Source organism: Sus scrofa, chromosome 2 (assembly GCF_054392235.1).
Source record: "Sus scrofa isolate SSC_HxYL_T2T_F1_AM1 chromosome 2, Sscrofa_HxYL_maternal_Yorkshire_Landrace_v2.0, whole genome shotgun sequence".
NCBI lineage: Eukaryota > Metazoa > Chordata > Mammalia > Artiodactyla > Suidae > Sus > Sus scrofa.
The window spans coordinates 64,181,927-64,254,015 of NC_139384.1; the positions used below are offsets into that span (position 1 = coordinate 64,181,927).

Consider the following 72,089-nt stretch of genomic DNA (forward strand, 5'->3'; position numbering starts at 1 on the left):
AATTCATCCACTGTCTATAATGGTATGAAGCTTTCTCAATAAACTAAATATAGAGCTACCATATGACCAACAATTCAGTTCCTGGGTGTATCTCAGGAAAAACAAGCAAACAAACAAAAACGCTAACTTGAAAAGATACATGCCCTCCGATGTTCATAGAAATAATGTTCACAACTGGCAAAATATTAAAGTTACTTAAATATCCATCAAGAGAAAAATGGTTAAAGAATATGTGATATTCACTACTCAGCTACAAATATAACAATTCCTAGCCATAAAAAATGAAATTTTACAATTTGCAGCAATATGGAAAAACATGTGAGGCATAATGCAAGACAAAATGATTCAGGCAGAAAAAGAAAAATATTATATTATTTATATATAGAATCTAAAAAATTATAACAAGCTAGTGAATATAACAAAAAGAGAAGCAGACATAGATATAGAGAGCAAAGTAGTGGTTATCAATGAGGAGAGGGAAGGTGAGGGTAATAAAAGATTAGGGGAGTAAGAGGTACAAACTGTTAGGAATAGACTATATACCGTGCAATAAGGAGAATGTAGGCAATATTTTGTAATAATTACATTTTGAGTATAACATTTAAAAGTTGTGACTCACTATGTTGTACACCTGTATTTTCTATAGTATTTTACAGAAATTACACTTAAATAGAAGTCTGATAACATTATACCAACAATTCAAATTTTTAAAATTTCATATAATTTCTGCAACACATACAATATATCTATATGAACTCATCATAAAAGTGTTTAGTATTAATTCCTATTTGATAATTCTTTACATGAAACTAAACACATCCAATTACCCCAAATAGTTTAATATCTCTATTTTTAAAAGATGAGAAAAAAACATTTGAGATACTTTAGCATCCTTGTATAAAATCATAAATTTAATTTGAACTAAAAGAAAAAACTTGTATTGGTTTGGGGAAGTTTGTCAAAAAGTATTTAGCATCTATTGAGATATCATGTGTTGAGGATGTTGATTGATTTGCATATGTTTAACCATCTTTGTGAACCTGGGATGAATTCCACTTGGTTGTGGTATATGATCTTTTTTATATGTTGTTGGATTCAGTAGGATAACATTTTGTTGAGAATTTTTGCAGCTGTATTCATCAAAGATATTGGCCTATAACTTTATTTTTTGGTAGTATATTTGGTTTTGGTATTAGGGTGATAGTGGCTTCATAGAATGTCTTTGGGAGTGTTCCTTCTTCTTCAAACTTTGGGAAAAGTTTAAGTAGGATGGGTATAATTTCCTCTTTGTATGTTTGGTAGAATTCACCTGTGAAGCCATCTGGTCCTGGACTTTTGTTTGTAGGGAGCGTTTTTATTATATATTAAATTTCACTTCTAGTGATATGTCTGTTCAATTGATCTATTTCTTCTTGGTTCAGTTTTGGCAGGCTCTGTGTCTCTAGAAAGTTGTCCATTTCTTCCGGGTTGTCAAATTCTTGGCATATAATTTTTCATTGTCTTATGGTTTTTTTCCTTTTCTCTGCAGTATTCATTGATATTTCTCCTTTTTCATTTCCTATTTTGTTTATTTGGGTTTTTTCTCTCCTCTTCTTGGTGAGTCTGGCCAGAGGTTTGCCAATTCTGTTTACCTTTTCAAAGAATCAGCTCTTGGTTTCATTGATTTTTTTTCCATTGTTTTTTGAATCTCTATTTTATTGATTTCCTCTCTGATCTTTTTTGATTTCCTTCCTTCTGGTGACTTTAGGTTTTGTTTGTCCTTCTTTTTTTAATTCATTTAGGTGGTGGGTTAAGTTGTCAATTTGAGATTTTTCTTCTTTTTTGAGGAAGGCCTGTATTGCTATGAATTTCACTCTAAGCCCTGCTTTTGTGGCATCCCATAGATTTTGAATGGTTGTATCTTTATTATCACTTGTTTCCAGGTATTTTTTAATTTCCCTTTTGATTTCCTCATTGACTCATTGCTTTTTAGTAGCATGTTGTTTATTCTCCTATAGTTAGTTTTTTCTCATTTCTTTTCCTGGGGTTGATTTCTATTTTCATGCCATGTGGTCAGAGAAGATACTTCAAATAATTTCTATACTCTTAAATTTGTTGAGGTTTGTTTTGTGCCATAGTATGTGATCAATCCTTGAGAAGTTTCCATGTGCACTTGAGAAGACTGTGTATTCTGTTTTTTTTTTTTTTTTGTATGTAATGTCCTGAAAATGTCAATTAAGTCTACCTTTTCTATTGTGTCATTTAGGATCTCTGTTGTCTTACTGATTTTCTGTCTAGAGGATCTGTCCATTGATGTGAGTGGGTGTTAAAATCTCCTACTGCATTCCCATCCTAACATATCTTTCCGCAGAACAGAAATTCATGGACTTGAAGAACAGACTTCTAGTTGTGGGGGAGGGAGTGGGATAGACTGATTATCTGGGGTTAATAGAGGCAAACTATTGCCTTTGGAATGAATAAGTAAGGAGATCCTTCTGTAGAGCACTGGCAACTATATCTAGTCCCTTATGATGAAGCATGATGGAAGATAATGTGAGAAAAAGAAGGTGTATATATATATATGTGTGTGACTGGGTCATGTTGATATACAGTAGAAAATTGACAGAACACTGTAAATCAGTTATAATAGAAAAACAAAAATCATTAAAAATAAAAAATAAATGTAATGTTAAAAAAAGATTTTATGAAACTTGGTCAAATAAAACTACAGGTCACTGTGAAAAATACTTAACTATCCATTTGACCATAATGACAAATTTTGCAGGCAAATACAAGCTATTAAATATTAAAAAAAAAATTTCAGGGGAGTTCCCATTGTGATGCAGCAGAAACATATCTGACTAGGAACTATGATGTTGTAGGTTCAATCCCTGGCCTTGCTCAGTGTGTTAAGAATTTGGTGTCACAGTGAGCAGTGGTATAGGTTGCAGATGCAGCTCAGATTTGGCATTGCTGTGGCTGTGGCATAGGTAGGCAGCTATTGCTCTGATTAGACCCTTAGCCTAGGAAACTCTATATGCTGTGGGTGTGGCCCTAAAAAAAAAGACCAAAAACAAACAAACAAAAAAACCAAAAAAAAACTTCGTTCTTTTAAGAGAAGGCTCGTTTTTTTAAGTAGTCCAATACCTGATGAAAACAACACAGGGAAATAATCAAATATAACACAAAATCCTAGTTTTAAGGCAAGTTACTTTTAAAAAAGGAGAAATAAAATTACAATTTCTTGTTAAAATCAGGTGAGTAAACTAATAAAATATGGTGAGTCAAATATAATAATACATTAATGTCTTACGATTCTATTTTTCACTACCTGAAATGGATAAGGAGTCTGGAGTAGGCACACATCCTCATTTCCACATTTCCTTAGGTTACCAATGATAAACCTGACCAAATCAGTAGAAATTGCCATCATTTTCCTTGTTTTGCATAATGAAATTCCCTTTGTTTCTTTTGTTCTACCTTTCTCAGGACATGTAGCAAATATGCTTACATAGGCTTTTACACTCAGATAGGATCCTTGCTAGGTTAAATAAACTTTTTTTGCCTCCTTGAAATTCTAAATAATTTTTTCTCAGTGTATGCATGTAAGCAGAGAAGTTAAAGTAGGTGGCAGTATTATCACGTGGTTGTGGTCCATCAAGGGTACCTGTACATTTTGGCCTAGTTAGCATGCAAATAGAGCAATTGGCCTGCCACCCCCTTTCCACTCACACTTTAGAATTCAGAACACCACTGGATCCCAATGGGGTGTCTACTTTGGGACCAGTGAACAGATTGGGGGTCATTATGAGTGATAGAAAATAATATTATTTTCATATAAAGTTTCAGAAAAAAATTAACAGAATGTTTTAATCTTAATTTATCTTATAATATAAAAACAGTGATAAGATCAGTGAAATGCATTTGAAATGTAAAACCACTTCTGGTTTTTAAAATGTTGACAAATTACCAAAAATTTCAAAGCACTCAATAACAAGCTATTAATTAAATTTATATTTAAAATGAAATTCAGATTTACAGAAATTCAAATCTGCCTAATGTTTTGACAACTTATAAACACCTTTAATTACTCTAGTAACTTAAGCAGAAAAGTTCTTTCAAAGTTAAAAAAATAAATAAAATCATCTAATATTAATTTCAACCTAGCTTTTATTGCCAGTGGCTGCATTTAGAGAGAATGAAGGTTTTAAAGTATAAATTTTAATAAAAATAAATTTGGAGAAAAATGAGGTCCCGAAATCTTATATTCAATAAAACTATCACACAATAAAATATAACAATTAGGTGTATATAAACCTATAAAACAAAATATTGTTTGTAATATTTATTGCATTTTATAACCAATAAATTAATTTTGGAAAAAATTCAATTATTTGAGCACCAATAATGGCACATATTTCTGATTTCTGAAGACGAGGCATTATATTTTCATTCATGCTCTGCTCTGCAAATTATGTGGAATATGATCCTTCTTCTCCATGCCACAACTAAAAGGTAACGGATATTTCAGCACTGATCACTGATGAACAGTGATAACACTTCTATCATCACTTGAGCTGATGACTTAACGGATAATGTGTTCAGACCTGTTCAGAAAAGTGACTAAACCATAACATGAATAGCTAAAGTTGCTTCGTAAAATTAACTTTCCTCAGAGACTTTCATTATCGTAAAACATGTAGTGAGTAGGGAATACAATCTCATCTTAGAAACATTATGTATTATAAGATTTTAGTGGTGACTTAAGAGGTAAAACGATATCTGCTGTGTGTTCAGGATGATTGTAAGAATGTTGGGGGTATTTCTAATTTCCAGTAATTGATTAAACATTGACTCATGTGTTATATTATTAACCTCATAATTTCCTTCATCTGTGTTGACATTTCCAGGTCCTTGATGTTGATGCACTGGTGTAGCTGATATTAAAACAATTCCCTGGAGTTCCCATCGTGGCGCAGTGGTTAACGAATCCGACTGGGAACCATGAGGTTGCGGGTTCGGTCCCTGCCCTTGCTCAGTGGGTTAACGATCTGGCGTTGCCGTGAGCTGTGGTGTAGGTTGCAGACGCGGCTCGGATCCAGCGTTGCTGTGGCTCTGGCATAGGCTGGTGGCTGCAGCTCCAATTTGACCCCTAGCCTGGGAACCTCCATATGCCGCAGGAGCGGCCCAAGAAATAGCAAAACAAGACCAAAAAAAAAAAAAAAACAATTCCCTAAACACACCACAGTAAAAGAAAACTAAGTTTGTCATTTTCCATGCAGAGTGGTATAAGGACTATGAAGTCTCAGTTAAATCTCTGAAATAGCATTTCCTTATCTTAAAGAAAATACTAAATTATACTGGTAATTATAAGTTTACTATGATAAAAACAAGTCTCAGAGTTCCCATTGTGGCACAGTGGTTACCGAATCTGACTAGGAACCATGAGGTTGCAGGTTCGATCCTTGGCCTTGCTCAGTGGGTTAAGGATCCGGCATTGCTGTGAGCTGTGTTGTGGATCGCAGACATGGCTTGGATCTGCATTGCTGTGGCTCTGGTGTAGGCTGGTGGCTACAGCTCTGATTGGACCCCTAGCCTGGGAACCTCCATATGCCGTGGCAGCAGCCCAAGAAATGGCAAAAAAAAAAAAAGACAAAACAAACAAACAAACAAAAAAACAAGTCTCCTGACATAAATTGATCTAGACATTAAGAACACATCTTTTAGAATATTTGAAAATAGGTATAAAAGATTAAAACTATTATGCCGAATGATAACTTCACTTAAGACAGTTTCAGTTGTAATTATTAAGTGACAAAGAACAATTTTTGTTGACAATATATGAGCAACAGTTAAAGCCATTTGAAATTGATGTAGAAAATACTGTAAAAAAGAATGAATTTTAAAATGTTATAAATATATATATGCAAAATATATATAAGGTAATTTTGTTGAAACATGAGTGAGTTTTTTTCTATTAATTTTATTACTGGTGCTTAATGATAAAACAATATTTTTATGACTGATGAAAGAGTTTATATACAACTGCTATTACTCATGCAAAAAAAATTGTCTACATTTTCACAGAACAGATTTTCTCAATTACTCTTCTCAAGGCCCCCATCACTTCCTTGTTTCTCAGACTATAGATAAGAGGATTGAGCATTGGGGTCAGAATAGTGTAGAACACAGCCAGAGCCTTGTCTTCTGTTGGAGTACGAAGAAATCTTGGGCGCAGATAAGTATAAACAAAGGGAGCATAGTAGAAAGTCACCACGGTGAGGTGGGTGCTGCAGGTTGAATAGGCTTTCTTCTTCCCTTCTGCTGAGTTCATGCAATAGACAGCAAGAAGAACACGACCATAGGAACATGCAATAGCAATGAAAGGCAACAAAAGAAAAAGGGAGGTGCTCACAAACACTGTGTATTCATAGAACCAAGTGTCCATGCAGGCCAGAGTCAACATAGCTGGGACATCACAGAAGAAATGATTGATTGCTCTGGATCGACAATAAGGAATATGGAGAGCATATGTGGTGTGGGCACAGGAATTGACAGAGCCAATTATCCAAGATCCTATTACCATCAACACACACACTCTTCTACTGATTCTGATAGAATAGTGAAGAGGAAAGCAAATGGCCACATAACGATCATAAGCCATAGAGGCCAAGAGCAATCCTTCTGCACCTGCTAGAGTCAAGAAGAAGAAGCTTTGAACTCCACATCCAATGAAGGAGATAGATTTGTTTCCAAACAGAAAATTGTAGGCCATTTTGGGGACAATGGTGGAGATGTAATTCAAGTCCATGAGGGAGAGCTGACTGAGTAGAAAATACATTGGTGTATGGAGATGATTGTCCAGAAATATGAGAATGATCATGGAGAGGTTGCCAAATAAAGCCATTAGGAAAATGAGAACAATGAGAACAAAAAGAAACGGGCCAATTCCTGAAGGGGGTATCAACCCCAATAAGATGAAATCAGTTGATGTTTGATTATAATTTTCCATAAGCAATTCATAAAATTTTTTCCTAAAGGCAGACACAAGTGTATGTAATTTAAGATTAAAATAATAAGCTATTTTGAAATTATTATTTTAGTCATTCTGATTTTTACTTTAAAATTACTTAAGTGCTTCAAAAAAGAATAGAATTTTCTAAATTAGGAAAAAAACTGTTGTGATCGATTTCTTGTTTATTACTTAAAATATTAAATTCAGGTAAAACTAATGTCACAGTTAATAATTGAGCTTACATATAACATTATACTCAATGGTGAAAACTTGAAAACATTTCCCCTAAAAGATGGAAAAGGGAAGGAATTCCAGTATATCACTTTAATTTACAGTCCTAGAAGTAAAATTATCTTAATTCACAAAGGACATCACCAAAAATCTCTTAGAAATAATAAAAATATTTAGCAAAGTTGCAGGATATGAATTCAGCTTTATTTGTCTCTACAGATAATACATTATGCTAAGAAGAATTTAAGAAAAAAATATATTTACCATATAATCAAATAGAAAAAATATCTTTTAAAAAGAGGTATTTAGGAGTTCCTATTCTAACACAGCAGGTTAAGGACCCTGTGCAGTTTCTCCTGCAACACACTTTCGATCCCCAGTCTGGGAATTCCATTTTCCTTGGGTGCAGCCAGAAAAAAGAAAAAAAAGAAAAAAAGAAAAAAGAGTTAACATACTTGAAAAACACTGCAACTACAAATAAAAACAAAACAATAAATTCACAAAAATTATAAAAAAAGTGGACACAAGTATAATAGAAATCATTGAAACAAAAATAGACAGGAGACGTTCCCTTTGTGGTGCAGCAGAAATGAATCTGACCAGGAACCACGAGGTTGAGAGTTCAATCCCTGGACTCGCTCAGTGAGTTAGGAATCTGGTGTTGTTGTGAGCTGTGGTGTAGATCACAAATGTGGCTTCGATCTGCATGGCTGTGGTTCTGGCATAGCTGGGCAGCTGTAGCTGGGCAACTGTAGCTCTGATTGGACACCTAGCCTGGGAACCTCCATATGCCATAGGTGGGCCCTAAAAAGACAAAAGACAAAAAAAAAAAAAAAAAAATAGGAAAAAGGAGAAACATAGAATCAACTGGAAAAAAAAGGTTTAAAATTGCTTTAAATACAGATTTGTCAATAATTACCTTAAATGTCAATGGACAGAAAGCTCCAATCAAAATACATAGGGTGACAGACTGGATAAAAAGACAAGAGCTTACAATATATTGGCCACAAGAGATTCACCTTAAGACAAAGGATACATATACATTAAAACAGAGAGGATGGAAAGATATTTCATGCAAATGGAAAAGACAGGAAAGCAAGAGTTGCAATACTCATATCAGACAAAATAGACTTTAAAATCAAGGCCATAAAGAAAGACAAAGATGGACACTATTTAATGATAAAAGGATCTACTCAAGAAGAGGGTAATACACTTATCAATATGTATGCCCCTAATATAGGAGCATCCAGAAACATACGACAAACACTAATAGATATAAAAGGAGTAATTGATGGGAATAAAATCATAGTAGGAGACTTTAACACCCCGCTTACATCAATGGACAGATCCTCTAGATAAAAATCAATAAGGCAACAAAGATCCTAAATTATAAAATAGAAAAGTTAGACTTAGTTGACATTTTCAAGACACTACCTCCAAAAATATCAGGATATACCTTCCTATCAAGTGCACATGGAACATTCTCAAGGATTGATCACATACTATGGCACAAAACTAACCTCAACAAATATAAGAGTATAGAAAGTATTTCAAGTAACTTCTCTGACCATAATAATCATGAAACTAGACATCAACCCCAGGAAAAGAAATGAGAAAAAATGTACTACACAGAGAGTAAAGCACATGCTATTAAAATCCAATGGATCAACATGAAAATCAAAAGGAAATTAAAAAAAAAACCTTGATATAAATGATAATAAAAACACAATCATTCAAAATCTATGAGATGCCACAAAAGCAGGGCTTAGAGTGAAATTCGTAGCAATACAGGCCTTCCTCAAAAAAGAAGAAAAATCTCAAATTGACAACTTAACCCACCACCTAAATGAATTAGAAAAAGAAAAACAAACAAAACCTAAAGTCACCAGAAGGAAGGAAATAAAAAAAGATCAGAGAGGAAATCAATAAAATAGAGATTCAAAAAACAATGGAAAAAAATCAGTGAAACCAAGAGCTGATTCTTTGAAAAGGTAAACAGAATTGGCAAACCTCTGGCCAGACTCACCAAGAAGAGGAGAGAAAAAACCCAAATAAACAAAATAGGAAATGAAAAAGGAGAAATATCAATGGATACTGCAGAGAAAAGGAAAAAAACCATAAGACAATGAAAAATTATATGCCAAGAATTTGACAACCCGGAAGAAATGGACAACTTTCTAGAGACACAGAGCCTGCCAAAACTGAATCAAGAAGAAATAGATCAACTGAACAGACATATCACTAGAAGTGAAATTTAATATATAATAAAAACGCTCCCTACAAACAAAAGTCCAGGACCAGATGGCTTCACAGGTGAATTCTACCAAACATACAAAGAGGAAATTATACCCATCCTACTTAAACTTTTCCCAAAGTTTGAAGAAGAAGGAACACTCCCAAAGACATTCTATGAAGCCACCATCACCCTAATACCAAAACCAGACATGTATACTACCAAAAGTAAAAGTTATGATGAATATAGCTGTAAAAATTCTCGGCAAAATTTTAGCCAGATGAATCTAGCAACATATTAAAAAGATCATACACCATGACTAAGTGGGATTCATCCCAGGTTCACAAAGATGGTTCAAAATATGCAAATCAATCAATGTCATACACCACATTAACAAAAGTCAATAACCATATATAATCTCAACAGATGCTGAAAAAGCATTTGACAGGATCCAACATCCATTCATGATAAAAAGTCTTACCAAAGTGGGTATTGAGGGAATATACCTTAACTTGATAGAAATCATTTATGACAAACCCAAAACCCAATATAATACTAAATGGAGAGAAGGTGAAAGCCTTCCTGCTAAAATCTGGAATAAGACAAGGATGCCCACTCTCAGCACTTTTATTCAACATAGTATTGGAAGTCCTAGCCACAGCAATCAGACAAACATAAGAAATAAAATGTATCTGAATTAGAGGGGAAGAGGTAAAATTGTTACTTCGTGGAGATCACATGATACTATATATAGAAATCCCTTAAGGACGCCCCACAAAAATTATTGGAATGTTGCCAGATATGAAATCAGCTTTATTTCTATAAATAGATATTACACAATACTAAGAAGAATTTAAGAAAACATTTTTTTTTTTTACCTATATGGTATGAAAAAAAAAAAAAAACCTTCTGGGAATAAACTAAAAAGGAGGCATTTAGGAATTCCCTCTGCAGCACAGTAGATTAAGGACCCTGTTTAGTCTCTGATGCAGCACAGGTTTGATCCCCAGTCTGAGAACTTCCATTTGCCATGAGTACAGCCAAAAAGGAAAAAAGAAAAAAGAAAAAAAAAAAAAAAAACAGGAAGATAATAACTTTTTTTGGAAAAAAAAAAAGTCACTGAAAGAAATTAAAAAGACAAAAATAGAAAAGCATCCTGTGCCCCTTGCTTGGAAAAATGAATATTGTTTAGAGGTCAGTAGTATAAGCAAACAACAGATGCAATGGAAAATCTATCATAATCCCAACAAGTTTGGGGAATAAATACAAAAATACATCATAAAACTATTATGGGTCTTAAAGTACTGAAAATAGCCAAAAAACCTTACAAAAGAATTGGAGAGTTGACTCTTTCTGATTCAAAAGATATTCAGAGCTATGATACTAAAAATGGTGCAGTATTGGCATAAAGACTAACATAAACCATCAAAAAATAGATATGCCAGAAAAAAATATCTTCACATATGTAGTCAAATGATTTTTTCACAAAAGTCTCAAAGCCATTCAGTCGGGATATCTTTTCAACACATATAGCATAAACCAGACATCCTAATCTGCTTAACAAAATGGGAACACTGTCTTACACCACATTCAAGAATTAAATGAATCAAAGGATTGAATATACAGCTGAAAGTATAAACTCCTGGATCAAACCATAGGGAAAAAAATCTCATGATATTGGCAGAAGGTGTGCTTTCATACATATAACATCCAAAGCATGTTATATCCAAAACTCATAGATAAATTTGACTTTCATCCAATTGAAAACTTCTGTTCATTGAAGAACTTTATTAGGAGAGTGAACAAGTGACCCTTAGAATAGACAAAAAAAAAATCAAAATATTTATCCGAAGAGGGATTGAAATATTGGAAAAACTTACAGAACCACAAACTCATCTACAGCAAGAAAAAACCTATTTTTTTTCTTTTTAGGGCCCCATGAGCAAGCCTATGAAAGCTCCCAGTCTAGGGGTCAAATTGGAGCTGCAGCTGCCAGCCTTCACCACATCCAAAGCTACTCAGGATTCAAGCAGTTTCTGCAACCTACACTGTAGCTCACAGCAATGACAAATCCTTAACCCACTGTGTGATGCTGGGGTTTGAACCTGCATCCTCATGGACACTAGCTAGGTTCATGACCACTGAGCCACAATGGGAACTCCCAGAAAAACTAATTTAAAAACAGAGGAAGCATTTGAATAAACATTGCTTCAAGTACTGTTAATACATATAGGTAATAAACACAGGAAAAGATGCTCCATGTCACTAATAGGATAATTCAAATCAAAACTGCAGTGAGAATGATATCTTTCCCTTAGGTTAATGCCTACTTTTAAAAAAAATTGAGTAAGAAAAAGAAAAAGATAGGTGTTGAAAAGAATAAAGAATTTAGAAAACATGCAATTCTGTTGGTTATGCAAAATGCCACTGTTAAAAATGCTATAGTGATTAAAATGAATAAATGAAAATTATCATGTGATCTAGGAATTGCACTTCTATGTCCAAAATATATTAAAACAAAATCTAGAATATGTATTTGTATGCCTATGTTCCTAGGAGCTTTATTCACAATAGCTAAAATGCGGAAGCAACACAAATGTCCATTGAGAGATTAATAGATAAAATATGATGTGTGTGTGTTAATATTATTACGTCTTCATAATAAAGGGCTTTCTGCTACATGCTACAACACAGGTGAAGCTTGGAGATATTATGCTAAGTAAAATAAGCTAGTCATGACAAAGCCATACACATTATTCAATATACATGGGATATCTAGGGTAGCCAAGTATATAGAAATGAAAGTGGATTGATGCTTGCTAGGGACTGGGCCGAGGGAAGAATGTAGAATTAACATTCAGTGTGTACAGACTTTCAGTTGGGTAAGATAAAAACATTCTGGGGTGACGTGGGTAAATTGTTACACAATAATGTCAATTGGCCTGTACACTTAAAAATAGGTTAAATGATAAATTTTATAGTATGTGTATTTACCACATTAAAGTCAAAAATATAATTCAAACATAACCAAAATTCATATTTGTGATGCCAAATATATTGTACAAAACCTATAGCAGGGTCCTGAACATGTGTAGGGTCCTTCCAATAATATGTGGTCTTAAGCAAACTTGCAAAGAAAAAAATGGGAGAGCAGTTATATTTTATAGCCATCATTTGGATACAACAGGATGTAGTGTATTATGCCATAGCACAATCAATATTGGTAGTTTATTCACATGTAAAAATGTAATATTTGAAATTACCAGTGAAAATATGATTATTCCCATCACATGTATTTTATATAGGGCTATCTTTGAAAAAGTTCCCATGAGGTAGTTAATATCGTCACACTCTAAATGTGAAAAAAGGAGTTGTCTTGTGTCATAGTGGGCTAAGAATCCAACAATCTAACTGCAGCAGCAGGGGTTGATTCTGTGGCATGGGCTCAGTCCCAAGCCCAGGAACTTCCACATGCCACAGGCAGGGGGAAAAAAAAAAAAGAGAGAGATTAACCACACCACCAAATGGAAACAATGAATGACTCATGATATGATATTTTATTCCATGTAGCATTTTCTGGTTACTCATGTAGTACTGTTGTAGTTACTGTCATATGATATTATTTGAAAGATCCCTACATCTGATAGGTGGTCAATCTCAACTATTGAATATCAGCCTTAAGCACTGCAAGATCTAAAATGAAAATGGTAGTTTTTTTCTTAGGTAAAAATAAATCGAATAGCTTAGGTTTTTCTCTTTTGTTTTATTTTTATCCACTGAATGAACAATAAATAACCTACTGAATGCTGCAGAATATTTTCGGTCACTTGATTATATACATTTATTTCAATACATAACAAACTATGGATTGGCTTTAATGGCATATGCAGAAATAGAAGAAATTGGCATAAAAATCTGATTTTTTTTGTTTTTTGGTTGCTGTTCAGGAGAAAAAAAAAAGCCATTAATCTGGACCCTATCTTACATGGAAAAGAAAATGAAGGTGTAAGCTTTTGTTGACAATCTCCATAATTTGGTATATTCCAGGATTACATTGCATTTGATTTTGACAGCTATGAGCTTCATATCACAACAAATGTTTTAAGGATAATTATATTGAGATTCAGAGTTTTGAAGTTAATTTACCTTAAAATATATAGTGGGGAAATTGGATTCTCAGATCGCTCTCCTATCTATCTATCTATCTATCTATCTATCTATCTATCTATCTATCTATCTATCCATCCATCCATCCATCTATCATTTATCATCTGCCTATATGTATAAATGCATTTTTCAACTACACTATCTTATCCAAAAAAATATTAAACATTTTGAAGTAATGCATCTGAAATAATATGGGTCTCTTTTCATTCAACACAAACAAGAAACAAAAAGTAAGAAAGAAAAAGAAAAAAATAAAGTCATTAAAATAGAAATTCTATATCAGTATGTGAAAGATTTCTTAAAATATAAAGTTAATTCAATATTTATAGTTTAGACAATCAGAGATTGAAATAATGCAATCTGCAGCAATATGGATGGACAGAGTAAGATGAATATCACATGATATCACTTATACTTGGAATCTAAATTTAAAATGATACAAAACAGTAATAGATTCATAGATGTCAAAATAAAATTTAAGACTACCAAAGGGGAAGTATGGCGGAAAGGAACAAATTAAATGCTTGGGATTAACAGATACACACTACTATATATAAAATAAATAACCAACAAAAACTTACCATAGAGCACAGGGAACTCTATTCAATATTCTGCGGTAACCTAAATGGCAAAAAAATCTGAAGAAGAATAGATATATATGTATGCATAACTGATTCACTTGGCTATACACTTGAAACTAACACGACATTGTAAATCAACTATACACTCCAATAAAATTCAGTATACACGATTGCATATAAAAATTTCTCAAAACAGTTAATTCAATGTTTACAACTTAGTCATTTTGAGATATTCTTCTTTTTTCTATATACTAGCTTTAACGTATTTCTTTTGATCTCACAAGTACACACATTATCTTTAAAAATGGTCTCTCAAAGCCTCTAAATGAAATCTAGTTTAGGTTTAGCTCCCAATATAAAATTGACCCAACCTAACACAATTCACTTGTGAAGGGACAACCATACGATCTGCTGTCCAATACAGTTTGTAGATATACACATTCTATATTATGAATAAAACCATTCATACGCTACCCAACATTCAAAATGAATCATAAATTATCATCTTTTGAAGTTATTTTGCATCAATTTCATTGTAGACATTTGACCTGTGTTTATATTTAGAGTTGAATATAATATACTGAAAATGAATAATTATTCACATATTTCAAGAACATATAATTTTCCAAAGTATGGTTTAATTATTAAAAAGATAAACCAGAATCACAGAGATACAAAGTAATTTATTCAAGATGGTAAAGTGAATAGTGGTAGAGGCAGAAAACATGGAAAAGTGTTCTCCAGATTCTAGATAATGCCAAACTATCCACTGAAGTACTGGTTTTTATACCCTATGCTCCCTTCAGTTTTGATCAAAACTATTCTCAAATAAAGATAATTCCTGATTATAAATTAAAGCTAGTGTGATAGTTTACAGAATTATAGGAAGACAGTGGATCCACCTAAAAACCCTCCTTGATTGGCCTTGCTGGAATTTTTTAAGAAATCTTAAATTAGATTTGTAAGGGCCTCTAAGCAACAAGACATTTTCCATGGGGCTTTCAGAAATTTGGATCACTTCTTGTCTTAACAGAATCTTCAAATATTCTAAAATGATGGACCTTCTTCAGTTGGACATTCCCTTCTCATGTGTAAGGTTGGGAAACCATTAAACCAATTACTGGATCAATTTAACAGGGAGACTTTGACTGGTTTTGCTTCATGAAGTTACAGTTACTAACATTTGACTGATCATAGAGCAACCTAAATGTTATAATAGTAATTATTTTGCATTGCTATCTGTTATGTAGAATTGACAGGATTGTAAAAGAGCTTTCAGAATCACATTCAAAGTAGCTAGATGAATGTCCTGTGGAGTCCAGACAAGCATAGTTCTCACAATATCCTGACAAGACATCCTATGTGAGATTCCACATTTGCTCAAGTATTTTAGGTTTTACTAAAGAAGAGACAAAGATGGCATAATGGCTTATATTATTTTACTGACTTAGGAATTTTACAGATAGTATTTCATAATCAAGCTATGTGTGTGTTCAATTTTGGAAGCTGTAGAGTTTGAGAACCATACATTTTATCATAAAAAGATACCTAAAATACATAATAAATATTTGTGTGTGTGGATATTTGTGTTTGTCTCATTCATATAATTTCATGAAATTTCACAATGGCAATCCATCTGCAATAAATAGGTAATTAGGTAGACAGATTTTCAAGGATAAAAACAGATGGTAAAAGCAATTCCTTCATATTTTGCTTTTCAGTGAGAATGTGTTTATTCTACTTGTATATAAAAGTAAAAAGAATTTAATTTTAAAACTAGATATAATTCTAGCTCACCTGCTTATAAGAAAAGTAAGCTAGATTAAATCATTTAACTATCTGAACCTTTATCTTTTATATGGGGCAGATATTTAAAAATGGAATATAAAAAACTATCCACTAGATAAAATATAGAAAGAGTACATGACTAGGTATAAAAATATCATTGAAGAGTAGCTGTAAATTTTAGCATCTTTGCCAGTATCACAGTCATCACCATCATTTATACTCACTGAATGTGTCATCCAAAGCAATTACATGTAGATAGTTTCTACTTTTCCCTGCATGCTTAAACCCATTTGATTTCCACCAACCTCTACAAAGTTGTTTATTCAGATGTTATTATCCTTTACTGAATATTTACTGACATACACAGGAAGTAAAAAATAAATAAAACACAACAGTTAAAAACATAAGACACTTCAATTTTACAATGTTTCTGTTTAAAAACAAAAATTAGTTATAACTAAACATATGACTATTTACTTGAATTTTTTCTTATTTTTAGAAGTTACATTCAATAATATGTGTATGTATATATACACATCCTTTAAATTACATGTAATATTTATGTAATATATATACATCCATAGATAGGAAATATTAGCTATTTTTAAACTTCACTATAAATTCCATTTTATTTTTTCATATAAAATATAGACAACCACTTTCTAAATGTGATTAGAAATATTGGATTAATAGAGAGTAAAAAACAAATAGGAACCAGATTTAAGATTACCAATGATGCCTAGTAATAACTCTTCATTCAGGAAAATAATTCTAATAAACAGGAAATAAAAAACACTCTTTTCCACAATAATTATTGAGGATTGGTATTATTAAATGTTAAGTTTATTCTTCAAGTATCACTTAAGCACATTCAAAGCATCTTCCAAGACCCTCATCTGATTTCCCATTCAGAAAGCACATTTATGAATCAGTTCCCAAATCACTTTCTGTTGTTTATATTTCTTACTCTGGATTTTGTACTGAACAGTATAGTAAAAATTCAGCCAGTCTCTGGACTTCAGACTTAATATACAGTATTCTGTTACTTCACTTTTACATAGAATAAACATAATTCCTTTCCTAAACTGATTGCCTCAAATCCTAAATGATTTTAATCAAAACAGTAACCAAAAGGAGTTCCCATCATGTTTCAGCAGGTTAATAACTCAAACAATATCCATGAGGATGAAGATCCAATCCCTGGCCTCACTCTTTGGATTAAGGACTCAGCATTGCCACAAGCTACAGTGTAGGTCACGCATGAGGCTTGGATCTGGCATTGCTATGGCTGTGGTGTAGGCCGGTGACTATAGTTCCAATTTGACTCCTAGCCTGGGAACCTCCATATGCTGAGGATACAGCCCTAGAAAGACAAAACCAAAACCAAACCAACCAAAGAAAAAATAGCAGTAACCAACAATACTAAAGCACCAATATAAGAAAATCAGCAGCTATTTCATTACACAATGTGTTTGCATGAAAATATTTCCACTTCTAAATGTAATTTATATTGTCTAAGATGTTGTAAAGCATTCTACACCTGCTTTTATCTTTCCCATTTCTAGAGGACTCATCACGGGCTTTAGATAAAATCAACTCTCCCTTCCTTCATGAATATAGTTTATCCTTCAACTCCATTTTTTCTATTAATGCTTCCATTTGATAAAGGCCAAATATATTCTTCTCATTTTTGAAGTACCATTTTAACTCATGTAAACACTTATTATATGTTTTATCATTAAGGTGAAAATTATATTCAATTATATTTCAGAATATGGCATAGTTGATGTAGGCCCATCTACCATAAGTCCAGAACAGTAGTTCATAGACCAACATCAGTAGTTGTCTTTATTAGCAGTTTTATTTTTCTACTATCATTTCAAAATCCATTATTCACTATCACATCAAATCTCCGAATTCAATAATAACATATTTTAGGTTTAAAACAATTTTGTGTCTTAAAAAATATGTTGATCAGCTGTTTATTTTTTAAATTATTTTTAAGGCTACATAATTTAGTACACATTAGTTATAATCTTATTTAAACTCACCTAAGTCAAATGAAATTCTTTTTGGTGTTTCCTGATTGAGATGACTGGATATATTTATTGCTTATTTTAAACAGAAGTACTTAATGCTTAAAAATTTCTCTTAAGCACCTGCTGAAGAGTCCCTTTTCTTGTCTGGTGAATAAAAATAAAAATATAATTAGAATTAACACCTTTCATTATATCATCACTTTCACCTATTCACTGGCCTTAGTAACTGAAAGCACTCCAAAGGTCATCATATAAACAAAGCCATTTTCTGAGTAAACTTCTTTGAAAATTTTCTAAACAAATGTTATGTTAAACTTGTATCTCTATACTTAATAGTTTCAGCACCTCCATGGAAACTCAGGAGCAACAATATTTCTAGGACTTCTTCAACTGGAGTTTTATGCCAATTCACACTTTCTTTGTTTTCTAATAGTCACATGCAAATGTCCACTGGGATTTAGCCAGTGTAGGTTTAGCCCTGGATGGCCTTAAGCCAATATTAGGAAAGGAATTCTGATAAATTCTATAGACATTTCACAAGTGAGATAAAGGTCAATTCACTAGGGAAAGAGACAAATTATGTTTGAGTTTCTTCCAATATTATTGTGTCTCTAAACTTTTGGGATCATATATGTTATATATCGTTGTTCAGTAAGTTCAGAGTAATGATATGTCTCCATATAATTATTTCCTCGTTTTGATTACACAGGTCCAAAATTTAATAAGTTAAATGAAACATTGTTAATTTAATAAAAATGTAAAATAAAAATTCTTAAAGTGCCACTGTGGGATTTACCTTTAATTTATTCTAGGTATTACATATTATCAATTATTTCAATTCCAATGGAAAATTCCAATGAATTATAAAACATCTTTTACTCATTAAAGTAAAAATTTAAAAGAATGTTATTACTTTTAAAACTTATCTTTCTGAAAATATTCCAAAAGTTCCAGAGGAAGGAATATTTCCAGATACTTTCTATGATGCCAGCATCACCCTGATACCAAAACCAGAAAAGATATCACAAAAAAGATTAAATACAAGCCAATATCACTGACAAAACTTGAAGCAAAAGTCCTCAACAAAATATTAGCAAACCAAATCCAACAATAAATGAAAGGGATCATTCACCATGGCCAAGAGGGATTTATGCAAGTGATGCAAGGATTCAATATCCATGAATCAAGCAGTATGATACACCACATTAACAAACAGAGGAAAAATTTTTAAAAATGCAGTCATCTCAGTAGATGAAGAAAAAAGCTTTTGATAAAATTCACTATACATGTATGATAAAAACTCTCCAGATTGTGGGCATAAAGGACGCCTACCTCAACATAATAAAGGCCATATATGACGAACCCACTGCTGACATCTTAAGCAATAGTGAAAAGTTGAAAACATTTCTTCTGAGATCAGGAACAAGACAAGAATGGTCACTCTCACCACTTTTATTGAACATTGTTTCAAAAGTGCTAGCAGTCAGAGAAGAAAAATAAATAAGAAGAATGCAAATTGGAAAGTAAGAAGTGAAACTCACTGTTTGCAGATGACATAATACTCTAAGACACCTACTAGAAAATCCTAAAGTTTAAACCTATTAGAACTCATCAATGAATTTGGTAAACGTTTGGATACAAAATTAACATACAGAATTCAGTTTCATTTCTATACACTAGGAACAAAATATCAGAAAGAGAAATTAAGGAAACAATCTCATTCACCATGACATCAAAAAGAATACATGTGCAAAAAACCACCTAAGGGGGCAAAAGATCTATACTCTAAACACTTTAAGACAGTGATGAAAGAAATTGAATGTGAGCCAAAGCATTGGAGGATAAACCATGTTCTTGAATTATATGAATTAATATTTTTTAAGTGATCATACTGCCAAGGCATTTTGGAGAGGCTACAAATCAATGCAACCTCTATCAAAATACCAATGGCATTTTTTACCAAACTAGAACAAATAATTTTAAAATTTGTATGGAACAATTAAAGACTCCAAATAGACAAAATAATCCTGAGAAGGAAGATCAGAACTGGAAGTATCATCTCTCTGGTTCCAGACTATTCTACAAAAGTAGAGTAAACAAAACAAGATAGAACTGGTATAAAAATAGACATTTGGATAAATTAAACAGATTAGAGAGCCCAGAAATAAACCCACATTCATATGGTCATTCAATCTAAGACAAAGGAGGCAAGAATATATTATTGGAGAAAAGACAGTCTTTTCAATAATGGTTCTGGGAAAACTGGACAGATACTGGTAAAATAACATAATTGGAACATTCTCTAACACCATATACCAAAACAAACTCAAAATGAATTAATGACCTACATTTAAGACTAGATACTCTAAAACTCCTTGAGGAAAATATAGGCAGGACACTCTTTGACATAAATTGTCACAATATCCTTTGATCTATGTTCTTGATTAATGGAAATACAAGTAAAAATAAACAAATGAGACTAATTAAACTTAAAAACTCTTAGTTAGCAAGGAAAACCATCGACAAACTGAAAGGACAATGCGTTGAATGGGAGAGAAATATTCAAATGATATGACTGATGAGAAATTAATATCCAAAATATATAAATGCCAAGCATCTGGGACATGTATATCAAAACTGTGATGTCATTTCATACCTATTAGAATGGTTAACATCAAAAAGAACACAAATAACAAATGTTTGGCAAGATGGGGAAAAAAGAGAACCCCATCTTACAGTTTAGTAACTGTTGGGGGGAATGTATGTTTGTGCAACCACTAGGGATAATGTTTTGGAGGTTTTGCAATACACTGAAAATAGAATTACCATATGGCCCAGCATTTCGACTCTGGGGTATATATCAGGAGAAATAACAAAACAAAACAAAAAACTAATTTAAAAAGTACATATATGCTACCAGCATTATGTACAACTGCCAATATATTGAAACAACCTAAGTGTCTATAAACAGATACACGGGTAAAGAAGACATATATCATATATTATTTAATATTCAGCCATTAAAAATATGAACTTTTGCAATTTGTAGCAACATGGATAAACTTGGAAGGCCTAATGCTAAGTGAAATAATTCAGGGAGTTCCCATTGTGATGCACTAGAAATGAAACTGACTAATATCCATGAGGATGCAGGTTTGATCCCTGGCCTTGCTCAGTGGGTTAAGGATTCGGCATTGCCATGAGCTGTGGTGTAGGTTACAGATGCAGCTTGGATCCCGCACTGCTGTGGCTGTGGCATAAGCCAGCTCTAGTTCTGATTCGATCCCTAGCCCAGGAACTTCCATATGCTGTGGGTGCAGCCCTGAAAATAAATAAATAAAATAAAGGAAGAAAGAAAGAAAGAATTCAGGAAGGGCAAGAAAAATGTTCTATGATATTACTGATATGTTGAATCTAAAATAATTAAAAAGCTAGTGAATACAAAAGAAAAAAGCAGACTTACAGATATAGAGACCAGGGTAGCAGTTGCCAGGGGGAGAGGGAAGCAGGGGGTAATAAATATTAGAGAAGTAAGAAGTACAAATTATCACATGTAGAATAAGCTACAAAAACAGATTTACAAGATGGGGAATATAGCCAATATTTTAAATAACTATAAATGGTATATAACCTTTGAAATTTGTGACTCACTATTTTGTACACCTGAAACTAATAAAATATTGTACAGCAACTATAATTAAACACTGATAATATTATAAAAGAGCATATCATATTTCTAAAAATATCATACAATTTCTGAAACACATACCATATATATATATACACAAACACAACATAATGTTCATTATTAATTTTTGACAATTACTAGCATGAAATTAAACACTTCTTGGAGTTCCCATCGTGGCTCAGTGGTTAACGAATCCGACTAGGAACCATGAGGTTGCGGGTTTGGTCCCTGCCCTTGCTCAGTGGGTTAAGGATCTCGCATTGCCGTGAGCTGTGGTGTGGGTTGCAGATGCAGCATGGATCCTGCGTTGCTGTGGCTCTGGCAAAGACTGGTGGCTACAGCTCCAATTGGACCCCTAGCCTGGGAACCTCCATATGCCGTGGTGCGGCACTAAACAGCAAATAAAATAAGATAATTTGTTACATAAAAGTACAGGTCACTGTGAAAAAACACTTAGCTATCAATGTACCCATAATGACAAATATTTTGCAGGCACATAATAGTTGTTAAATATTTGTTTAAAAAAAAAAAAACTTAGTCTTTTTAATAGACAAGACTCATTTTTCTTAATAATCATAGACCTGATGAAAACAACACAAGATAGTAATTATTTTTTCTTTTTTTTTTTTTGTCTTTTTTGTTATTTCTTGGGCCACTCCCGTGGCATATGGAGGTTCCCAGGCTAGGGGTCGAATCGGAGCTGTAGCCTCCGGCCTAAGCCAGAGCCACAGCAACTCGGGATCCTAGCCGCGTCTGCAACCTACACCACAGCTCATGGCAACGCCAGATCGTTAACCCGCTGAGCAAGGTCAGGGACCCAACCCGCAACCTCATGGTTCCTAGTTGGATTTGTTAACCACTGCACCACGACGGAAACTCCACAAGATAGTAATTTAATGTATCACAAAATCATTGTTTTTTTAGACACATTACTTAAAAAGAAAAAAAAAATGTAATTTCTTGTAAAAAGACGACTAATAAACTAATACAATATTGTTTATCAGAGACAATAATAGATTTAGATTAATGTCTCCTGATTTTCTCTATTTTCACTGTATGAACTGGATAGAGTCTGGAACGCACATGCCTTCTCAATTACACATTTCCTTAGGTAACCAATGATAACACCTGACCAAAACAGCAGACATTACCATCATTTTCCTGGTTTTACATCATACAATTCCCTTTGTATTCTTTCATTTTACCCTTTTCACGGCATTTTACCTTTTTGGGGCACATATGCTTACATAGGCTTTTACCCTCAGATGGGATTCTTGCTAGGTTCAATACATTCTTGTTGCCTCCTTGAAATTTTTAGTAATTTTATCTCTGAATACACATGTGAGCAGAGAAGTTATACTGGGTGGCAGTATTACCATGTGGTTTTGGTCCAAGAGCAGGACTTGTACATGATGGCTCAATTAGCATGCAAATAGAGCAATTGGTCTGGCCACCCCATGTGCACAAACACTTTAGAGTTCAGGACACCAGTAGACCCCCAGTGGAGTGTCCACATTGGAACTGTGCCCAGATTGGAGGTGGTGTTTACCACAGCAGCTATAGTTTCAGCAATGGTGGAAGTGGCCACTGCCTAGGAAAGAGGAGCTTTGCCGGGCAGGAGCAATAACTCCTGGTGGAGGTGGTGGTGACTTATGCTTCCATCCCAAACCCACTCCTAGGTCATCTACAAATATATTAAATGTCTCACTTGAGTGTCAGAATAGAAAATACTAGAAAGCTCAGGCAAGAGAGCATTTTCAGTAAATAATTACAATTTTTTACTTATTACAGAAGCTATTGTATTATTTTATACTAAAACAAAACTAATATTTGTTGCAGTAGAGCATATCAGAGAACCATTATCATTCACCATAGAGTACTCAAAAAATGGCTTTAAAAACTTTTGAAATATCTAGAAGCTTAGAATAAAATAAAATTAGTTTTAAAGATCAGCAATGGAAAATCATATTCTTTTCATGTAAAGTGTCAAAAAATTTAAAAACAAAAAATTTTAACATGAATTTACCTTATAATTCAAAAAACAGTGATAAAATGAGTGGACAGGCATTTGAAATGTAAAGCCACTTCTGGCCCTTTTTCAAAGTTCACACATTACCAGAAATTTGAGAGGAATCACTAAAATGCCATTAATTAAATTTAAATTCATAATTATATGAAATGATGTTGATATAATTAATCAGAAAATATGCCTAATGTTTTTACAACTTATAAACACCCCTAATCACCTTAGTAACTTAAGCAGAAAAGTTCTTTTAAAGTTAAAAAAATAAATAAAATCATCTAATATTAATTTCAACCTAGCTTTTATTGCCAGTGGCTGCATTTATAGAGAATGAAGGTTTTAAAAGTATAAATTTTGATAAAAATAAATTTGGAGATAAGTGAGGTCCCAAAATCTTATACTCAATAAAACTAGCACACAATAAAATATAAAAATTAAGTGTATATAAAAAAACTATAAAAAAAGATATTGTTTGTAATATTTATTGCATTTTATAATCAATAAGTTAATTTTGAAAAAATGCAATTATTTGAGCACCAATAATGGCACATATTTCTGATTTCTGAAGATGAGGCATTATATTTTCATTTATGCTCTGCTCTGTAAATTATGTGGAATATGATCCTTCTTCTCCATGCCACAACTAAGAGGTAATATCATCACTTGAGCTGATGACTTAATGGATAATGTGTTCAGATCTGTTCAGAAAATTGACTAAACCATAGCATGAATAGCTAAAATTGCTTTGTAAAATTAACTTTCCGCAGACTGTTTCATTAGTATTAAAAAATGTAGTGGAGGGAATACAATCTCATTTTAGAAACATAATGTAGCAAGAGTTCAGTGGTGACAGGAGGTAAAAATGATGTATGCTGAGTGCTGAGGATGGTTGCAAGAATGTGGGGGTATTTCTAATTTCCACTAATTAGATTAAATATTAACCCATTTGTTATATTATTAATCACACAATTTCCTTCATTTCTATTGGCCTCTCCAAGTCTTTGATGTTGATCCTCTGAAATAGCTAATATTAAAAAACTTCCAGGCAGTCCCATTTTGGTGCAGTGTAAGTGAGTCTGACTAGCATCCATGAGGTTGTGGGTTCAGTCACTGGCCTCAATCAGTGGGTCAGTTGTCCACCATTGCCGTGAGCTGTGGTGTAGATCACAGACATGGCTCAGATCCCACATTGTTGTGGCTGTGGTGTAGGCCCGCTGCTATAGCTCCAATTCGACCCCCTAGCCTGGGAACTTCCATATATGCCATAGGTGCTGCCCTAAAATGACCAAAAATAAAAATGAAAATAAAAAATAAAACACTTCCCTAAACACACCACACTAAAAGAAACCGAAATTTGTCACATTTCACGCAGAAAGAAATAAGGATTACAAAATCCCTGATGAAGTCTCAGTTAAACTTATTAAATAAAATTTCCCTATATGGAAAGAAATGAATGTTACTGATCATAACAGGTTATGAGAAGAACAAATATTTGTTGACATTTAAATTGATCCAGACATTCAAAAAAATATTTTAGACATATTGGAAAATAGATAAAAAATAGTAGAAATGTTATGCTGAATGGAAAATTCAGTTATAGAGTTTCCGTGTTATTTATTACATGCCAAAAACCATTTTTTGTTGACCATATGTCAGCAAAAATTAAAAGCATTTGAAATTGATGGAGAAAATCATTATTAAAAATAATGTTATAAAATCTTTATCCATGTTATATGTATGTCTACATGCATGTATATATTATAAGAAAGAAAATTTTGTTGATATATGAGTGATTTTCTTCCTTTATGGATTAATTTTACTCCTTGCATTTAATGATAAAATAATATTTTTAATTACTATACCCTGATAAATGGATATTTATACAACTGCTGGTACTCATGCAAAAACTTTATTTACATTTTCACAGAACAGATTCTTTGAATTACTATTCTCAGGGCCTCTATTACCTCACTGTTTCTCAGGCTATAGATAAGAGGATTGAGCATTGGGGTCAGAATGGTGTAGAACACAGCCAGAGCTTTGTCCTCTGTTGGGCATGAATAAACTTGGGGCATAGATAAGTATAAACAAAGGGTACAGAATACAAAGTCTCAACAGTAAGGTGGGCACTACAGGTGGAGTAGGCCTTTTTCTTCCCTTCATCTGAGTGCATGCAATAGAGAGCAAGGAGAACACAGCCATGGGAGCATGCAACACCAATGAAGGGGAACAGAAGGAAGAGGATGGTGCTCACAAACACTCTGTACTCGTGGATTCAGGTGTCCACACGGGCCAAAGTCATCATGGCTGGGACATCACTGAAGAAATGATTGATGGCCCTGGATTGGCAATAAGGGATATGGAGGTATATATAGTGTGGGCACAGGAGTTAATAGAGCCCATTTTCCAAGATCCCATTATCGTAGATATGCACACAGTCTTCTGCTGATTCTGATGGAATAGTGAAGAGGAAAGTAAATGGCCACATGATGATCATAAGTCATAAATGTCAAGAGCGATGCTTCTGCACCTCCAAAAGTCAAGAAGCAGCTCTGAACTCCATACTCGATGAAGGATATAGGCTCGTTTCCAATAAGATAGTTGTAGGCCATTTGGGAGATTTAATTCTGGTCCATGAAAGAGAGCTGACTGAATAGAAAATACATGGATGTGTGGATTTGGGTGTCAAGGATGATGAGACAAGTCATGTAGAGGCTGCCAAACAGAGCCATTAGGAAAATGAGAACAATGAGAATAAAAAGAAACATGCTGATTCTGACAGGGGGTAACAACCCCAATAAAATGAAATCTCTTGTTGTTGCTTATAATTTTCCATGTGGAATTCATATAATTTTTCCTAAAGAGAAACACATGAACAATTCAAATTTAAAATAATAAGCTATTTTTGTTTTATTTTGGAATATTATTTAAAACTTTACAGTTCTGAAATGAAAATTTGAACTTACCTATGTCAGATAATTTGTAAAAGACATCATTTTTTATCCAGAGATTAAAATTAGAAAATGCAAACATTTTGGCCAAAGTTTTTTCCAGGAAATCTTTAAAATTATAGAAAAAAATTGGCGTCATTGAGATAAGTATGTTTTACTACCCTACACAAACACAACTAACCACGAATTAGATTTGGTACTCAAAATATTTTCATAGGAAATCAGGTAAATGCATATATTATAGGATTCTATTATGAACAATTGGTTATTACCATTAATGTAAGATTTTTCTTTCATATTCAAAGCCTAAGTCTCATCTCAAAATTTGCAGTAGCCTTTCAGCCAATGTTTTGAACCTATTTTTCTTTCTTGAGGTTTATGTGCTCAGAAATGTCAAATTAAGCTTCTCTGTAGTCAAGTGACATTATTTGATTTTTCTGTTGTGAAATATAGAATGAATCCTACATGTCAAGTACCACTTACACATATTTTCTTCTGTATCCCAGTTTTTGAATGTTGTAGAAGTTGACCTTTGCCTGAATAAGTATAAAGCACACACTCATTGCTTTGATAAATCCATGCAAGTTCTCTTAAATAGCATATATTTTATGTTTCTCTACTTCTTTAACACTTATATGATACATTTTGCTTTATAGAACTTTTTCTACTCATTACTTTTTCCTTTTTTTGTGCTTAAAAATCTTCAATTATAGATTATTGTTTAAATGTAAGCACATATGTTTAAAACATCTCCCTGTTAAAACCTACTTCCATGATGGTAACTATATGTATATGTCATGAATTAAAAGAATTCCCTGAGGAGTTCTCATAGTGGCTCAGTGGTTAACGAATCCGACTAGGAACCAAAAGTTGCAGGTTCAATCCGTGGCCTTGCTCAGTGGGTTAAGGATCCAGCACTGCTGTGAGCTGTGGTGTAGGTTGCAGATGTGGCTTGGATTCCGTGTTGCTGTGGCTCTAGCATAGGCCAGTGGCTACAGCTTCGATTAGATCCATAGCCTGGGAACCTCCATGTGCCACGGGTGCAGCCCTAGAAATGACAAAAACAAACAAACAAAAAAGAAGAGTACCCTGAGCATAAACTACAATAAGAGATGTAATAATTTAGGACCCTTTGAATAAAGGAATTTGGAAAAAGGAAATGGTCAGTTACATAAGTGGAAAAAAATGACATCTTAAGAGCCTTCTTCATGGAGGTGGGAGGAGGAATTCACCATAGAAATTGTAAATGAACAACCTTTATAAATACATAGTGTTTTAGTTGTAAATATTGTAGATTCAAATTTTACTAGACATTTAAGATAGTCTGCAGCATAAAATAGGAAGATGCTCACATGTGTCCATGAATGGACACACACATGAACAAAAATACATCTTCATATACACATATAGAAACAAATTACATTGAGGTAGTATGACTAGAAAATATAGAAAATACATGTTTTTTAAAATAGCACTTATATCCTCAAATATGTTGAGACATTATCATTCCACTATATAAATATTTTAGATATATAAAAGAAAGTATCAGGTAACTATCTCTTACATATTAAAAAATAATAATTGATGAAAGAGTAAGTAAAAATTTCAGTGACAAAATGGAAAAGTATCTATCAGAAATAAAAATAAAGAAAAAAAAAGAGAAGGATTGCCAATTTAAATGGATAGAAGAATTAGAGAATTAACATAAGAGAACCAATGTATGGTTATTGTAATTTCTATAAATTTATATAGCAAAATAATGAAGTTAACAATATTAAAAAAAATATAATTGATATATATGAACCACAATATTCAAAGTGCATGGTTAGAACATAGAAAAGTAAATAAGAAATATTTTATTGAAAATATTTTCTTCAAAATTCTAAATGTCTCCTTGACAAAATCTGTGAATATTCTAAATATTGCCTATCAATATACGGTCATAAAAGTATCTTGACCAAGAAAATAATAATGAGAACTATTTATATGAAATGCTAACTAAAATATCATTATATTTAAGAACAATTCATATTTTTATTTTATTTTTGTCTTTTTTTAGGGCTGCACCCACGGCATATGGAGGTTCTCAGGTTAGTGGTCTAATTGGAGCTATAGATGTCAGGCTATACCACAGCCACAGCAACACCAGATCCAAGCTGTGTCTGTGACCTACACCACAGTTCATGACAACACCAGATCCTTAACCCACTGAGCAAGGCCAGGGATCGAACCTGCAACCTCATGGTTTCTAGTTGGATTTGTTTTTGCTGCACCATGATAGGAACTCCCATATTTTTATATTTTAGCTATACATACCAGTCAATAGAAAAATGCTGTTGCCACCTCAGACTCAAAGTGATGTGTAGCTATATTGAAAGGATGGGGAATGAGAAAAGGAGGAAGAGGTGATGGAATGTGGGATGAGGGGAACATTCCATCCACAGTGGCTAGAGTAAGAGTTAAGTGAAGGTATTTGATATTTAGTATTTAAGCATTGGAAGATAAGCATATTAGTAAAAAGGTATATGATTAGAGGGAAAAACATGTTAAAATATTTAAAAATATTTGCCTTGTGGATCCAGAATAGTGGGATATAAAACAATTGCTTTTTTTCCTGTGGGCTACTGAGAGCATGTTCTCACTTTAATTAATAAAATATTAAAGGCATGTAAAACTGATATCACAATTAAAAATTGAACTTGATAACTCAAAATTAACATTATAATCAATGGGGTTCCCAATGTGGCTCAGGAGAAATGAATCTAACTAGTAACCATGATAATGTGGCTTTGATCCCTGGCCCTGCTCAGTGGATTAAGGATCAAGCATTGCTGTAAACTGCATAAAACACTTCAAATTCCCATAATTTGTGTTTAACACAAAACAAAACAAAAAAAATGGAGTACTAAAGGTTAGTTACCTGGACTGTTTCTAGAAGCTATCCTTTCTAGGATATATTCTAGAAAGAGAGAGAGAACAAGAATGAGAAGTAATATTAGCCATTATTTTTTAACTTCAATATATATTACATTTTATATTTTGAAATATCTAGCTGTAATTTCTTTTTTTCTTTTTATATTTTTATCTTTTTAGGGCTACACTTGCAGCATATGGAAGTTCCCAGGATAGGGGTCCAATAGGAGTTGTAGCCTCTGGCCTACACCAGAGCCACAGCAACACGGGATCCAAGCCATGTCTGTGACCTACACCACAGCTCATTGCAACACCGGATCTTTAATCCACTGAGTGAAACCAGAAATCCAAGCCTCATGGATTCCAGTCTGGTTTGTTAACCTCTGAGCCATGATGGGAACTCCCCCAGATTTATAATTTCTAAACTGTGTTTAGAAAGAGTGGAGTCATGCAGGTAAAAGGAACAAACAGGAAGCAACAGTAGCATTACCATAGATGCAAGGTAACCACTCTTCATCTTGCAAGACAAGAATAGCTGGAGAAAATGTTAAATTGTAACAATGTAACCTGTCTTCCCTGTTTCTTACTCCCTCACTGAACCTGTGCTAAAATTAGAATGTGTTAAAAACATAAACTCCCCCTTTCCCTATATAACTAGCTTCTCCCTAAGTGTGGGGAACCAGAGTTCTCTCTGCTCACTGCTCCTGAATACTCAGGCGATTGATAAACCTGCTTTAGATCTCATTGCTCCTGTCTCTGCCTCCTTCTCTCACCATTTCTAACATAGTTGGTGCCAAAATCTGGGAGGGTTACCTGGCCCTCCTTTTCAATTTCTTGGCCAACACAAACACTCTCAGACTTGAAGGGATAACTGAAGATAGCAGCCAGGGCTACTCTCTGGGGTGTTCTGAAGGTCCTGGGGGAAAGTAATTTAAGCCCGAAAGGATGGAAGCCTCCCCTACCCAACCTAAGAGTGCCTGTGTGTGCATGAGATGTGTCAAGGACGTGAGTGAGTGCAGAGTCCCAATTTGTGGCTCTGTTTATGCCCCTTGGTGACTTCTTTTGGTATAAGGCAGTCCTTTTGGACCCGGCGGGGCAAGGAGACCTAGTCAGGGGTTTATACTGACCTGCCAGTAGCTAAGAAGCACAAACTGGGGCTTCCCGTGAGGGAGATGGCCAGGGACAGATGAAGCAATTCTGTAAGTAGTGAGTGACCCCCTCTTCCTCCCCTTGAGACCAAGGATCTGAGATCTCAAGCATCTTCCTATGATTCCTGCCTCCTTCCAACCAACACTGGTCACAGCTGTCAGGGGAAAGTGAATGATTCACAATTTTCATTTCTCTCATTTTCACATTTCCCTCAATTTCACATTTTCCCCATCATTTACAATTTCCTCATTTTCTTAGCCCAAGCATATTTCCCCCTCATTTACATTTTTATTGTTATTTCCATAATACATTTTTTTCCTACTGTACAGCATGGTGACCCAGTTACATATACATGTATACATTCATTTTTTCTCACATTATCATACTTCATCATAAGTGACTACACATAGTTCTCAGTGCTACACAGCAGGATCTCATTGCTAATCCATTCCAAAAGCAAGAGTCTGCATCTATTAAACCAAAGCTCCCAGTCCATCCCACTCCCTCCCCATCCCCCTTGCCAACCACAAGTCTCTTCTCCAAGTCCATGCATTTCTTTCCTGTGGAAAGGTTCATTTATGCCGTATATTAGATTCCAGATAAAAGTGATATCAAATGGTATTTGTTTTTCTTGTTCTGACTTGCTTCACTTAGTATGAGAGTCTCTAGTTCCATCTAAGTTGCTGTAAATGGCATTATTTTGCTTTTTTTTGGTTGAGTAGTATTCCGTCATGTATATATACAACATCTTAATGCATTCATGGACATTTAGGTTGTCTCCATGTCTTGGCTATTATGAATAGTGCTGCAGTGAACATAAGGGTGCATGTAACTTTTTAAGGAGTTTTGTCTGGATATATGCCCAAGAGTGGGATTGTTGTGTCATATAGTAGTTCTATATTTAGTTTTCTGAGGTACCTTGTTACTGTTTCCACACCAAATCCAGCATTTGTTCTTCATGGATTTATTAATGATGGCCATTCTGACAGGTGAGGTGGTGTCTCATAGAAGTTTTGATTTGCATTTCTCTAATAATTAGTGATGTTGAGCTTTTTTCTATGTGCCTGTTGTCCATCTGTATATCTCCTTTGGAGAAATGTCTATTCATGTATTTTGTCCATTTTTCAGTTGGGTTGTTAGCTTTTTTGCTGTTGAGCTGTATAAGTTGTACAATTTAGAGATCAATCCCTTGTCAGCTGCATCGTTTGAAACCATTTTCTCCATAGGTTGTCTTTTTTTGTATGATTTTCTTTACTGTGGAAAAGTTTATAAATTTGATTAAGTCCTATTGGTTTATTTTTTATTTCTGTTGCCCTACAAGTCTGACATAAGAAATCATTTGTAAGGTTGATGTCAGAGAATATTTTGCTTATGTTCTCTTCTAGGAATATGCATGTGTCCTGTAGTACATTTAAGTCTTTCAGCCATTTTGAGTTTACTTTTGTGCATGGTGTGTGAGGGCGTGTTCTAATTTCATTGATTTGCATGAGGCTGTCCTGTTTTGCCAGCACCACTTGCTGAAAAGACTGTCATTTCCCCATTTTATATTCTTGCATACTTTTTAGAAGATTAATAGACCATAAGTGTCTGGGTTTATTTCTTGAATCTATTCTGTTCCATTGGTCTGTATGTCTGTTTTGGTACAAGTACCACACTGTCTTAATTACTATGGCTTTGTTATGTTGCATGAAGTCTGGGAGAGTTATGCCTCCTGCTTGGTTTTTGTTCCTCAGAATTGCTTTGGCAATTCTGGGTCTTTTATGGTTCCATATAAATTTTTGCATTGTTTGTTCTAAATCTGTGCAAAATGTCATAGGTGATTTGATAGGGATTGCATTGAATCTGTAGATTGCTTTACGTAGTATGGCCATTTTTACAATATTATTTTTTCCAACCCAGGAGCATGGCATATCTTTCCATTTCTTTGACTCCTGTTTATTTTCCTTGATTAATGTTTTATAGTTATCACCATATAATCTTTCACCTCCTTGGCCAGGTTTATTCCCAGTTATTTAATTTTTGGGAGGGTGATTTTAAGAGGTATCATATTTTTATTCCTTTTGTAATACTTAATTGTTAGTGTACAGATGCAACCAATTGCTGTTTTTTTAATGCAACTGATTTCTCAAAGCTAACATCATATCCTACTACTTTGCTGAATTCTTTGATCAGTTCAAGTAGTTTTTGTAGAGTCTTTAGCTTTTTCAATAAATATTATCATGTCATCTGCATAGAGTGACAATTTAATTTCTTTTCCAACTTGGATAACTTTTATTTCTTTTATTTGTCTGATTGCTGTGGCTAGGACATCCAATTCTATGTCAAATAAAAGTGGTGAGATGTGCTACCTTGTCTTGTTCCAGATTTTTTGCAGGAAGCATTTCAGCTTTTCTCCATTGAGTATTATATTTGGTGTGGGTTTGTCATAAATGGCTTTTACTATGTTAAGGTATGTTCCCTCTATACCCACTCTGGTAAGAGTTTTTATCATGAATGGATGTTGGACTTTTCAAATGCTTTTTCTGCATCTAATGAGATGAACATGTGGTTTTTGACTTTTCTTTTATTAATATGTCATGACATTGATTCCTTTTCATATGTTGAACTACCCTTGTGCACCTGGGAAGAATACTACTTTGTTGTGGTGTATAATCTTTTTTATATGTTGTTGAATTTGGTAGGCTAAAAATTTTTTGAGAATTTTTGCATGTATATTCATCAAAGAGATTGGCCTATAACTTTCTTTTTTGGTAGTATACTTGTCTGTTTGGGGTATTAGGGTGATTGTGACTGCATGCAATGTCTTTGGGAGTGTTTTTTCTTCTTCAATCTTTTCAAAAAGTTTAAGAAGGATGGGTATAAGTTTTCTGTATATTTGGTAGAATTCTTTTGTGAAGCCATCTGGTCCTCGACTTTGGTTTGTAGGGATTATTTTTGTATTACATACTCAATTTCATTTCTAGTGACTGGTCTGTTCACTTGATCTATTTATTCTTGATTCAGGTTTGGTGGCTGTACGTACATAAAAACTTGTCCATTTCTTCTAGACTGATTTAAATGTTATGTTAATTTATGCTGTACAGAAAAGTGACTCTGATATGTGTGTGTGTGTGTGTGTGTGTGTGTGTGTGTATAATTTTGCTTATTCTTTTCCATATGGTTTATCACAGGATATTGAAAATAGTTCCCTGTGCTATAGACAAGAACCTTCTTGCTTTTCCATTCTACATATATACTAATTTGCCTCTGCTAATCCTGGTCTCCCAATCCTTCCCTACCCTGCCCCACCAGCAACTTCTAGTCCATTTTCTATGTCTGTGAGTCCATTTCTATTCATAGATGTGTTCATTTGCTCCATGTTTTGGATTCCACATATAAATGATATCCTGTAGTCTTTGTCTTCCTCCTTCTGAGTTACTTCACTTTATGCTGATTTCTAGGGCCATCCATGTTGCTGCAAAAAGCATAATTTTAATGTTTTTTTTTTATTAATGAGGAACATTCCATTGTATATATGTCATCTTCTTCATCCAGTCCTCTGTTGATGGACATTTAGGTTGTTTTCATGTCTTGACTATTGTAAATATTGCTGCTTTGAACATAGGAGTACATGTATTTTTTGAATTAGAGTCTTCTCAGGGTATATGCCCAAAAGTAGGATTTCTGGATTTTATGTTAGTTTTATTTGTAGTTTTTTTGAGGAACCTCTGTAATGTTTTCTGTAGTGGCTGCACCAGTTTACATTCCTACCAACAGTTTGAGAGGGTTCCATTTTCTACATAAAAGGGATTTTAGCACCTCATTCAAATGAATGAACAGATCATCCAGAGAGAAAATCAATAAGGAAACATAGTCCTTAAATAATACATTAGACCAAATGGGTTACACAGAAAAACACCCCCCACACACACACACACCACACACACACACACACACACACACGCACAACATTCAATTCAAAGGCAGAAAAATATACTTTCTTTTAAAGTATATGTAGAATATTCTCCAGGAGTGATCACATACTAGGCAACAAAAAAGTTTTGGTAATTGAGGAAAATTTAAATCATATTCAACATATTTTCACACCAAATTCTATGAGACTAGAAATCAACTAGTTAAAAAAAAAAAAACTGCAAATAAGAGAAACAGTTGAAGACTAAATAATATGCTACAAAACCAAAAATGGATCACTGTAGAAATCAAAATAAAAATTAAAAAAAACAGTACCTGGAGATAAATGAAAATGAAAGGACAGTCATCCTCAATCTTGGCAAAATCAGTTCTAGGAGGGAAGCTTATTGTGTTACAAGCTTACCTGAGGAAAAAAGAAACACCTCCCATAATCTAAACTTACATGTAAAGCAAATAGAGAGAAAAGAACAAATAAACAAAATTTGTGGATGGAAAGAAATCTTAAAGATCAGAGCAGAAATAAATGAAATAGACATTTTTAAAACAGAAGATATAAATGATACTATAATCTGGTTCTTTGCAAAGCTAGAGAAAATTGATAAACTTTTAACCAGACTGATTGAGAAAAAAATGGAGAACACCTAAATCAATAAAATCAGAAATGAAAAAGAGGAAGTTAAAACCAATACCAAAGAAACATACAGGATCATAGTAGACTCTGTAAGCAAAAATACCCCAATATTACATTTGGACTACCTAGAAGATATGGACAAATTTGCAGAAAGGCACAATCTCCCAAGACTAATTCAGGAAAACAAAAAACAAGGAGAATAGTAGAAAACCAAACACCAGTAATAAAATTGAATCAGTAATTAAAATTCTCCAAAAAACAAATGTCCAGAACTAGTTGGTTTCATGGGTGAATTTTACCAAACATTTAGGGAAGAGTTACCATTTATCCTTCTGAAAATATTCAAAAAAATTGCAGAGGAAGGATTACTTCTGAATTCATATCCCTAAGTCCAAACGCTATCCTGAACATGTTCCATTTGGTAACCCTAAGTTTGATTCCCAGATCTGTGAGTCTGTTTCTGTTCTGCAGGTAAGTTTATTTTATTCTTTTTTTTTTGTTTTGTTTTGATATGTTTTCACATACAAGTGATATCATATGATGTTTCCCTTTTGCTGTCTAACTTCACTAATTACGATAATCTTTAGGTTGATACTTGTTGCTTCAACTGGCATTATTTCATTTTGTTTTATGGTTGAGGAATATTCCATTGTATATATTTATCATATTTTTTTAATAAAGCATAGGTATCAAATATGATTTATCCATTCCTCTGTTGATGAACATATAGGGTGCTTCCATGTAGAGTGCTGCAATGAACATCAGGGTCCATGTAGCTTTTCGGATTATGGTTTCCTCTGGATAGATGTCCAGGATTAATGGATGATAGGGTAGTTCTATTTTAAGTTTTTTGAGTAAGATCCATACTGTTTTCCATAGCTGTTATAACAACTTACATTCTCATCAACAATATAATCAGGTTCCCTTTTTTGTGGACTACTCTTCAGCATTTATTGTTTGTAGACCTTTTGATGATGCGCATTCTGGCTGGTATAAGGTGGTACCTCATCATAGATTTGATTTGCATTTCTCTAATAATTAGTGATGTTGAGTGTCTTTTCATGTGCATTTTTGGCCATCTGTCTTCTTCAGAGAAATGTCTATTTAGATTTTCTGCCCATTTTTTAAAATTTTCTTTTTTTTATAATGAGCTGCAGGGGGTATTTGTATATTTTAGAGATAAATCCCTTGTCAGTCGCTTCATTTGCAAATATTTTCTCGCATACTTTGGGTTGCCTTTTCATTTCATTTATGGTTTCATGGGCTGTGCAAAAATTTTAAGTTTAATTAGGTCCCACTTGTTTACAATTGTTTATTTTTGTTTTTATTTTCATTAATCTAGGAGATGAATCCAAGAAGGTATTGTTGCAGTTTATGTCAGAGAGTGTTCAGGCTATTTTTTCCTCTAAGAGTTTTGTAGTATCCAGTCTTACATTTACTTCTTTAATCCATTTGGAATTTATTTTTTTTATGGTGTAAGAGAATGTTCTGTCTTCATTCTCTTATGTATAGTTGTTCAGCTTGCCCAGTATTGCTTATTGAAGAGAGTCTTTTATGCATTGTATATTGTTTCATTGTATATTAGTTGGTTATAGGTGAATGGGTTTAATTCTTGGCTTTTTATCCTGTTGCTTTGGTCTATATTTCTGTTTTTGTGCCATTACCATACTGTTTTGTTGACTGTAGCTTTGTAGTTTGGAAGTAAGGGCACCTGATTTCTCCAGCTACATTTTCTTTTTTAGGTTGCTTTGGATATGTGGTGTAATTTGTATTTCCATACAATTATTATTGTTGTTGTTTTATGACTATATTACAGAGGCTGTCCCACAGGAGTGAGTGTTCCAAACCCCATGTCAGGTTCCCCAGGCTAGGGTGTGACATGGTAAAGAGGAGCCCTTGGAGAATTAGACATTTAAGATCATTATGGCCTGAGCACAGAAAATCCACAAGACTGAAGAAAAAAGAGACTATTCTTTTGGAGGGCATACACCGGTTTTCATGTGCACTGGGTCCCAGGGCAAAACAGGGACTCCATAGGAATCTGGGTCACACATGCGGGTATTGGAAGGTCTCCTAGAAAAACATGGGCCAGCTGTGGCTCACTGTGGGGGCAGGAACTTGGAGGTGGAGTTTTCAGGAAATAATCATTCATGTGACATTCCCTGGAGGTGGCTATTTTGTAAAAATCTCACTCCACACATCAAGGCTAAGAAGTGCCAGGCCAAACAACTTACAGGTTGGAAAACAGTCCCACACATCATCAGACTCCCTTAAGTCCTCCTTGACACACAGGTAACTTACCACACTCACAGACAAAGCCCCACCTATCATAGGGACAAAACTCAGCTCCACTTACCAGTGGGCAGGCACCAGTCCCTCTAATCAGGAAGCTTGCCACAAGGGCCTGTATCAACTTTACCATTAGGTGGCAGAAGCAAGAGAGTCTCCAACCCTGTAGTTTGCAAAAAAGATATCTCACAGAAAGCTAGACTAAATGAAACAGCAAAGAAATGTTAGACCGATAAAGGAACAGGAAGAATCCCCAGAAGAACAGCTAAATGAAGTGGAATTAAGCAACTTCCATGAAAAAGACTTTAGAGTAATGATAGTAAGGGTGATCCAAGAACTCAGAAAAAAAATTGGAGGCAAATGTTGATAATTTACAGGAAACATTTAACAAAGAAAGAGAAGATTTAAAGAATAAACAAGCAGAGATATTTATGTTCAGAAATGTGTGAACAACACAATGACTAAAATGAAAAAATCACTGGAAGGAACCAATAGCAGATTACAGGATGAAGAAGAACAAATAAGCATGGTGGAAGATAGGCAAGTGGGCATCACTGTTATGGAACAGAGTAAAGAAAAAAGAATGTTTCTGTTTTGTATATAGATTCATTTGTATTATATTTTTAGATTCCACATATAAGTAAGATCTTATAATCTTTCTCTGACTTACTTCACTTAGTATGCTAATCTCTAGGTCCATCCCTGTTGTTTCACATAACAATATTTCATTTTTTATGTCTGGAGTAACATTCCACTTTACATCTGTCTATCAATATCTTTTTAAATCAAACATCTATTGGTGAGTGCTTGAGTTTTTCCATGCCTTGGCTAATGCAAATAGTACTGCTATGGACATTGAAGTAATATATCTTTTTGAATTAAAATGTTCATATTTTCTGGATATATGCCCAGGACTGAGATTTGTAGAATTTTTCAGAATATGCTAATCAAATACTGGATTTTTGCTTACAGCAAAGAATGAATACTGCAGATCCCCCTCCCCCTTCCTTATCTTAGGTTTCCCTTCCTGTGATTTTATTTACCAAAGATCAACCATGGTCTGAAAATGCTAATTGAAATTTACACAACTAGACAATTCATGCATTTTAAATAGTAAGAGACCACATTCACATAACATTCTCTTCAGTCTATTGACATAATTGTTCCATTTTTCTGTTACTTTTTGTTAATATCTTACTGTGCCTAATTTATAAATTATTATTTATCATAGGTATGCATGCATAGGAAAAAAACATTGTAAATAACATTGAGTATTATCTTTGGTTTTAGGCATCCACCGGGGGCATTGGACCATATCTCCGTGGATAAGGGTCGGGGGTACTGTACCTTATTTTTTATCACAATTAATATATATATATGCACATTAACATATATAATATATAGGTATGTTTATATATACTTCTTAAGTAACAAAGATTTCAAAACAAAGCATTTGATAAATTGATATTTTAAGTGGAGTTTATGAATAATTCTTACTTTTGAAACTTCCTGGAGAAGGCAAATTGGTAAATGTGTTGGTATTGGTTTGCAATTTTATGTAATTGAACATTTTGTTTCCTTAACATTTATTCAATTAAACTGAGTAGGGGGTAGGAACAGAAATTGCTTATGCCCACTAGACTGTTGCTGGACTCTCTCTGCATGATTTCTTCCATGCTGAGGTTCAGCCCTCTTCTTTAGACATAACAGTAAAGAGTCAGGGACCCTGGTTGTGACAAGGAAGGGATGAATGTGTGCACACTCTGTTATGCAAAATTTTTTGCTTCATGTGTATGACAACATGGGTTGAGTATTTCCAAATTTTTTATTTTCCATATTTAGAAATCATGTTTATAGAAATCAAATGCTATTTTTAAATAGCATAATAAATATTAATATTGATGATATTTATTTAATAACATCATAAAAAAAATTCATTGAATATATGTTATTTACTTAATAATACTAATACATTTATTTTTTCCTATTACATTTAGATATAACTGATATAACATTGTCTTAGATTTAGGTGAAAAACAGGATATTTTGATATATGAATGTATTGCAAAAATATTACCACAGTAATTTTAGGTATGTCTATCAGTGAACACAGGCAATTTTTTTTTTAGATGAGATCTTTTAAAATCTACTCTCTTAGTAACTTTCAAATATAGTATATAGATAGCACTGTTAACTATGGTCACCATGTTGTTCATTACATCATCAGCATTTATTTATCTAATAACTTCAAGTTTGTGAATTTTTCCCCACTTTAATCATTTTCACTTATGAACTTGTATAAATTTTGATAACTTGTTTAAAGTTTTGAAATATCATTTCACAATTTTGTAAAATTATAGAAATTATATTTCCCTCTCTCTTTCTTGCTCTCACCATATATATGTGTGTAGACACATGTATATAATGCCATGGTATTATAAAAGATAAATTTTAGAAATTTGTACAATTTTAGTAGGATAATAATGGAAGCCTTTAGTCATCTTTTTATTTCCAAGTGGTTCTGGTGATTATAATTGGCAACACAGATTGATAGATACAGTTTTAGATATATGTATTTATAAAATATTTGTGACAACTTTACTATTATCAAGCTTTTGGAAACATCTATTTCTTTCCACCTTGAAGAGAGAAAAACTCTAATGTTTTTCTAGAGATATGGACAAAATATAAACTCTAAATATTTAGTATAGAAATAGAAAACAACACATACTGTAAGCATTTTCCCTACAACATTTTATGGAGAAAATACTTTTGATCATATTTTCATTGCCTCTAACATTATTTCTAATGTTGTAGATAATGGGGTTGAAAGAGGGTGTGAGGATAGTACAGAATACTGCCAGGAACTTATATTGCCCTAGAATGTGATACTTTTTAGGTATCATATATGTGAAAATAAATGGCCCATAGTACATGATGACCACAGTCGTGTGGAAGAACAGGTAGAAGATGACTTTTTCCTTATTTATGATGATTTCGTTTGGAAGACAGTAAGGAGAATTTGAACATGAGACGCAAAGATGAGGGACAAAGGGATGAGCAGGAAAATGATGCCACCTACGTAAACTCCTCATTCATAGTGTGTTGTGTCCACACAGGACAACCCAAAAATGGCTGGGACTTCGCCAAAAATTAGTCAATGGCTCTTGAGCCACAGAAAGGAAAATGCAGTGTGTAAGCTGTGTGAAGAATGGAGTTGACTGTCCCAATATGCCAGGACCTTCCAGCCATGAGGATGCTGACATAGTCATTCCTAAGAATAGGGTAGAGCAGTGGGTGACAGATGGCTACATAAAGATCATAGGACATTGCTGCCGGGCATTCACTACCCAAGAGGGTGAAGGACCAATATTTGGAAGCCACAATCTGCAAATGTAATAGTCCTGTTGCCTGAGAGAAAGTCAGTGATCACTTTGGGTACAGTGTTGGAGATATGCAAGATATACATGAAAGAGAGATGGCTGAGTAGAAAATACATTGGAGTGTGGAGTCGTGATTCCCTGTGGATAAGGAGAATCATGAATTAATTTTCTGTTGTAGTCATAATAAAAATGATGACCATAAATGAGAAGAAAATTAAACTTGTTTGGGAAGAGGAGAAGAGACCCAAAAGAATGAAGTCACTGCTGAAAGTGTGATTCGTAGGCCCCATTATGAATTCTTAGGTAAAACTAAAATAAATAAATAAGCAAATATATAAACAAATACGAAAATTGATAAAAGGTAAAGTGAAAATGAAGAAAAATTTACATAAACCTCAAATTACTTTATACTTAGCAATGTCATTAAATATGCATATTGCTATTTTGCAATATTTTGGAAATAAAGCCAAAGGATTCTCACCAACTTTTAAATTGAGAATGTTTTACAGTTGGACATTTTGTTGTTGTTGTTGAATCAACTAATTATTTTATTATAATGAAATAAACAATCCCCTTGGGAGTTCCCATCGTGGCTCAACAGAAATGAATTCAAGAACCACGAGGTTATGGGTTTGATCCCTAGCCTTGCTCAGTGGGTTAAGGATCCAACATTGTTGTGAGCTGTGGTGTAGGTCACAGACACAGCTTGGATCTAGCATTGCTGTGGCTCTGGTGTAGGCCGGTGGCTACATCTCTGATTAGACCCTTAGCCTGGGAACCTCCATATGCCACAAGTGTGACCCTAAAAGGACAAAAGACAAAAAAAGAGATAAAATGAAAGAAACCCTTAAGTCTTTATTTCCTTGAAATGTTAACACTATTTCATGGTAATTTTAAGCATTTTGAAAGATCAGCATATGAGTAATTTTTATAGATGTAAGCTTGTGTTAATTGTTCTGACTGTTTGACTAGTTTGACTTACAAGTCAGTAAAATTTTGTATAGACATAGGTTCAGATTGAAGGGATTGATGTCTCCCATGAACTGGTTAGTGGTAAATTGTCTCTAAAATCAATGAATATTACTCACAATTCAAATTAAATATATCTGTATCTAAAGTTGTTGACTTTTTCCCACCATCTAGAATTACATTGGTCTTCTGGTTTTGCTTTTTCCATAAATGATTTACCTTGCTATAGTCAAGCTAATTCAAAATTTAATACTTCATTGTTGTGTTAAGAAGAATAGACACTGAATTCCAGGTAGTTAGCAGAGTCCCTGGACCATTGTAAGCTCCTAAATGTTTATTTTTAAAAAAATTATTAGCTTAGGTTTTTATGACCTCTGATATTAAAGTTCCTCAATAAAGCATCAATTATATTTACGTTTTAGAGAGTTTGTTTTGTCTTCTCATGAATGCCTATTATTTGGTCTTAAGATCTTAGATGAACTCCACAATAAATTCCTTAACTCATTTATTATCTTATTTCTATCACCCCCACCTACCTGAGGCATCTAAAGTTTTCACAATCATTTGTTATACCTCCTTTCTTAACCAATCAGGCATATGAAATGCACTCCCATGATACTGGAAAAATGATTAAAATATATTTTGTGATATCCTCAAGCTTGAATGAAAATTGTTCTTGAATCCAAGAATTCTCTAGTAGTGAATTTCCTTACTCTAAATTGAAAAGTAGAAAAAGCATTTATCATGTATCACAAAGCTTCTTCCATTTATGTACAACTCTTACTCAAGGTAAAGTTTTTTCTTCCCTTATAGCATCAAATTTTCCTTGTTAAATAATGCTAAACATTAAAAGAAGGAGACAAGATGGTAGCATAGAAGGACTCAACCTCACTTCCTCTCATGAAAACACCAAAGTCATATCTAACTGTTAAATAACAATTCACAAAACAGACTGGAAACTATCAAAAAATATATCCTACAGCCAAATATAAAGAAGAAGCCACATAAGATGGTAGGAGGGGTGCTTTTGATATAATCAAATCCCATACCCATCAGGTGGGTGACCTACAAACTGGAAAATAGGTATATCATGGAAGCTCTCCCACAAGAGTGAGAGTTCTGAACCCCATGTCAGTTTCCTCATCCTAGGGGTCTGACATTGGGAGAAGGAGCCCTCAAAGTATTTGGCATCAAATGCCAGTGGGGCTTGGGTGCAGGAGCTCCACAGGACTGAGGGAAACAGAGGCTCCACAAATCCATCAATGTGATTACACCACATTAGAAAATTGAAGAATAACAACCATATGATTATCTCACACACAAAAATAACATTTGCAAATTGTTCAACAAAATACTAGCCAGCAAAATCAAGCAATTCAGAGTTCCCATGTGCAAATCACCATCTTCTACCTATTCTCTTTATGTAAATACTTCTTATGGATTATTCCTTATCATGGGCTGCATGACATATGTGGCCATGGTGGTTCTAAGGCATCCATTCAACTCCTTTTCTTTTAATCAAATAGACAAATCTGAGCTCTGCACCACCAGCATAATAGCACATGCCTCTCAACTCTCTATGAAGCTAGGGGAGTGTGGTCAATTAAGTAAATTTTGGACAACAGAAGTGTATTGCAACTGAAGGCACACACCCTCCTGTTTCTTCATTCTGCTAGTTAGAATATGCAGGTAATGATACTTGGTTCTGCATTCTTCCTGGAAGAGTTGTACAGGAAACAAAGCCCAGGGATTCAGGAGCAGAAATCTGTGAGCTATCATACAATTTAATATTGAGTATGACAATATTGGAGTAGTAGAATGAGATGTCACCAAATTAAAAAATAATGCTTTGGGAAGGGAAAAAGCCATAGGTTGCTCTGTGATGATTATTTGCCATCTTTAATATTCTTATAGGTTCACAAATTTTTGGAGGTAATGGATTTAGTATAATTCCAGGATGTTTTAATCAAAATGCTTAACCCTTGTTTTATGAGATAGAAACTGAAATCATAATACTGTAATAATAATTAAAATAATATCTATCTCTTAACTTTCCCCACATGTATTTTGCCCTAGGTCTTGTTATTTTTTTCTAGAGTACAGTTTTTAAAATGCTACTCGCTCATTTATATTCCACTTATATTCTATGAAAGAAGGAAAGCAAGCAAGCAAGAAAGAAAGGGAAACAAAAGATAATATCTTCCATTTTTAGTTCCCATTTCCAATAAAACTAAACTATTTGTAGTTATACAACATTGTCCTTCTTGCATCTGAGCCCACTTCCATTTTCTTTCTTCTACATAAACATTTTTCCTGACCATTTCTAAGGGGTTTGTGGTATCTTCTGTGAAGACTTATTTGCTCTCTTTTGATCTTCCTCCATTGTATTTCTTTCTTGCTCAGAATTACGCAGCTTTGTCTGGATATCACATTTGATCAACAGCTTCCCTTCTGTGTTTAGCTGTACTCTCTGAATGCTGAAAACAACCTCCACTACCAGTTTCACACTACCCAGGAAACAACATTCTTGCTGAATGAGTCTTTTTACATCTAACAGTCACCTCACCGGTGCCTCAGAGGCTACAAGCAACATTGTCCTGGATGGTACCTGGCCTTTGCTCACACCATTCAAGAGTCTGCTTCAATATCACTTCTTCCAAAGTGCCTGAGCGACATGGAGTGATACTTCAATCTAGGCATTTGCTCTAATGTAGCTGAGGGTTTCCAGGAAGATGGGAATACATGCTTTGGAAGGAGGGAGAATTAGTATGGACATGTACTATCTTGATGTCTTGTGGTGTGTGCCTTCTGGTAGGAAAAACAGCTGCACTTTGATAGGGCACCATGATAAACCATGTTTCCGTGGGACAGCCATAGAAGAAAGCAAAGGAAACATGATGAATTACTTCATGTGGAGAGAGGTGCAGTCACTAAGAAAGAACATGTTTTCCTCTGGGTGCAGCAAAAGAATCTTGGCATTGTAGGGGTGAGGATATAGGTTATATCAACATTGCCTGTACAAAGTGATATTAAACATTTGATGAAAGTGGAAAAAAAAAATCTATTGCTTTTCTGACCCATTGCTCATCATTCCCTCCTTTTTTGGAAGATGTTATTTTCACTCTTCAGAGCTTGAGAGTATACTGTCTGTTAAGGGATATGTGTATGGCCACCCTGTACACTAGATAGAAGCTCCAGAATAGGCCACTTGATGGATCTCACTCAATGTAGCATTTAGAGTCCTCTGAGTATTTGGACATAAATAAATGGATATGATTATTCCACAGACTGGCTATAACATGGAGGCAGATTGAAAAGATGGACTTACTTCATCTAAGTGTTTCTCCTATTTTCATTTTCAATAGATACATGAGTTAATTAAAGTATCACTAAATAAACCATGTAAATGAATAGAGCAAAAATCATTTAGTTAATGTACTTGCTTTATACATATTTATTTTGGCAGCTGAAACATCCTGAGATTTTAAAATGTCAGTTAAGATTTCAAGTGTCTCAGATTTATTAGTATGTTAGAATTATTATTTGATCATTACAAATTGATTGAGGCCTACAGATATTAAACAACATTTCCAAAGTTATCAAGATTAACCAAATCTTAAAATTCTGGTCTCACCCCATATTCTATTGTAGAGTTTCCCACAAACTTTATCTATTTTACAAGACGATGGGATTCCATTTGCCCATATCTAATTTTGAGGGTGAGGAATGTTATAAAACTATTTTTAAAATGTGCCCTTTCCTAAGAAGAAACTCTTTAAAATATTCAGATTTGTGTGTAGGTGGACAACAAATTTTGCACCATAAACATGTCTCCATTTTGTTCAAAAATTAGAATTTAAAATAAATAATGCTGCCTGTTCTCCCAGTACTTATTTTAATATTGATTTTTATTTTTTCCATTATAGCTGATTTGCAGTGTTCTGTCAATTTTCTACTGCACAGTGAGGTGACCCATACACACATACATGCATACATTCCTTTTTCTCACATTATTTTGCTCCATCACAAGTGTCCAGACATAGTTAGCAGGGCTGTACAACAGGATCCCATTGCTTATCCATTCCAAAGGTAATACTTTTGCATCTATTAACACCAAATTCCCAGTCCCTCTCACTCTCACCCACACTGCCTTGGCAACCACAAGTCTATTGTCCATGTCCGTGATTTTCTTTTCTGTGGAAAGATTCATTTGCACCATATAATATATTCCAAATATCAGTGCTATCATATGATATTTTCTTTCTCATTCTGACTTACTTCACTTAGTATGAGTCTCTAGTTCCATCCATGTTGCTGAAATGGCATTATTTTTTTCTTTTTTTGTGGCTGAGTAGTGTTCCAATGTGTATATATACCACATCCTCCTAAACAAACCATCTGTCAATGGAGATTTGTGTTGTTTCCATGTCTTGGCTTTTATGAATAATGCTGCAATGAACATGTGGGTGCATATGTCTTTTTCAAGAAAAGTTTTGTCTGGATATATGCCCAAGAGAGGGATTGCTTTGTCACATAGTAGTTCTATGTATAGTTTTTTAAGTTACCTCCATACTGTTTTCCACAGTGGTTGTACCAATTTAAATTCCCACCAACAGTGCAGAGGGTTCCCTGTTCTCCACATCCTCTGCAGCATTTGTTATTTGTGGACTTATTAATGATGGCCATCCTGACTGGTGCGAGGTGGTACCTCATGGTAGCTTTGATTTGCATTTATCTAATTATCAGGGATGTTGAGCATTTTTCATGTGCTTGTTGGCCATCTGTATATTTTCCTTGGAGAAATGTATATTCAGGTCTTTTGCCCATTTTTCCATGGGGTTGTTGGCTTTTTGGCTGTTGAGTTGTATAAGTTGCTTGTATATATTAGAGATTAAGCCTTTGTCAGTTGCATCCTTTGAAACTATTTTCTCCCATTCTTTAGCTGTCTTTATGTTTTCTTTTTGGTTTCCTTTGCTGTGCAAAATTTGTCAGTTTGATTAGGTCCCATTGGTTTATTTTGGCTTTTATTTCTGTTGCTTTGGGAGACTGACCTGAGAATACATGTGTAAGTTTGATGTTAGAGAATGTTTTGCCTATGTTCCTTCCCTTCCAGCATTTTGATGGTGTCTTGTCTTACATTTAAGTCTTTCAGCCATTTTGAGTTTATTTTTGTGCATGGTGTGAGGGTGTGTTCTAGTTTCATTGATTTACATGCAGCTGTCCAGTTTTTCTGGCACCACTTGCTGAAAAGACTGTCTCCCCCCATCCCCCATTTTATGTTCTTGCCTCTTTTGTTAAAGATTAATTGACCATAGGTGTTTGGGTTTATTTCTGTATACTCTATTCTGTTCCATTTGTCTGTATGTCTGTTTTGGTACCAGTGCCACACTGTCTTGATTACTGTCACTCTGTAATATTGCTTGAAGTCTGTGTCTCCCAGTTCTATAGGTATTAAATCATTAGTCATTGGAGTCACCTACCAACAGTGTTCAAAGTGGAATTCAGGATGGAAAAGCAGAAAGTATTCTGTGTTTTAGATATAATGATCCCAACCAGAATTGTTAAGATGCACAACTAAGAACAATTTCAAATGACACTAGATTCTTGCATCTTCTTATAGATAGAAAGTAACACAAACCAGTAAATTGAGATATTTATTTTGTGTGTGTGTGACTAGCAGTAATCTTTTTTTTTTTTTTGTCTCTTTTTTTTTTGCTATTTCTTGGGCCGCCCCTGCGGCATATGGAGGTTCCCAGGCTAGGGGTCCAATCGGAGCTGTAGCCACCGGCCTACACCAGAGCCACAGCAACATGGGATCCGAGCCGCGTCTGCAACCTACACCACAGCCCACGGCAACGCCGGATCGTTAACCCACTGAGCAAGGGCAGGGACCGAACCCGCAACCTCATGGTTCCTAGTCGGATTCGTTAACCACTGCACCACGACGGGAACTCCCTAGCAGTAATCTTTTAATGCTTCATTCTATGTAATCTGCAGGAAAAAAAATCATACATATCTGTACTTACCACTTTTTTGCAATATCTCAGAGCTATCTGAGAGGCTGTCTTCCAGTCTACAGTCCTTGGTTAGGTCCCTGAATATATCACAATTCATAATTTATATGATGTAAACTTTTATTTTAGTCAACAATAGATGTTGAATCTTCTTTGTAAGATTATGATAGTAATTAAAATAAGATGAATGTGAAATGTAAATAAAATTGCATTCCCAAACTAATTAATGAATAAAATATATACATATTTATTGTTATTGCTGTTATTATCATTATTTTATCATGTTTAACTCTTTTTAGTCCTTCAAAGTGGAGATTTATCTAGTCCATTTTGTGTATATTAAGGGAACAATTAAAATATTTACTAAAATTATTATATGATCAATGTATAACCAAATTTAGGGGAAAAAACAAGGTTTAAAATACAAGAAAATGGCTGAAATCATTACAGAATATGAAATATTCGGATTGAAGGCAAATTGAGCAACCTGTCTTTGTTCTAAATCCATAGTTGCCACTTACAAAACTGATTCTGTCCTAGCCTCCTACATATTGTCTTCTGTAGATTATTCTTCCCTTAAATCCATGTAAGATAAGGAAAATAATTCTAACCAAAACTCTATTCAAAAAAGGAAAAAGTTTTGAAAGTCTGGGCTGATAGCACAAAAATGGAAAAATTTTAAAAATAAAAAAACATAATTTTTAAATGTTATTTTAAATTCTTACATTATAGTTGTCTTCTGGAAAAAAAAAAGATGCACAACCTAAATGTTGAGTTATTTTTTATTGATCAGATAATAGTAAAGACTTAAGCCCAGAACATAGCATCTCAGATGGCTATAAAAGACAGTTCCTAAGAGGCAATGAGGGGGAGCTGTGATATATAGGAGTTTTTGCAACAAAGACCAAGTAGTCATAACACTAAAAAATAGGGTTAATTAAGGAAAAATCAGACATATCAAGTTAAGGATTTTGGCGATTTTCCATATATGGGAAGATGTTAGGGTCTGGGCTCACTGAAATTATTCCTGGGATATATATCTCTCAGCTATCTGGGGCCAGCATCTTCTTTCTCATCCTGAGTTTCCTCAAGGAGCACTGTTGGGAAGTGGCTGCAGTATATGATAGTTTGATGGTGGGGATCCTATTTCCATCATGAGTTCCCTCAGGGTTCACCATCACAGGCAGGTGAAGTGACTTGATGATTGCAACATATTTTGCTTCCTGATATGGCAGGTGGCATTCTTAGTTCACAGTGCCTCTTCATGGTCATACTTTTTGAAAGTTTGGGAGACATTTTGTGACTTTTTTTTTTTTTTTGTCTCATAGCACTAGGAATCTCATTCTTAGATCAGGAAAAAATTCTGTTGATATAGCCATTAAATGTGCTAATTTCTGAATTGGGCTCTATTGATAATTTAATATTCTCTCAATCCCCTGTCTCATTAGTCTATTATCATCCAAGAGATAATTTCCTTTGGTGCTTCTTCACACACCTAGAATTCACCAATTACCAGTATAGCAAACCATCAAGTCCATGGGAAATCTAGTTGGACAAGCCAAACTCTGGAAGAGTCAAGTAAAGAGAAAAAGATAAATGTTTCATCTTGTTTACAAAGTATTATCAACTTGTTGTCAGCTGTAGCATAAGTGGAATTTTTTTTTTTGGAAAACAAAGATTAAAAGTCTATATTTCCCAAAAAGGTCATAAAACTATAAATCATATTTATAAGGTTCATTCAGTCCCATGTAATTAATTAATTCTTGTTGACTTGGATGAAGTCATCAGGACTTCCATTTCAGCTTTGTCCTTTGTTACCCAATTCACTGATATTTTCTAAAGGCTATCAGAAACATATTTGTTAAGATGTCCTTTTTACAAATATTCTTGAAGATCTTCATTTTATGAAAGCATTGGTGTTAAATAATTGTCTACAAAGGGAAAAACTTAAAATGCTATGGTTAAAGATCTGATTACAATTCAATCCTCAAGAAACTTAGATATGTCTGTGATACACAATAAATAGAATCATGACTGATAGCATTATACCAGGATATTTCAGATTTTAGGAATTTCATATAAATTTTAGAATATATATAAATGAGATTTATCCATATATTATAACCTAGGGTTCATTTCCAACCACTTGACAATGCTTTCAAATAAACGTACTATTTAAGCCTAATTAGTTTGATATTCCCACTGAGATATTTCTGTGTTCCTTGGAAGCATTCCCGAGTTAGTTGGAGGTTAAAAGAACTTTAGTTAGAATTTGATAATTGGCAAGTTCATTAAAAATATCAAAATATTTTAAAATATAGAATCTGAGGGATTAAGATAGCATAGAAGGTGTTAAGTGCAAATTTTCTCATTGAAACACCAAAAGTACAACCAACTGCAGAACAACCATTAACAAAATAGAATGGAAACTACTCAAAAATATATCCTACTCCCAAAGAAAAGAAGAAGCTACAATGATATTGGGGTGTGTGGTTATGGGGGTACTTTCCAAGAAGCTACATTGATATTGTGGGTTACTTATCTGGTGGTATGAGGGCAATACCATACCACCAGATAGGCAACCCACAGACTGGAATACAACTCTATCATAGAGGCTCTCTCACAGGAGTAAGACTTCTGAGCTTCACATCAGGTTCCCATGCATGAGGATCTGGAATTAAGAGGAGAAACCCCTAGAACACTTGATGTTGAATGCCAGCAAGGCTTGTGCACAGGAACCTGACAGGACTGGGGGGAAAAATACTCTACACTTGGAGGGTGCACACAGGCTTTCATATGCACTGGTTCCCAGGGCAAATTCTTCTGATTCCATAAGGATCTGGGTCAGATCTTCCTGAGGGTCTTGGAGGATATCAAGGAAAACAAGGCAATCAACATATTCAATGTAATCCTGCACAAATTACCAATGACATTTTTCGGAGAACTTGAAGAAAAAATTTAAAAATTTTTATGGAAACATAAAAGACTCCAAATGTCCAAAGCTATCCTGAGAAAGAAAAATGGACCTGTGGGAATCATACTCACTGATTTCAGACTATATTACAAAGATATAGTCAACAAAACAGTATAGTTCTGGCACAAAATCAGAAATACGTATCAATGGAATAGGATAGAAAGCTCAGAAATAAACCAAAGATCCTATGTACAACTAATCTATGACAAAGGAGGCAAGAACATACAGTGTAAAAAGAGTCTCTTCAATAAGTGGTGCTGGGCAAACTGGACACCTACATGTGAAACAATAAAGATTGAACATTCTCAAACACCATATGCAAAAATAAACTCAAAATGAATTAAAAACCTAAATTTAAGATTGGCTACTATACAACATTTAGAGAAAAACATAGGTTGAAAAATTTTTGCATAAACTGCAAAAATACCTTCTCATATCCACCTCCTAGAGTAATGAAAATAAAAACCAAAGAAATAAATGGGACCTAATTAAACTTAAGCATTATTGCTCAGCAAGTGAAACAAATAAAATGAAAAGACAACCCACAGAATTGGAGGAAATATTTGCAAATGAAGCAACTGACAAGGGATTAATCTTCAAAATACATTAACACCCCCTGCAGCTCAATTACAAAAAAAAAAAAAAAAAAGTCAAAAATTTAGCAGAATATCTAAATGGATATTTCTCCAAAGAATATATACAGATCCACAAACACACAAATAGAGTCCCCCTTTTGGCTCAATGGTAATGAAACCAACTAGGATCAGTGAGTATTCAGATTTAATCCCCAGCCTTGCTCATTGGGTTAAAGATCTGGTGTTGGTATGAACTGTGGTGTGGGTTGCATATGCAGCTTGTATCCTGCATTGCTGTGGCTGTTGTGTAGGCCAGAGACTACAGCACTGATACAACCCCTACCTTGGGAACATCTATATCCCATGGGTGCAGCCCTAAAAAGTAAAAAAACAAACAAACAAACAAAAATGAAAAGATATTCAATGTCACTAATTATTAGAGAAATGAAAATCAAACTAATATGAGTTACCACCTTACACCAGCCAGAATGATCATCATAAAAGTCTACAAACAATAAATGCTGTTGAGATTGTGGAGAAAAGGGAACTCTCTTACACTGTTGGTAGGAATGTAAATTGTTAAAACCACTATGCAAAACAGGCTGGAGTTTCCTCAAAAAAACTCAAAATAGAACTGCCATATGATTCATCAATGCCACCTCTGGGCCTCTATCAGGAGAAAACCATGATTTGAAAAGATATGTGTACCCTAATATTCATTGAAACAGTATTTACAATAGTCAAGACAGGGAAGCAAGCCAAATGTCCATTGATAAATGAATGGATAAAGAAAATGTAGTACATATATATACAATGGAATATTAGCCATAAAAAGCAAGAAATAATGGCATTTGTAACAACATGGATGGGCCTCGAAATTATCATACTAAGTGAAGTTAATGAAAGACAAACATCATAAAACATCATTTATATGTAATCTAAAAGAATGATACAAATGAACTTATTTTTAGAACAGAAAGAGAATCTCAGAATTTGAAAAAATGAAGGTTACCATAAGGCGCAGGTGGGGAGGGTGGGAAGCATGGACTGAAGATTAGGATTGGCAAATGCACACTGAGGTATACAGAATTATTCGGCTATAGGCACCTGCTCTATAACACAGAAAACTCTTACCAATGGTCTGTGATGATCTATGAGGGAAAAGAATAAGAAAGAGAATGGATGTATGTACCTATATAACTGAATCACTTTGTTGTGTAGGAGAAATGATCACCACCTTGAAATTCAACTACTCCTCAATAAAACAGAAAAATAAAAATTAAAAATAAAATACATGAATTCCTGCAAAACAATACTCATTCCTTAAACAATGTTACAAAAATATGAAATAAAAAAACAAACACAGATCATTTAAGGGCTCAGAATTTCACATGATTTGTATTCAATTGAAGCACTCTAAGAAATTTTGTCCTCTTAACATAGAGAGAAAATAAAGTCCAGTCTTATATTAGCATACTTTTAAAAACAAAATCTATATACCTGATTAATTCAATATAAATTTATGTAATCCTGACCATGCACAAAACTCTTTTATGAGGGTTACTTTTCAACAAGCTTCTACCATTTTTTTACATCCATATTTTTGCCAAAACTTGGCCACTATATACTGGTGCTAAATAGAAACACAAAGACAGAATTTTGGGTGAAGATGAAAAGGGTAGCTTTTATTGTTTGCCAGGCAATGGAGGCCACAGCAAGCTAATTAATGCCTAAAAGACTGTGCCTTCATTGGGAAAAATTGTGGGGAATTTATAGTAAAAAGAAGAAAAACAGGTTTTCAGGCAGGAAAGCAGAGGCAAGTACGCATTTTTTTTTTTCTCTGAGGGAATCTTAGTCATCAAAGCTGATATCAGGAGATCTGGCATGATCATGATGGTGGTCTTCTGGGTTATTGCCTAGAATATCAGTGCTTTGGGAAAAGCACATACCGATCAGAGATTAGAACAAACTGGAAAAGTTGCTAAAAAACATCATATTCCAAGAATCTTTAACCCACAGGCAATTGTGCTGAGGGTGCCTAGTTTTTATCTTACAGGTGAATGTGTTTAGGGTAAATTAAGCCAGGGAGAAAGACAAGGAAGGACTCTAAACTGTTCAGTATTAAGGTATTAATTTCTAAAAGAAGCGTGAGAAATATAACTTTTCTCCTAGGTGTATAACATGCCTATATTTTTATGTATATCCCTTGAGATGGAACAAGTATCCTGCCCCAAGACCGTATTATATTTTCTTGACTGTCCCTCCTTTTTCTTTGCATCCCTTCCTACCCTGATCAACAATTGTCTGAAACTGTCCCTTGGAAGCTGGGAAGGCTATGGTGGCTGAAGGAGGCCCATTTCCTAAAAACAAGAAATGGGGGAGCAAAAAGGATTTTGTGTCCAGGAGCCCCATAGGACCTGCTCAGTTATGGTCATACCCACAAAAATGGTTAATATCAGCTTTAGTCATAACAGTTCCATACTGAAAAACCTAAATGTCTACCAATAAAACCATGCATTAAGTAAAATCTGATGTATTCTTGCAAGGATATAATAATTAGCAATTTAAAAAAGAAATACTACTGATATAGAAATGTGTAAGAATCTTTAAAAACATATTAAACTGAGAGAAAGTCATGAGGTATATAAAAAAAATACCTACTAGTGAGTTTTCAATGATTTGAAGTCCCTAGAATAAGTTGAACAAGTGGAGAGAGATACAAATCAGTAAAAATATTGTCTCTGGATTGAGGTATTTCACTGAAAAGGGGTACGACAAACATTTCTGATCTGGCATAAGTTTTATCTCTTGTTAGTGGCTGTAAGTTAAAAATGTATGTGCTATTGAAATTAGATAAAAGGCACCCTTCAGAGAAGAGTACTCATTTGTTTGTAAATTATACCTAATTAAAAAAAATAATAACTCCAACATTTTTGACTACATTATTTATTCTTTGAATAGATATTTATTTTGAGGTGTGGCTTAGAAATGTTTAATAAGCACTTACGATTAACAAATTTTTAGCAGTCTACACTAGACTTGTTGATGACAGCTTTGTAAATAATCCCAAAGCTGAAGGTCCATCTGCATTTCAAGGTAAAACAGAAAGAAAAGTCAGGGATATAGTGCATATCTAACCTCTCTTGTGGAAATATTCTACAATAACTTGTAGAATCTTGAATTTTGGGATAAATCATTGTTATCTTAACCATGATTTAGGGCAAGACATCGATCCATACACTTTCTCAGGGCTCCCCTGACATCATTGTTCCTCAGACTATAGATGAGGGGGTTCAGCACAGGGGTAAAGATAATATAGTATACTGACACAACTTTATTGTAGTTAGCTGACCTGTAGGATTTTGGTTTCATGTAGGTAAAAATGCCAGCTCCAAAAAAGAGCCCTACCACACAGATATGTGAAGAGCAGGTGGCAAAAGCCTTCTTTAGGGCTTCATTAGAATGCATCTGGAGAACAGCAGTGAGGATAAGACTATAGGAAATCAGGATGAGGGAAATGGGGACAAGAAGCATTAACACACAGCAGATGTACATGGCAGACTCAAATACAGAAGGGTCAGCACAAGCCAAACGCACCAGAGAGGGAGCCTCACAAAAGAAATGATCAATCTCATGTGAACTGCAATATGAAAAGGTCAGGGTAGCAGCAGCCTGCATGAGTCCGTCAGCTGAACCCAGGAACCAAGACCCCAAAATCATTCTCAGGCATATTTGCCAGCTCATGAGGACTGGGTATCTCAGTGGGTGGCAAATAGCGACATAGCGGTCATAGGACATGGCTGCTAAGAGGAAGCACTCACCCCCTCCCAAAGTGAGGAGGAAAAAGATCTGCAACCCACAGCCAGCAGGGGAGATGGAATTTCTGCCAGTCAAGTAGTCAGCAGCCATTTTGGGCACAACTGTGGAAACCAGCATTATGTCCATGAGGGAAAGTTGAGTCAGTAGGAAGTACATGGGCCTGTGGAGTTGGGGGTCCAGGAGAATCAGGAGAAGCATGAGAGCATTGCCCACTAAGGAGGCGAAGGCTGTTGTCAGAACCATCATAAAGAGTAATAGATTTGCTCCTGTGTGGTTAAGGAGTCCTAGGAGAATGAAATCTGAAGTGAGATTCCAGTTTTCCATGATTTCAAACAAGAGTGACACTGCAAATGGAGAAATAGATGAGGATTACACATAGATATCAAAATTTATTAAAACATGTTAAAATTAGATACTTTTGATTGATCTCCATTAATCCATAGAGGCATTTTTGCTCTACAAAAAAGAAGACTTCTCTTTTTAGCCCTAAGAAATGGAAGTATTGAGGTTACAGGTAAAAACAAAACTTAGCTTGGGATTGTTAAATTGTTAATGCATTTAGCTTAACCTCACCAAGTTATGCATTTAAAAGAAAAATAATTGTTCTTAGGCTATGTTCACCGAATCTGGGCCTATAATACTAACTGCAAACTTTAGCTGTAAAATGGCACTTTAGTATAGGTGGAATGGGTTTTATTTGTAAGACTCAATCAACAAGTGATATAACTGTGATTTTTCTGGAGTTCAAATTTCATAAGTGAAAATAATAAATATTAAGAGATGAATATTACTTACATAAGTTAAAAACAGTGAATCCCAATAACCTGGATTTGTACCCCCTCTGAGTGGCATCTTCCTAATGCACTTCTTTGAGTAGAGGAAGGCTCTTCTAGTCTTGCAGCCTCAAGCTTGCTCATATCAGCATCTGCAGTGAACTTTTAAGGGGTGTGGCCTGTTGCCATCTTATTCTAAAATTACTATCCTATTAAGATGTCACAACTGCATCAGTATGAAGCTTTGGATGTCAAAGTTGTTTAATTTTAAAGGATTTTGTAGGTCCCCAGCACTTCAGTATATTCCCCTATATGCTTTCTGAGTGCCATGATTCATTAAAAATAGGAAAGCATTATTTACAAAAAAAAGTATGTAAATAAATGTCCTTGGAATGAGACACTTATTTAAAAATACATGAAGGATTGGATTAATCTGATTTTGGTATTATTTATTTAAACATTAGTGTGAATGGAGGATAAAAGAGTGTATTAAAATACAAGATTTTTGTCAAACCTAATAACTAAGTTGATAGAACCTATGGTAGAATTCTGCTATATTTTCCTTTTTGAACTTTATTTGCTAGTATTACTATGTGTTGTTGTAAGTTGAAATAATTTTGTATCTATATTATACAATTTTATATTTATATATCTGCATCTATGTAATAAAATGTGTAACAAAAGCAAGGACTGTTATAGCAGATTACATTTTGTATGTGTGTATGTGTGCCAAGATCATTCCCATTTGATTCTATCTGGGATACTTTTTTCATGAATTTATTATTGTTTTAATTTACATTTTCACAGAGCAGGAAAAAATTAAAAAAAAAAAAACAAACCTCCATTTTACTATTCTTCTGGCCCTGTCTAAAATAAACATAGAGATCACCTCCCACAACTGTAAATAATCAACTGGAATAATCAGTGGGAATAAGTACCTCTCTAAAAACATGAAATGTATTTTTTTTTTTTAATTTTACAGCCACACCTGTGGCATTTGGTCTCAGGTTAGTGCTCAAATCAGAACTGCAGCTGGGCCTAAGCCAGCCATGGCAACGCAGGATCTTAACAGTGCAAACTATGCTGCAGCTTGCATCAATGCCAGATCCTCAACCCACTGAGCAAGGCCAGAGATCACCAAAATTAAATTAAAAATGATTTATGTTAAATTCACTGAATAGCTGAGTCATTTCCAAATATATTATTGAAACATATATTACTAAACACAGGCTTGCTTTTAGAGAGAAACTTCAGTTTTTTGGGAATATTAGTGTTTATGTATGGTGCCAAAATTAGAAATCTTCTGTGAGAAAACATCTAGAAATTATAAAAAAGTATTTGTAAATTTGCCAATGTGCAGAATACTAATGTAGTTCCCATCATGGTGCAGTGGTTAACGAATCCGACTAGGAACCATGAGGTTGTGGCTTCGGTCCTTGCCCTTGCTCAGTGGGTTAAGGATCCAGCATTGCTGTGAGCTGTGGTGTAGGTCACAGACGCAGCTCGGATCCCATGTTGCTGTGGCTCTGGTGTAGGCCGGTGGCTACAGCTCCAATTTGACCCCTAGCCTGGGAACTTCCATATGCCGTGGGAGTGGCACTAGAAAAAGTAAAAAGACAAAAAACAAAACATAACAGAATACTAATGTAAAAAAATTCAGAATTTCATACCCTGGTTTTCATTAGATATTACATGTTTCTAAGTGTTTAAAAATTAGTATAAGTTATTAAATCTACTAATTTATTAATTAATTAACAAATACTTGAAACATATACATATGCCAAAAAAATAGGCTGTGTGATTTTGGTAAAATAATATTTTTTAAAAGGAATCTTTGGACACGAATTTTATGTTTGGTCTGGACTGGGTACAATTGAGATTAACTTAATTGGGTTTTGATATCAAAGTTAAACTGATGCAAAATTGGATTTGGCCTTTCCTCTGATAAAAGAACAAAGAAACTTGTTTTTTTAGAAATCTGGTCTTGATAATGATACCAGAAACTTGATACCAGAATCTGGGTTCTTGTTCATGGCAGTCAAAGAATGAATTCCATGAACACACAAGCAAGCAAAGCAAAGTCTTTATTAAAGGAAAGCAAATAACTCCTAGGGCTGCTGGAGGGGGAGAATAGTCCCCTTCTTTACTGTCCTATAGGAGTTTTTATTCCTTAAAGATGGGGGGTACCGACATAGGGTCCAAAAAGATGTGGTTTTCTCCCATTGGCCTTGCTCAATTACTTATATCAGTCCTTGTCCAATAGGGGTTTTAGGGTTGGATATCTCCCATAAGTTTTATGTTTGTTTTGTTTTTCTTTTCTTTGATTAAGTCACTATTCCTCTCATTCCTTTTTATCAGTTGAGGAGTGGGCTAGAGATTTGTATTTCCTATAGTAGACAAAGCCTGTGGGGAATGCAAGTTTCCTATAATAAAACAAGGCCTGTGGAGGTGTTACTCCCTGGAGGCCTAAGCCACAAATATTAATCAATATCCATATCAAAAGAATGTATCTGAGCCCATGCTACTACACTAACTACCTGAGTTAGTATTCTGTCTCAAAAATAAGATATTTTGAAAGTATTGTTTCTTTACCTAACCTGAATAGTTACCTGCTTAGGAAACAAAGAAATAAAAAACAAATATTTTGTGTCTTTCAAAAAGAATCACCTGTGTTTTATTGTCTTTATCAGATCTTGTATCACATTAGTAAATTTAGTTGTCTAGATGTTAAAACAATTGTTTGTCTCAGAAGTATGTAAGCTACTATATTTGCTTATGAAGTCTTCTATTGTCATTTTGATTAAGTAGATAAATTTAGCATTGTTTTACAATAGATTATGCTTCTTTTAACTAGCATTTTAAAACTTTTTTGATATATATATATGTATATATATTTTTGTCTTTTGAGTTTTTAGGGCTGCACCTGCAGCATATGAAGGTTCTCAGGCTAGGGATCTAACTGGAGCTAGACCTGGCCTATGCCAGGGACACAGCAATGCCAGATCTGAGCTGCATCTGTGACCTACACACCACAGCTCATGGCGACACTGTATCCTTAACCCACTGAGCGAGGCCAGGAATGGAACCCGCAACCTCATGGTTCCTAGTTGGATTTGTTTCTACTGAGTAACAACAGGAACTGTTTTTTTTTTTTTTTTTTGGACAAATTTCTCACTTCAAATTCTAGAGTATTTTTGACGCAATATTTAAGATAGGAAACATTTTAGAGGCCCCCTGAAATAAATTAAAAAATTTTTTTTCTCTTATTAAAAGAGGGATATAAATTATTTAGGCTTATATGGTAAGTTAAATTACATGGAAAGAGTTGGGAAAAAAAGATGATAAATCTTCTTAAGTTATATTGTATGGGCAAAAGTTATTAATATGTGTTCTAATATTACATAATTTTGAAAACTCATATGCCCTATGTTATCAGTTATAATACTAACTACTGTTTTTGTCACAGAAATAACCAACATTTTGTCAATTTACTTTTAATAAATGCTCAAATTTCCAAAAATAGACTGTTTTAAGATTTTTGTCATTTACAGAGAGGTATTATTTTACTCTGAGGCTTTTACAATTGTGTTTCATCTTGAGAGAGATTCATGAAAATGACTCTGACATCAACTCCAGAGTACACATTTTTCATAAACTTTCAGATCATACCATTTTGCTGGGTAAGATTTTGGAGAACAGTAATAAAGAAACTGATGGCTTTATAAAACTACTAACAAAAGATTAAGATCAAGAATTATGAATTCCCATTGTGGTGAAGCAGAAACAAATCCAATTAGTAACCATGAGGTTGCACATTTGATCCCTTGCCTTGCTCAATGGGCTAAGGATCCGGCATTGCCTTGAGATGTGGTGTAGGTCTCAGACATGGCTCAGATCCTGCCTTGCTGCAGCTGTGACAAAGGCCAGCAGCTGTAGCCACAATTTGACCCCCCTGCCTGGGAACCTCCATATTCCTAGGGTACACCCCTAAAAAGAAGAAAAAAAAAAAGAATTAATATATATGCAACTGACTGAATAAGGATTATTGTAATGTTTACATCATCTTGTTTAAAACATTGCTGGTTTATTTTTGGTTTTTGCTTTGTTATGTTTGTTTGTTTGTATATTTTGCTCTTCAAGAACTAAATAAACTCTTCTCTTCAGCTACCATGACATAAAGCAATTTGGTAAAATTTATTTTGCAAACAAAGATAATTTACCCCCCTACCTGACACCTCCAGATTTCTAAAACTCTTAGTGAGTTTTCTTATTTTCATGGCAATGATGTTGTTTGCATAAACTAAATAAAACTGTTATCCTGCAACAAGATAAAACTGGAAACATTGATTACATTACAAAGACTTTGACTAGAATATCATATTTAAACAGGACATGCAGAGACTCAGATATAACAAAATAGCTTTAAGGATCTAAGCCTGTTGCCAAAATTCAGCCTCTGTCTACCATTGCCAAATAAAAATGTGGAGACAGAGTTTTGGGTGAAGGAGAAAATACAGCTTTATTTCTTTGCCAGGCAAAGGATGGTCACAGCAGGCTAATGCCCTAAAGACTGTGCCCCAACATTTGGAAAGACCTGTTAGGAGTTTTACAGAAAAAGGAGAAAAACAGGTTTTCAGGTAGAGGTCAGGATTGGGACAAACATGTATTCTTCTAATCATCAAAGCTGACATCGGGAGATCTTGGCATGATCATGATGGTGGTCTTCTGGGTTATTGCCTAGAATACCAGCGCTTTGGGAAAAGGGCATACTGATCAGAGTTTAGGACAAACTAGGAAAGTCCCTGAAACATTGTATTAATAAATACATATCCTAATTGAATTTTTTAATCTTTTTTTTATACTATAGCGGCTCAGTGGTAACGAATCTGACTAGTGTCTATGTGGAAGTGGGTTTGATCCCTGATCTCCCTCAGTGGGTAAAGGATCTGGCATTGCCATGGGCCATAGTGTAGATTGAAGGTGTGTCATGAATTTGGTGTTGCTATGACTGTAGCATTTGTTCTGATTTGACCCCTGGCCTGGGAACCTCCATATGCCATGAGTACAACCCTAAAAACAACAACAAAAAAAGCAAGTAAACAGTAGTCCAGGACTGCAAAATTTCAAAGGGAAATTCTACCAAACATAAAAAGAATAGCTAATTTTAGCCTTCACAAAGTATTCTAAAAAATTGTAGAGGATAGACTATGGAAAACTCTGATTCATTCTACAAGGTCATCACTATCCTGATTTAAAAAACATACAAAGGAAAAAGAACATACAAAGATATTACAAAAGATAAAATAAAATTACAGGCCATTAAATTTGATGCATAAATCCTGAAAAAAATTGCAAACCAAATCCAATGATATATAAAATTATCAGAGATTCCAGAGATTCAAGGGTGGTTCAATATTTGGAAATCAATGAATACCATGAACCACAATAAAAAAAAGGAATGATAAAAATCACATGATCATCTCAGTAGAAGTAGGTTAAACATTAGAAAAATTTCATCATTTATTCATCATAAAAACTCTCATCAAAGATGTTGTAGAAGGAACAAAACTAAAACCATAAAGCCATTTATGATAAAACCCAGAGATAACATCATACTCAATGGTGAAAAGGTGAAAGCCTTTCCTCTAAATTCAGAGCAAGATAAGAATGACCACTGCCTCTTTTTTATTTAACATAAGATTGGGGGAACTGTTCACTGCAATCAGACAAGAAAAATAAATAACATGCATCTAAATTGTAAGAAGTGAAACTGTTACTATTTTAAGAAACCATGATGCTTTATATAGAAAACCCTAAAGTCTTCACCCAAAAAAACTTAGAGTAGATAAATGAATTCAGTATATTTTCTGAGTATGAGATTAATATATAGAAATCCCTTGTTTTTCTACACAGAGATAATGATATATCAGAAAGATATTTTATTAATCCTATTTAAAATCACATAAAAAACAATAAAATACCTAGGAATAAACTTAAACAAAGAGGTGAAATCCCCTTGTTTAGAAATTCTACAACATTAGGGAAGAAAATTGAAGACAATATAAGGAAATGGAAAGTTATCACATGTTCTTGGATTGAAAGAATTAATATTATTAAATGATCAAAATGCCCAAAGCAATCTACAGACTTACTGCAACAACTGTCAAATTTCCCATGATTTCTTTTACATAACTAGAACAAATATTCCTCAAAGTTACATAGAACTATAAAAGACCCAAATTTTCAAAGCAATCTTGAGAAAAAGAAAACTGGGGGTGCCACATGCCTTTGAAATCATACTATATTATGAAGCTATAGCAAGCAACATAGTATTATAATGGCAGAAAAACCAGTATCTAGGGCAATGGATCACAATAGAGAATCAGAAATAAACTCATATACCTCTGACCAATAATCTATTATACAGGAAGCAGCAAATTATAAAAAGGAGAAAAGACAGTCTCTGAAAAAAAGATGCTGGATTTCCCTTGTGGCTCAACATTTAATGAACCCAAATAGAAACCATGTGAATATGGGTTCAATCCCTGGCCTCACTCAGTGGGTTAAGGATCCGGTGTTGCTGTAAGCTATGGTGTAGGGTTCAAGTGTGGCTTGGATCCTGAGTTGCTGTGGCTGTGGCACAGGCCAACAGCTACAGCTATAATTGGACCCCTAGCCTGGGAACATCCATATGCCATGGGTGCAGCCCTAAAATAGAAAGAAAAAAAGATGTTGAGAAAACTGTACAGAAATTAGAAGAGTTTCCTCATATCATGTACAAAAACAAAAGAAAAATGGACTAAAGACCTAAATATAAGTATGGAAACCATAAAATTCCAAGAAGAGAACATAGGCATATGTTCTCTGAAACAAATCATAGCAATATCTTTTTTGTCTATTTCCTACAATAAAAGAAACAAGAGCAACAATAAAAAAAGGTATCTAATCTAACTGGAAAATTTCCGTACAGAAAAATAAGCTATTATCAAATGAAAAGACAATTTACTAAGGGAGAGAAAATATTTGCAAATGATGTGACCAACAAAAGGTTACTTCATAAAATATTTTAGCAGCTTATATATCCTATTGTTAAAAACAAACTTAAAAGAAACAAACAAAAAAAAGGGCAGATGATCTGAATATACATTTTCAAAAGAAAGACATACAGATGGGTAACACACACATAAAGATACTCGACATTACTAATTTTTAGAGAAATGTAGATTAATGCAATGATATATCAACTCACACTTTTAAAAATGGCTATCAATAAAAGATAAAGATCAAATATTGGCAAGAATTTGGAAAAGAAGAACCCTGTACTCTGTTGGAAGCATGTGGAAAATAGAATGGCAATTCCTGAAATAATTAAAAGTGAAATTACTATATGATCTAGAAACTATACATCTGGGTATATATTTGAAGAAAATAACCCTAAATCAAAAAGATGCATGCACCACAATGTTCTCAGTAGCATTGTTTACAATAGCCAAGAAATGGAAGCCACTCAAATGTCCACCAACAGAAAAATGGTAAAGATGTTTTACACACACACACACACACACACACACACACTCACACTCAATGGGAATATTACTCAGCTATAAGAATAATGAGATTCTGCCTTTTGCCTCAACATAGATAGACCTAGAGGATGTTATGCTTAGCAAAATAAGTCAAATAAAGATAAATAGTGCATGGTATCACTTCTGTGTGGAATTTCAAAAATAAAACATATATATATATATACACACACACACACACATATATATATACACACACATGCATATATATCAAAACAGAAACAGTCTTAAAGATACAGAAAATAAACTAGTAGTTAATATTTGGGTAGAGAAAAGGGGAAGGGGAAATATAAGGGTTATGATAATGAAAGATACAAATTGCTTTATATAAGGTAGGTCCTTTGTGGTACGGCCACTTAAGAATCCATTGTTGGCACAGCTGTGGCACAGGCTTCAACTAAGGTGAAGGTTTTATCCTTGACCTGGGAACTTCCACACACCACATGTGTAAGAAAGAAATAAAAAAATAACTATGTATGAAATAATTTTCTTCTTTCTATTTTTGCTTCTTAATTTAAGTGCTTATGGGGGAAGGAATGAGCTGTGGGTGTAGACAAGAGTATCTGTGAAAATTGGCTTACATCTCCTTGAGCCAAAAAACTATCGACATAAAATTTTCAAGACAGCCTGGTGTGTTCAGTATTTACTGGTGAGCTCTTTATCTACATTTTGTGAGTTGTTGGTATAAAAAATGAATTATTCTCACCTTTGTAGGAATTTCATTAAGAAGTCATTGATTGCACTGAACCTCAAAATATGCCTCTTCATCATAAGGATTATTTTAAGCTTGTTATTTTTAAGAAAGAGCAGACAAAGGGAAATCCGTGAAAACTGGAGTAGAAGTTATCCTTTTATAACATTTACATTTAAAATGGAAATCTCCATTTGTAGAGGTATCTTTACTTTACATTTAAAAGGGACATGAACATTCAGACATATTTACATTTAAAAGGGAAATCTCCATTTGTAAAGGTATCTTCTTCATGCCAGGATGGCTAAATCTTTAGAAATGTCTATCAGTGAGGAAGGTAGTCAACAAATTTGCATAGCAAGTATTTTCCTATTTCTATGTCTTTTCCCAACATTTTATTTATTTATTTTTGTCTTTAGCTAAAAATGGTCTTTAAGATGATGATTTAGGCCATCTTATGGAGTTACTCAGTTTTCCTGGTCTCTCGCATGTATATGGGAGGTATACACGTTAATAAAATTTTTTTCTATTAACCTATGTTGACTGAGAACAAATGTACAATGTTAAGAGTTGTGAGTTGTTTCATTGGTGGCAAAATGAGGACTATAGCCCAGAGGCATTCCAGATAGCTCTGAGAAACTACTCCAATAACATGGTGGTGGTGGTGAGGAGTTCAGCATATGTGTGATTTTGGTGAAGAGAGGAGGCACATGCAATCAAGCACACATTTGGAATGTTACGGCAGATACCCAGCAGCCCTGCGCTGCAGCGTATCAGCTCTGGCAACAGCCCCGTGGCTGTAGCGTACCACCTCCGGCAGCTTTGCAGCTGCAGTGGATCAGCTCTTTTACCCGCGAGAAACCAAGCGAGCACTCTGAGAGTTGGAGAACTCAGTTTTATTACGCCGGCGGGCTCAGAGGAGATCGCTCTCCAGAGTCTGAGCCCGGAAGAAGGGTTTCACAAGGCTTTTATGGGCTACGTCTTCTGGGTCCAAGCTTGAGTAGTTGGACTGGAGTGACGTCAGGCAAGGTAGTAGATGCGGAAGCAGATGCATGGGGGAGGACTGGTTGGGGCAGTTGGCTAGACTTTGCTTAGTCATCATGGCTGGGGTCTCTCCTTTTTACGTTTTATTGGGACATTTTTCTCCTACAGGAAGCAGGTTGCTGCCAGTCTCATGAAGGTTACTACCAGTCATGAGGAGCAGACATCACCTTGATGGATTTTGTTGCTTTTCTAGATATGAGGAGATGCAAGAATTGGGCTCATAAATCCTTAGCTGAAAGTATCTATATGAAAATCTGTTGTGTCAGTTTTCCCAGGGCACAATTTTTCATTCCAGATCTTCACCTTGAAGTTTTATAGGGATGGGTTGAGGCTCAGCTGCTGCAGCATTTCATGATTTAATCCTTGTAGATGTAGATGACAAGTAGCAATCACCATTTTTTTTTTTTGTCTTTTGACTTTTCAGGGCCACACCTGCGGCATATGGGGGTTCCCAGGCTAGGGGTCTAATCGGAGCTACAGCTGCTGGCCTATACCAGAGGCACAGCAATGCCAGATCTGAGCCACATCTGCAATCTACATCACAGCTCACAGCAACACTAGATCCATAACCCACTGAGCAAGGTCAGGAATTGAACCCGCAACCTCATAGTTCCTAGTCAGATTTGTTTCTGCTATGCCGTAACAGGACTTCCTTAAGTACTAATCACCATTTGGCAAGTGACTTTTATTACAGGGTATATCTAGATGGACAGAGAAAAATATAGCTGTTCCTTCTGAATATTGTATTTGGGAAATACAACACCTAAGGAAACTGACCTAAGGAAAACTTTTCCATCTTTTCAGCAAACTAAGTTCAGTGTCATGATGTAATTCCTGTAAGTCTTGATGTGTCAGGTCCAAAAATAGATATATTGCAAGAAGAGGACCCCTTCTAGGTCCTGAGAATGGCCCTAACACTTGGAAATAAATTGTCTGAAAAACATATTCCTGCAAAACAAGAGACTTTATTGAGAAGGGGTGCCTGGGCAAAGAGTAGCAGGGTAAGGGAATACAGGAGAACTGCTCTGCCATGTGACTCATAGTCTCCAGATTTATGGGAGTGGGGTTAGTTTCCAGGTTGTCTCTGGCCAGGCTAATGATTAGTCTGGCCCAAAGTCCTTCTTGGTGGCATACATGCGTCTCAGTCATGAGAGATTCCAGTGCTAAGTATCCTGGGAGTTTGGCATCTCTTCCTCCTGCTGGCTCTTCCCAAATTCTCCCAGTTATTCTTCAGGGCAGCATCATATTCCCTATCAAGGCCTCCGGCTTGAGACAGCTCTTACAAGTGGCTGTGACCATGCTTGATCAAGGTGAGTGACTTCAGTCAATGATCCCCTAACAGATATACATCTCCTAATTCCCTCATTTATTCACAACCTGAAATGAATAAGGGTTCTGGAATGGGTATCTCTGATCAATTCCATATTTCATAGATTATTTACAATAATAACAACTGACAAACCCAACAGATACTACCATTATTTTCCTGGTTTGCCTGTTGATATTCTCTTTCTATTCACTCATTTCAATTTTCTCAGGGCATGTAGTATGTGTGCTTGAATAGTCTCTCACACAGAAAGGATATTTGCTTATTTAATGCTATTGTTGCTATTTGAAGTCTTTTTTTATTCTATCTCTGAGCATGCATGTGTGCAAAGGAGCTATAATGGGTAGTAGGCTTAGCATGCAGTTTTGATATGCATATAAAATTTTAAAAAACTATTGCAACATTACAAAGGAAATATTTTCATATAAATGCTCTTTTTTGTGTAAAGTTTCAGAAAACAATTATTAACTAACTTTAAAACATCAACTGACCTTGTAGTTGAATATACAATGATAAAAAGGAATGAAGAGACATTTGAAACATAAAGCTAAAGCTGAGCAGAAATTTATAGGGCCTTTCTGGGCACAAAAACCATTCTGTGTCCTTGGTTTCTTATTTGCAGGAAAGTGGTCTCAGCCTCCTAGACCTTTCTGAACATCCAGGGCAGATTCAAACAGTTGCGTATCATGGAAGTAATGGAATGCATTAACAAAGGAGGAGCAGTCAAGAAACTTTAGTGAAGGATGGAATTATGTCCTGGTTCTTCCTAAAGGAATATGCATAATAACATCTTTGAATTTTTCTGCAGAAACTAAGCCTGCCAACAAGGTAAATGATTTTTAAGTCAGGCTGATCATAAGATTCCTGGAACACTGGGTTTTTACCTCAACACTAATGAATCAGAAGAAAGTCACACACTGTGCACCTTCACACCAAATTTTCCCTGTAAAAATTGTTCCTGGAAAGTTTGTTTCATTTTGTTTTGTTTTCTTTTGTTTTTGCAAAATCTACCCATTTTCCATGCTTTGCCTTGCAATTAATCTATTTCTGATATTCTGGTTTGTTTGGTTTCATTGTGTTTGAGCACAAGAACTCATGATCAGTAACAGAGCAACTTCTGGTGTCTTATATAAAGTAAAAAAAAAGGGATCATTTAAATTACATTGATTAAACTTATTTAAAAAAATTAAACTCAGATTTACATAAAATGGATTTGTATGAATCAATGGATTGGTATCAATACTATAAATTTTCTTTTGATTACCAATAAAAAATCTTGAGACTCATCAATTTTGTGTGCCCTAAAATGTATATTTTGATAAAATTTACCAGAAATATGACCTAACATTGATTTCACAATCTATAAACACTCATTAGCTCCAGTAACATAAGCAGAAAAATTCTTTTCAAAATAAAAAAATCATTAGAAATTTATTGCAACTCAGCACTTATTACACTTATCATGTACACATTAAAGCATATTTATAGAGAAAATAGTTTCTAAAACAATAAATTAAGATGAAAATAAATTTGGAGACAATTGAGCCCCCAAAATACTTTAGTCAATAAAGATATCACATTACAGAACATTGCATTGTATTATATGCAAAATTCTAACACAAAATATATTGTAATTTGTATTGCATTTCATAACTAATAATTAATTGTGAAGAAAAATTATATGGGATTACCACTAGTGACAACTTTTGTTTTTGCTTTCTGAACAAGAGGTCTTATAATTGTATTTTTGTGTTGTTCCTTAAAAATTCTGTAGAAAATGACCCTTTCCTTCCCTGGCAAACCTGGGAGGTTAAAGAACATTTCTGCACTGATCACTGGTGGACAATGATAACAGTTCAACCATGAAGTTGACCTGACTTGAGAGATTTTTATTAGATGGGACACTGAGATCTGTTTAAAAAGCTGACAAAGCCATAATATGAATGGCTAAAATTGATTTATTGAAATTAACTTTCAATAAATTGCTTCAGTAGAACTATGAGATATAGTGAGTGGAGAATGAAATTTCATCTAAAAGATGCTAATGCAGTGCCTATGTAGGAGATAAACCTGTGTATGTGTAGAGTGTGGAAATGTTTGCAAGAAAATCCTTGATATTTCTAGTATTTAGGAATGAGACAAAACTTTGACACACTTATCACATAATTAACTTTATAATTTCCTTGATCTCTCTTGGCATCTCAGAGTCTTTATTGTTGATCCCAGTGTATTACCTGATAGTAAATCATTCCCTAGGATGTACCACTCTACAAGAAACATGAACTTGTTTTTGCCAGTTAATGGAGTAATAGTAATAATTGATTATAAATAGTAAGTGAAATTTTCAAAGACAAAATGAAAAAAAATGTATATATATAGTTTGTCATTTTGAAAAATTAAAAGAATTAGAGAGTTAGAATAAGGAAAGAGATGTATGCCCATTTTCACTTCTAGAAATGCATATAGTAAAATAATGATGGACTTAATATCAAGAAAAATATTTGTCAGAATTGATCTAAATGAACAGCTATATTCAAAAAGCATGAATGCAGAAAACTAATTGAGAATTCTTTTTTAAGTATTTTCTTGAAAATCCTAATGTTTTCTGAAAACATTTTCTGAACATTCTCAATGATGTTTATAAGGGTAAAGTTCTAAAAGTGTCTTCACCAAGAAAATAGAAATAATGAGAAGAGTTGTTATATAAAAATACTAACTAGGAATTCCTGTTGTGGCTTAGCATGTTAAGAACCTGACTAGTATCCATGAAGAACCTGGTTCAATCCCTGGCCTTTCTAAGTAGATTAAGAATCCAAACTTGCTGCACATTGCGGTATAGGTAACAGATGCAGCTTGGATCCCACATTGCTGTGGGCCAGCAGCTGCAGCTCTGATTTGACCTCTAGCCTGGGAACTTCCATATACTCCAGGTGTGGCTGTAGGAAGACAAAGAAAGAAAAGTAACTAAAATATTATCAGGTCTCACTATATTTTAGATTTTTGTATTTTATCAATATGTATTAGATGATGGAAAAATGCTGTTAATCTAGCCACCTAATCTAAATATGTTGAAATGATGGGAAAAGAAAAAGAGGTGGAGGTGGTTGTACTTGGAGGGGGAGTCTCCATCTACAGCAACTAAAGAATCAAGAGAAGGTATTTGATATTTATTAATTAAGTAATAGAAGATAAGCATATTGGTGAAAAATGTATAGGTAAATAGAGGAAAATGTCTTAAAATACTATGAAATACTTTCCTAGGGGATCAGGAAGAGTGGGCTATGATGTCATTGTTTTGTCCTGTGGGCTGATGAGACTATGCTCTTGCTTTACTTGGGTAAAATATTAGGTTGGAATAAAATTATACTTAACTGTTCTTTAAGGTCAAAACAAGGCAAGGATGTCCACTTTTGTCACTTATAGTCAATACAGTACTGGTAATACTAAACATAGCAATTGGGCAGGTAAAACAAAAACCCCAACTCTAAAGAAAGTAGTACAATTATCTTGGTTCACAAGTGGTATTATCTAATGTATAGAAAATAAAAACCTGTTAGGACTAATAAATACATTCATCATCATGCAGGATACAAAATCTATTGTATTTCTTTACATATTTTTAAAATTTCAACAAAAAGTGAATTCTAGGCATCAGCACTCTTGTCAATATAAACAGGAGAAAAGAGCTAAAAAAAGAACTTCTAATAATAGTTTCATAATAAGGGGAAAAAAAACTAACCTTGAATCTAAGCCATGTCTAACAGGAAGAGAAGATACAGGTTTAAACAATTTATTGACCATTTCTACAGGTTAATACTTGGAATGTATCAGGATATGTTACAAAATTAAACTGATTTTATCTTTACCAATATCAACACCACCACTGATGAGATTAAGCTTTAGAGATTTGAAGTGATTTTATCTTAAAATATATATTTTTAGTTTTGGAATTCCAGATCAACTGATCAATAGATCTATCTATCTATCTACCTATCTATCTATCTATCATCTATCTATCATCTAGCTATCCATCTAGCTATCACCTATCATTTATCTAATCTTTCTATGAAAATACATTCCCTACCTTATCTTTCAAATATAACAATTTGAAGTACTAAATCTGAAATGAGAGGGTTATTTTTTATTAACCAACAACAAAACCAAAATAAAGAAATAAATTGAAATCATTAAAATGAAAACCCCATATATGTGGTAAAAGGCCAAGAATGTATAGAAAGTGTGTCTTAAAACACAAAGTTATTTCAGTGTTTATAGTTTATTCATTTTGACATATTATTATGTTTTCTCAAATATAATAGCTTTAAGGAATTTCTCTTGATTCCACAACAACCACACACATTATTCTTAAAATTGGTCTCAAAAAATTCTAAATGAAATTCGATACATGTTTTGCTCCCAAAACAAAATTCTCTCTACCTAGGAGCCTAGGAGATTTCACTTGCAAAGGAACATCCATATGATCTGCTCTGTAATTCTAATTATAGATATACATATTCTGTGTGATAAAAAAACCCATCCAAATCTGACCAGGTTTCAAAATGAATTGCCTATGACAATCTATTTAAATCAATATTCATTGATTTCATTGTAGATGTTTCCCCCCTACATTTATACTGAAAATAACTTCATTTCAGTGATTAATATATTTTATAAAATGTGTAGTTTTTAGAACTATATGTTTTATTATTGAAAAACTTAAAATGAATCACAAAGATATGAAGTGAGCTATTCAAAACTGCACAGTGACCCAGTGATTGAGTTGGGAAACCAGGAAGAGTCCTCCAGAGTCTAGATAATTACACATTTTTTTTCCACTGAAGAATAGGTTTTTATACCTTCCACCCTCCTTATTTTTATTTTATTTTATTTCTGTCTTTTGTCTTTTTTGTTGTTGTTGTTGTTGCTATTTCTTGGGCCGCTCCCGCGGCATATGGAGGTTCCCAGGCTAGGGGTCGAATCGGAGCTGTAGCCACTGGCCTACGCCAGAGCCACAGCAACGCGGGATCCGAGCCACGTCTGTAACCTACACCACAGCTCACGGCAACGCCGGATCGTTAACCCACTGAGCAAGGGCAGGGACCGAACCCGCAACCTCATGGTTCCTAGTCGGATTCGTTAACCACTGCGCCACGACGGGAACTCCAACCCTCCTTATTTTTGATCAAAGCTCTTCTCAGCGAAATAGTATTACTGATTACAAAATAAAGCTGTTGTGACTTCTTACAGAGATGCAGCAAGAATAGAGCATTATTTAACAATCCACCTTAAATAAGCTTTGTTGGAAGTGTTAAATGAAATATAAGGTTAGACTTTTAAAAGCTTCTAAA

At 34.3% G+C, this 72,089-nt stretch overlaps 2 protein-coding genes and 2 pseudogenes across 2 annotated transcripts; all 4 read right to left on the minus strand.

Moving 5' to 3' along the window:
• Positions 1-6,052: 6,052 nt before the first annotated feature.
• Positions 6,053-7,006, minus strand: LOC110259750 (olfactory receptor 2L8-like). The gene has a single exon (XM_021085491.2). It carries the CDS (start codon positions 6,989-6,991, stop codon positions 6,053-6,055), a length of 939 nt encoding a protein of 312 aa, XP_020941150.1. The 5' UTR covers positions 6,992-7,006.
• Positions 7,007-25,657: 18,651 nt separating this feature from the next.
• Positions 25,658-34,115, minus strand: LOC110259599 (olfactory receptor 2L5-like; annotated as a pseudogene).
• Positions 34,116-40,334: 6,219 nt separating this feature from the next.
• LOC146405415 (olfactory receptor 2AJ1-like) lies at positions 40,335-41,262 on the minus strand (annotated as a pseudogene).
• Positions 41,263-54,708: 13,446 nt separating this feature from the next.
• On the minus strand, positions 54,709-55,647 carry LOC110259600 (olfactory receptor 2T8-like). Its single transcript, XM_021085076.2, has one exon. It carries the CDS (start codon positions 55,645-55,647, stop codon positions 54,709-54,711), a length of 939 nt encoding a protein of 312 aa, XP_020940735.1.
• Positions 55,648-72,089: the final 16,442 nt, after the last annotated feature.

Bases quoted from the DNA above. Each gene is read 5' to 3' on its own strand.
- LOC110259750 (XM_021085491.2), bottom strand. From the start codon at position 6,991: ATGGAAAATTATAATCAAACATCAACTGATTTCATCTTATTGGGGTTG.
- LOC110259600 (XM_021085076.2), bottom strand. From the start codon at position 55,647: ATGGAAAACTGGAATCTCACTTCAGATTTCATTCTCCTAGGACTCCTT.